The sequence below is a fragment of the Rhinolophus ferrumequinum genome, chromosome 5 (assembly GCF_004115265.2).
Source record: "Rhinolophus ferrumequinum isolate MPI-CBG mRhiFer1 chromosome 5, mRhiFer1_v1.p, whole genome shotgun sequence".
NCBI classification, from domain to species: domain Eukaryota; kingdom Metazoa; phylum Chordata; class Mammalia; order Chiroptera; family Rhinolophidae; genus Rhinolophus; species Rhinolophus ferrumequinum.
In genome coordinates, this window is record NC_046288.1 from 42,275,170 (window position 1) to 42,331,166 (window position 55,997).

Consider the following 55,997-nt stretch of genomic DNA (forward strand, 5'->3'; position numbering starts at 1 on the left):
CCTATTTATTCTCTGCCAAGATTCTAAAGAGAAAAAAAAAAAATCATATTTCACTTTGAAAAGGTAATTTCTATTTAGATTATATGTTAATAGTTCTTCAAAGTAAATAATTTTTTTAAAAGGTTGGAACTTGAGAAAAGTTCACATCAGAGAGTACAGAGATTCAAACTGATCCTTCCAAAATGAATTTTTTTTTTTTCAAAAACAAATGCATCTCTTTGACTCACTTAAACAACAAAGATCTGTAACAAATGAACAGCTGATGGAAAGCAGGATGGCATTTACTTTTGAATATATAAGTACTTAACAACTTATACTGTGTTTCCCCGAAAATAAGACCTAGCCGGACCATCTACTTTAATGTGTCTTTTAGAGCAAAAATTAATATAAGACCAGGTCTTATTTTACTATAATATAAGACTGGGTCTTTATAATATAATATAATGTAATATAAGACTGGGTCTTTATAATATAATATAATGTAATATAAGACTGGGTCTTTATAATATAATATAATGTAATATAAGACTGGGTCTTATATTAATTTTTGCTCCAAAAGACGCATTAGAGCTGATGGTCCGGCTAGGTCTTCTTTTCGGGGAAACACAATAGTTGTGAAAAATCACAATGATTTCAAGATAATTTTGCCAGAAAAATTTTGGCAAATAAAGTTTGGCAACATATTTTAGGGGGATGACTTATAGACAACATATAAATGAAAGGCAAACATAAATACAATTGATTTAAGTTTAATTACATTTACACCATACCTATACCCACATGGTAATAGTCAAATGGCAAATTCACAGTTATAACTAAAAAACTATATTTAGAACAGCCCTTTTCTTCCCACTACAATTTGCATAATTCCGAGTAATAGACTTAGAAGCCTAACCACGTATGCTTATCTTTTATGGATTATAATAATCTACAAATTATTCTTCAACAGTGTAGCTTAAAACACAAACACCAGAATGTTTTATGCCTTAGTCACAGTTGACTGGTTTTGGGTTTTAAAAGCTTTTGAGGTGAAGTAGAGCAAAGCCCCACCCCTGACCCATACCTACACAACCCTACAAATTCCCTTGTCAAACCTGGCAAACCACTCCAATGCATCAGTGATTCTTAGACCTTTCAACTTGATAACACCACTTCCACCCATAGTTTTTAAAGTAAAAAGGGAATAGTGATGTGAAGAATTCAAAACAAAAATGAAACTTACATCTTTAAATGTCATTTTGTGCTTTAGAGTTTTTGTTTACTTGTTAGTTTGGAAATTCTCCATACTCCTAAGTGTACCTTCTATATTTAAGTTCCAGGACCTGACTCAGAAAAAGCAAGGAAGTTTTCAAGCTTTCTTAGTCTACATTTGGGTCCTCACTTCTCAGACAACAAATAGGAGACTATGTTCTTTCCTGCAGTGTTTTCTTTCTTTCACCAAATTTCCTTGGGGAAAAAAAAACAAACCTGAAATATTTCTTTATCATTTTTCCCCAAGTACAATTCCTGATTAATATAGGCTGGAAAACTCAATATTTATTTTCTTCCATCCCCAAAAAGGTGAGAAGATGTAAATATGTTGGGCCCTCTTCCTTCTAACAAGCCTTTAAACTTCAAGAAAATAAGTCAACCCTGAAAACTGAGAGTTGAACTTATATACTACACCAACTTTATCTTTATGCTTTCTTTTGCTGTTGTTTCTACAAATCTCCACCTCATTCTTAACACTCAGTATTTTTCTCACATCGTATTATTTTATATGCAAATTACCATATAACAGTGTAGCTTCAACATGCTGGTTCTGTTCCTGGGTTTTCCACATAAGTTATCCACCATAAAATATCTCCTACAGCCATTTTTAATCTATTTCCTCATCTGCCACAATAACCATTGGTTCTCCACTATAAAACTGCCCTCAGTTTATCAAGAGATCTTAGGTATAAACATATCAATAATTTAAAGCTAACTGGTGAAGGAGTTATGCAGGATTGTTCCCTTTAGTTTTCTATTACTTCAAAATATACATATGTACATACACTCACACTTAATAACAAATTTATACTGTCTGCAGAAAGAAACTGCAGATAATTCCAAACACACATTTAGAGATTCACATTTTAACAGCAAACTTACATGCAAATATAAGGTAGTATAGTTTTATATTCCCAAATTACATAGCAAGCTGAAATATAGAATGTTTTAATGTTTTAGATTTATCCCTTCTTATGAGTCTTAGAAATAAGCAAAAAGACATAAACCTCAAGCTACATCTGTAGCAATATCAGTCAATGTGGTATTATTTTTACTGACAATTATCTAACATGCTTACTCTAGAAAGTGATATAAACATACTATATACAAAACATAGAGATAACAAATGCAAACTTTGTGCAAGATACTCGATGCCATTGGTATTTAACTTTATATAGCTTTGACCAAAGGAATCTTAGCCTGTGCATTTTTTTGATATGAAGGAATAGTCATATCTCTATAGCATTCTTAGCTACAAAACAGGAATGAACTGTGCATCTGGTGCCACAATTAAAATCTGTAAGTGCACTGTTTATAAATATGTACATAATTTAGCAGTGGCATATCATCTGAATTAATTTCTTTTACATTGTTGTATTTCCCAGTAAGCAGTCCAGAATACAAAATATAGTAAGAGAACTGTCTCACACTTACTCCTTGGTACAGTTGTTAAAAATTGAAACACTTGCTGATAATCTACTGGATAGCTGTCAAAACACTAACTACTCTTGAAGAACTTGAAGACAAGAACCTATTCAAATGAATAAAGAACAAATGTGATCAAAAGAAACGCATAGCTGCCTAAGAGTTTTAAAAATTAGAAATTTCACACTCAGCAAGTATATCAAAACCACTTTTCATTTGTTCACTTAACTTAGAGAGTCACAATAGCTGAATCACACATATATTTATACTATGTACAGTTGAACATAAATATAGTGGGTATTTCTGAAAAACTACTACGTAAATGATTATTAAGTTTCCACTGGTTTGTATACTGATCGAATGAGTCACAGGCTCTCTCTGGTACAGCTGGCTTTTTTGATCTAATCAGTTTCTTCATACATTTAGTGAAAAACAGTTGCACAGAAACTCAAAGTCCTGGCAAGCCATCAGGCCCATCGTCCACTGGAGGCAAAGCTTCTGCTGAACGAGAAGCTGATTTCGGAGTTCTTGTATTTTCCCCAAGCACCAAAAGGCACTACTACTGCAGTACTGTTATCTTCAGCTCCATACTGTATTGCCTGCAAGGTTTGGAAGGAAGGAAGAAAAAAACACTGGAAATTAGAGAGTCTCTACAAAGAGAAATCATCCTTCCTCTGGAAGGTCAAACTGATATAACACAGTTACTAACCCAATTATGTCACAATGGTTTGTGATCCTTTTTTTACTTCTTTTGGTTTGTGATTCTTTCACCATGTATCAATGCCCACACAGTTTATTAGATTGCACATAGAATAATAGATGATCCAAAACAACCATATTAATGATATTCCACCGTAGCGATTTTGGCAATGGAAACACTGGTGAACTAAGGTATAAGATATGCAGCTCCAGAAGAAGAAAATAACATGTAAAGCATTTGGCATAGGGACTAATACAAGGTAAAGACTCAGTCAGTGTTAGTCCTTACCTAGCAATTCTGCTTCTAGGAATTTAGCCTAAAGAAATAATTACCTAAAGAAGTGGATGTGTATGAAGGTGTAACTACAAGAAAGGTTATCATGCTCCCTACAAAATGGAAAAAGTGGCATAAACTAAATTTTCTATAGTAGAACTGTAAATCAATTTCAGGAACTAATTCAAACAGCAAATGATACAGTCAGCATTTTAAGTACTTGGGATTATACTTAACAGCAACTATATTTCAAAAGACCTTCACAGCCTGAGGCAGAAACTGTGAAGAAAATGGTTGATAAACATATCTGAAGTAAAAAGTCTCAAAAACTAAAATATTTTACAAACTAAAAGAAAAAAATGTGCAATATCAAGTAAAGTACTAATATACTAAATATATAGGGAGTTCTTATAATGACCATGAAAAAGACAAACATGCCTATAAGATAATGGAAAAAACAAGCTATACACAGACAAGAAATACAAGCTATAAAACGTGCTAGTAAAAAGTGTAAATTGGAATAATATTTCTGGAGGGCAATTTGGCAAACTAATTAAGAGCTTTAGAAAACTATGTATTCTTAACCTAGCAATTTTACTTCTAAGACTTGAACCTAAAAAATAATACCTGAAGAAAACAGATATGCACAAATAGATATAAAAATGTTTATGATAGTGCTCCCCTTATAATATGGAAAAGTGAACATAAATTAAATTTGCTGATTAGGGTAACTGTTAAATGAATTATGGTAAACTAATATAGCGGAATACTATGCAATCATTAATAAATATCATTGCCATCGTAAACTAGAACACACGTATCTTAAGACAGGTAAATGAAATTAGGAAAACTTGATCATCCATAGAACTGGGCTCATTTCCTTAATCTCATGAATACACCTAGTAACCAAGTGAGTAAATTCATGCTTGCCCATTTTATTTTCATGCAAATAATGCTTTTTATATTCTTTTATAACGTTTTAACTCTTTCGCTGTGTTAATTGATTTCAAGTTTTTTTCAAAATGTGTCAGAAATCCACAAAAACAACACAAAGTTGGTATTTTGACTATTTTATTCATTTAATAATAACAATTTGAGCTGTTTTGTATATAAATGACAGTATTTCCTATTGTTATTCATTCTTGAAAAACAGAGAAACATAGAAAAATGTATATCTGCTTTCCTAAACTTCCTTTCTGGAAGTTTCCATCTGCAGTCAGCGGATGGAAATATTTATTTGGATATATCTGACCGTCTCAGCAAAAGGATTTTAAGTAATGTCTTATATCTTAATTACAAATATTACCATTGAAAACTTTGGGCCTTATACTTGAAACTGATATGAAATAATATTGAATGTCAGCTGTAATTGAAAAATAAATAAATAAAATTAAAAAGTGTAAAAAAAAAGTTTGGGCCAAATTTGGCTTCAGAATTAAACATGTAAAAATCAGGAAATGCAAAAAATAGCTGTTGAATTAAAACTGTGCCTCTAATGATCAGTGATGGCTACAAGTTAAAAGAGCTATCTGTCCATACAGAGTATTAAATGACACATAGAAACTTTACATTTTCTCTACTTGGTATTATCAATCTTGCAAATTTTAGCTCTGACTGACACAGTGATGCATAACATATCCATACACCTTTTTGTATTTGTTTCACACACCCATTCTCAAAAACCAGAGTCTACTGTGCTATAGTGTTCCTATATTGGGTAATTACTGGGAACAGTCAAACGGTTAGAGTTGGGAACTTGGCTGATTGAAGCCCAACCAACAACTATTCCGCAGCATACACCTAATTAGTTTTGTGATCTTGAATAAAAGTTACTACTTACTACTTCTCTGCCTCTGTGCCTCAGTTTTCCTCATCCATGAAAAAAGGATAATACTAGCTCCAACCTCAGAGGGTTATATTGTGTGATTACGTAAGTCAAATATGTATCAACAGAAGAGTGTCTGACACATAGTAAGGAATATATTAGTATTCATTATTATTATTTACTGTTGCTGTTACTATTATTTCAAGATGTGTACAAAGCCAGAAAAAAAACAGCACATTTCCTTGGCATACTTCTTTTACTTAACTACGTGAGAGAATTGTACAAATTTTTTAATTGGTAATTCTATGGAGTCAAGTGTAAAATTCATTGTCATACTGAAGCTAAAACACAAGATTTCAAAGAAACCTCAAGCCTGTTGTGGCCTGTTCAGGCTACACCAAAATCTGCACCTGTGTTTGTCCTCCTCTCCTCCCCCACTTGGGACTTTTGTAGCAGAAGCTCTGCTGTGTCACCTGTTCAGTCACTGCGTGGGCTGCTTCACGAGGGTCATGGCACTGATTGACAAAGTTACAAATCTCCTGACTATTCACCATGAAGTTAATTCCATCTGTGGTGAGGACTAGGAAGCTGTCATCAGCATGATGGAGCTGCAATCAGAACCACATGCACAGGATTATAAACTACACTTGACCTTAGGATAATCCTCACAACTCGAAGATTGTCTCTGTTTGCTGAGTGGTCATCTGTGTTTAACAGCTTGTAGACAAAACAAAGTGAAAATGGAAGGCCTGTATTTAGGGGAAAAGCAGCAATATTTAGGATCAACCACCGAGGACAGACCTAACAATTACTTAGTGACACCACAAAGGAAGTAGCCAGCCAGCCAAATTCAAGAGGCAGCAAGATATAATGGTTGAGAGCACTGTCTCTGGAGCCAAGTTTCCTGGGTTTGAGACCTGCTTCAATTTTTCAGCTAAGTTGAACTCAATATGCTCCAGATTTGTTTTCTTTGTAAAATGAGGAACAGAGCCTGGCACACACTAAATCCTATACAGTGGTACCTCAGTTTTCGAATGTAATCCACGATCTCTGAAACATTCGAAAACAGCCGACAGCTAGGTCTCAGAATCTTGCACTCAGGGGAAGCTGTGCGACATATTCGACTTCTGAGTAGTGTCCGAAAACCGAAGCATTTACTTCCGGTTTACGGCATTCATAAACCAAAATGTTCGTCAACGGAGATGTTCGAAAACCAAGGCACTACTGTACTAGTACTTATTAGATAAAATGAATATAAATGGGCTGTCTATAAGACAGGAAACCATTTTAATTAATGTTTGCTGCCATTATTGGAAGCCTGTACTACACTCTAGTACCAGGCACAAGAGTAGGACAGGGGTTGCAGAGAGCGAAGTGATGGCTCACGACTGGATGTGTCCTGGGGGAACATTAATGTGAGTAGCATGCAAAGGATGTCACAGAACTAGAGGAGGGATTATGATTCAGCTTGGTGGAAAAGGGAAGGCAGGGTCAGCCTCCAAGTGGAGGTGACACTTAAATGATCGGGTGCAGGTGAGAAAGGCGGAGAGCCTTCCACCAGAATTCCACAGCAGGGTGAAACAAACAAAAACCAAACACGTCATCATACATGAGGTCTGGAAGGTAGTATCTTATTTTGTCTGCAAAGTTTATCTTTCCATTAATTACTCCCTTTTAAAAGTCATTTTGGCTTCATTTAAGGCTTCCAAGAAAGCCTGAAGCGGGAGACAATCTTGCATTCATTCCCTGTGTGTATCGCAGGTGTTTTCAAGTCCTCTCTTACCTTAATCCTCTTTGTTTCAGGTTCTGCTATCACACCACTTCTTTTCAGATCCAAATCTCCAAGACTCCTTGTCATAGCAAGTCTGCCATTCACATGAGGCTGTCCCAGACTATTCCAAGCTATAAAACCACCACATTTCTTGATCCTGGTCAAAAAAAGTGAAGACTATGATGTGATATCCAGAAAACCAAGGCACGGTTTGCTGATCACTCAGCAAACAGAGACAACTTAAACTTAAGCATGAAATGAGTTTAAAATGCAAGGTTTCATTTCTATGAACTATATATAAACAACATCCTCGTTAAATGATCGATCAGCAGGAGGTGGTACCTTTCTTTTTCATCTTTTCTTTCTGGAGTATGGTCAGTGGTCAGCTTCATGGGTTTTCCTTTTCTACACAGAATAGCCCGGCTATCCCCAACACTGGCTACAACCAGTTCAATACCATCTCTCAACAGGGCTACTGTTGCAGTAGTCCCAGATGTCAGAAAGGTTGCTGTAAACATTATGAAAAAGAGTACAAGTTACTGCAAGTTAAATGATTGGATACAAAATTCTCATTACAAAATAAAACACAGGCATGTCAAACTAATGCTGAAATGTGTCATTTTAATTTAACTAGATCTATGCAAATAAAATGCAAATGAACTATGTAAGAAAGAACATGCAGAGAAAGAAGTGTTTAATTCAGTAACAAGGCTCCATGCAAACAGAAAATGTTACTATCCTAATTTAGTAAATAACTCATCACTGTCTCCAAATGGCTTCTGTTTGTATCACGTAGAGCTGACATGAACTTACAATTATTATCACGACACCTTTGTGTATACATCAGTTGTCAGGATTAAAAGTATTGTATTTTAATTAGATGGGTTAATATGGTAGGGTGACTTAGGTCTACTGAGTCCATTCAGGCAAGCTGACTTTCTATAATCTATGGACTCAGAAGGTTTTCTCTTCCGTTTCTTATTCCCATTCTGTAAAAGTATCATTAGTTAAAGTCTAAGCAAGATATGCTAAAGGCATATCATTTGCTCTTCAAGTACTGTATTTTATATTCTTTCCTTCGATAGCTGTTTTCATTTTACAAACGTTAAAAAAGTCCTAAAAAAGGCTCACATTCTTTCCTGTTTATCTTTGTTGAGCCCAGACATGAAACAAAGTTACAGCCATCATTAGATTAGGAGAATATTTAGGGGCAAGGGATGAAATTCCTTCTAGTTTCCCATAAACTTGGTGTAGTTAACACTTCTATAGCTCCAGAAGGATCTAACACAATCAGGACAGTACTGCCAAGTGCTACTCCTGTGGTCATGCCCTGGGCCCAGAACGTTCTGAGAATGTTAATTTTTTTTCTGACAATAACAAATAAAATTAAATATTACTTGGCTTGAGGTCACCACTATTTATTTCCTCCATCCAATGCAAACTGCATTTTTGCATCTTCTTTTGAATTATTCTAACAGTATCTGCCTTCAGTTCTTTACCACTTGTTAAAAAAATTTAAGATGCATTGAGCCTTGCTAAAGTGAGAATACAGTGTAGGTGTGGGCTAAAAGGTAAAGCAAATTGGAAGAAATTGGAAAAAAAGAATAACTTATTTAAAGCAGGCATTGTTTCCCATAACACGGTTAATTCTTTAAATCAACCAAAAAATATTCAGGTGATCAACCAAAGATGATTGACTTCAAAAGCAGATTTAAGAAAAATAAAGTGCTATTGATTTGACTGATTGAGGCTCAATCTTTCCAATCTTTTTTTTAATAGATAATTTTAAAAACTTTACCAGTAATGCATTTTGGAAAGATATATATATTTTCCAATCAGTATATTAAAATGCCTGTTTTAATTAGAAAAGTAAAATGGAGAAACATGAATAAACCCCACTTAATCTTTTATATCCATGCTGAATTTACTTTACTGAGAAATAGCATTTATACTTCTATCTTCCCATTTATCTCGATTTTGGAACTGTTTCACCAAAGCAATAATACCTAGGCAATGCGAAAATATATTTGTCAATGTATAACAAATGTTTTAGCGTTAAATATCAGTAATATTTACATTACAAATGTTAACTTTTGAGTTTTCCAAAACACAATACAATGGACTCGTGCCAGTTTAACCACTCCCTATTTTCAAATGATTGGAAGAGCCAGGCAAGAGAACACAGGCATTCACTCAGATGCTACCTGTCCAGGGAGTTCAGTATTCCTGTTCTTTGTTTGAACTGTCAGCATCGACTTTTTTACAAGAGGTTTTTAATTGGATGCATCAAAAGAGTTCTAATTTCATAAATGAAAATTTCAAGTTTAACTGTTCAGGATTATAATTCATGGCTCTGCCACTTCAGAATTTGAAAGAGTATGAATTTTTACCATTCCAACTTGACAGTTCCAAAATCTCAGGATTTATGGGAAAGTTCTCAAAACTAACTGTTGGTTCTAGTTTGCCAAGCGTCTTAGACTATAAATATTAAATTAGCATTTATTTTCATTTAACATTTAACAGAGAAGTAAAAATTCTCACTTTTTGCCCTAACAACAAAACTATATAAAACTAAGACATCTTTCAATAAGTTCTTAACACTCACTGGACATTTTCTACTGCAAGTCATCTCAACTAATGGGACAAAGAGGATGTGGGAACCTTCCAGTAGTCCAGGCTAGGAACCGCTGGACTCCTTCACCTGGGACAAAATTAAGCAGATCTCTCTTTCCACTGAAGCCCAGCATATAGTGTCCACGGGCTCCAGGTCTAGAGCTGCTGACCAGGCACAGTTCTCTGCCACAAATAACACGCACAGAGGCAAATAGGAAATTCACCCAGGAATTGTGCTCAAACATTACAAACCTGCAACACAGGGGAAGGCAGAGAAAGAGCTGCAAAATATGGGGAAGGATTTTCATTTTGGTGATAATTTCACTCGCAAATTATATAATATTCCAGGAGATGCCAAATCAAAGATTCGAAAGCTCAGTTTGCCCAAGTTGGTGGTATTTTGTAGTTGAGTCTATTTTTCATCACAGAGTAATACTTCTTAGTTTTGTGACTTCCCAAAGTAGGAAAAACTATATATAAACACAGGGGCACCAAAACACATATGCGGTGATAGAGACATATATCTACATACTCTCACAAAGACACATATCTACACACTCTCTTTTACACACACACTCACTCACTTGAAGAGTAGTAAATCAGTACCTTTATTGAGTTGAAAAAAATGCACTGTATATTCATTTGGTAGCGATTTCAGAATTGTCCCAATAACAGAAGGGAAAATTCACAAGTATAGCACTGAATATTTGTCGTATCTGACAAGCAGTACATAGTTGGAGAGGATGTGAACTACAGTATACCACCAAATTACTGGAGAAATCAAAGCACGTCCTATATCAGATACAAGGAGTAACACACTTGTTATGGTGCTCAATGTAGGATTTAATAGCTAGAAGCTATTTTTTGAGTGGATGGTTGATTTAATTGTTTAAATAAAGGATAACAAAGCTCTTGAGTTCTAATGCATGTTTATAATTTTATGTAATTCATAAAAATGGGTGTTTCTGCAGCTCTCTCTTCCCTCCAGTGTTGCAGGTCGACATATCAAAAGAAAAATGATCGAGATTTCAAATGGCAACAGAAAGAGTAAAAGCTATACTTTTCAAAGTATAACCCCCACCTCCCTCCGGTAAGTATTCAACTGTGTAAACAGCAGTTTGAATAAACCAACGCAGTTTCAATGTGTTAAAAATGGGTATTCCAGACATGTATGACTCATGACCCCCAAAATCAAAGTGAAGAGCTGAAAGTAGACACAGAGCAATAAGAATCTCTCTTCAATACTATCCCTATTTTTTTTTTTTTTTTTTTATCTTTTGGCTACTCCTAGCATAAGGATACTAAAAAATGCTGCGTTTCTAACACTGGTTGTTTTGTAATTTAATTCTTCCATAAAGAGATCACAAAATACGAAGAGCATGGAAGTTTCCGATGAGACTCACAATGTTGTCACCATCTCCAACTCTGAATGTCAGAGCAAGTCTTCTCTTTTTTATCCATTTGTCTCTTGAGAAGTTTTGTTGCTTTCAAACCTTAAGCAATCTAGAAACACTTTGAAGAGTTTATAGCATATATAGGATTATAATCTAATTTTACACTGTCTGGTTTTAAGTGACAATTTGTTCATAAGCAATAGACTAATGGAATACCATTTGAATTTACTGGCTGGTTAATTATAAAAATACACATGACTGGTATAAGTTGAATACAAAAATATTCAAAGATAATTATGAAATTAGTTATTTGTAAATAAGGGTAAATTCAAAATTTATCAACAACAAATCAATAAAAATAGCTGGCAATTCCTTAGGGGCAAGATTCTTGCCCTTTCTTGATATGTGGCATTCTGATTTTCTCCTCAAACTACCCCCAGTTTAAGCTAAAATAGTAAATATTTTAAATGCTAATTTGAAGTACTTTATGCAGATGTGACAGCATTGGACTAGAGTCTTGAAAAGATGAGAATGTTTTATTTTCATTTTATTATTTTCACTTTCTCTTAAGAAAGCTAATACAGTATGATGGAGGGACACTCCTCCCATTTATACCTGAAATTCCACCATTAGTGATTCATTTCTATGGTTTAACCAATCTTTTTTCGTTTTCCCTACTTAAATTCAAATCCACTCAGGAGTGATAACTCATTAAAATAAAAACATCCTATTACTAATTTGGTTAAATCAGCTATAGGATAATCATGGAATAAATTATAATCACTTTGGTGAGAACGGGCAGGCAGTGCAGATTTAGTTCAGTTTGAGTAACTTCCAGATTCTATGCAGGGTGAACAATGGAGATCCAAACCGAATAAGCATGGTCCCTATTTGCAAGCTACTCACAGGAAGGGTTCAAGGAGGGAGAATGGGTCTGATGGTGAAAGAAACTGGAGAGAGCAAACTGTAGTTACTTCACAATTTAATTTAACTAACACTGTACCTCTCATATGTAGGAATATTACCCACTCTTACAAAACTGATACTGCTTTGGTTCTTACCAAAAACTAAAAACCAAAAGAAGAAAAAAAAATCTAAACAATAACTCTGAAATCTGAAATGGCTTAAGTTTTTTTTTTAAATCTACAAACTGAAAAGTTAAATAACAAAGAATTCTACCTTTAGTGGCTTTAATATACTTAATAGAATAGGCCCCAAATATCACAAGGCAATTTTTGCCACCTTTGAAAGCCTTAGCAACTGATTTTGAATGAATTTTGAAGTTGTTCTCAAAATACTTCTGAAAACCTTGCCCAATAAGCTCTGCCTGTTTGTAGAACAGCAAGGACACACCGCCTGCCCTGCAGCGGACAAAATCGTGGTGTGAGACGCAGCCAACCTGGTTATGGATGAAACAAACATACCAATATGGATACCAATATTCAGAGTTATAAAAATATAATGGTAAGAAAGTGTTTTAATTCTCTTCTCCTTCAGATATTTTACCTACTAAAACCAAGAGATAAATCTTATGCCTAAAATTTACCCTCTCTCACCCCTATTTTCATAATAGGGGCCAGCTAGAAGGAAAAAAAAAAAGTCTAAAGGAATAAAGGAGAAGAGCAAATGGGCCTGAATGATCTACATATGCGAAAATAAATCCCCAAACAAAGAGATGGAATCTAATCCTCTTCTGAGGAATATGATGATGGAAAGTTTCTCAAAAAAGATCAGGAGAAACATCTTAAGATGGTGAAAGGAGCCATTTTAGTCTTTTTCTCTAAAAGACTCTCATCATTAGATATGCCTGTGAAAGGGGCCACAATGGGTGCCAGGAAATCCCAGCAAGTGCCCTTTACCTCTCCTTGAGTTTCAGTTCCTTATCTGGGAAAAGGGGAGAATTTCCATCCCTACACACTCCAGCTGAAAACTGTGAAAATGACATTTCTGTGGTGCACTTTGACCTCCTTTGAACAAAAGGATGAACCAAACACAGGTTAATATTATTGCATGATTCATTTTCATTCTACAGAGGGTGCCAAAAAAATATATACACATTTTAAGAAAGGAAAAGTGTATTAAAATTGTACTACTCAATATATTCCGATAACAAAAGATGAAAACAAGTCACGTTTGACTTCTGCAATTACAAGTGGTGCTCAAAGTGGTTACCATCAGCGTCCAGACACTTCTGACTATGGCAAACTACCGCTTGAGCAACGTTGAGCAAAGTGTCCACTTGTATATATGTTTTTGGCACCCCCGGTATATGCACACATTTACATGGTTGCTACAGGAGTTTTCAAGATTAATTTTATAAGCAAAAGATTTGGGGGCCAACTAACTAGAAAACATTAACTACATTTTCCTGAAATGGTTTTGATAAATTTTGCTAAAATCAGAAACATTTTACTTTCAAATTTTAAGGACATACAGTACACAAAATTTGTGTTTTAACAAATAAATACAAAAATACCACTAGTTACCACAGGAAAGAAAGCTGCAAGATTAATCTTTTTTCAGTGGGAAGAAAAGTAATAACTTCATTCTAATTATATAAAATAGTGTGTATTAGTCATTGTCCTTTCCTACCTAGAACCAATCAGCAACTTTCCTCTTGCCTGGACAATTACTGTCCTGGCTAGATGAGATTGCCCTGTAGTGTATTTCTGGATTTGCTCATCAGATTCATCTAAAAAAACAAAAATAATAAACCCTCTCATAGTATGACTATCTTGACAACAAGCAAGCAAACAGAGTAAAAATATTTTAAATCTTTTTAAAACTGAAATTCAACATCAGAATCATTTTAGAGCTTCAATTTCTGAACAATTCTCCAATATATTTCATTTAAAAGTGAGGTACTAACATTAGTTTGGTTTCCAAACAGCATTTAAAGTGATTCTTTATATAAAATAATTTTCAATCTAACATCCTTACAAATAAAATAACATTAAAATTCCCAACCCCTAAAGAGCTTAAATTGTTTCCATTTTACCCCACATTTTCCAGGACCTAAGGAATATAACTGTTTTACTTACCATCAGCAGACAGGTGGGCATGCCTCCCAAAGGCTTTATCTATTTCTAGAAAAGCCAAGGTCAACACAGTTTCCAAGTTCTTCTCTTTAGGAAGCAAATCCCTTTGTGGAGAGGGAAAAAAGAGCCCCAAACAATCATTTTACAATAGGCTTCTCATCTTCCTCTCCTCCAGATCAGTCTAGCTAGCAGTCACCTGCATGTCTTGCCTTTCAGGTGCACATTAAGTGTCTACTAAGTGGCAGGCCTCTAACGACACTAAAATAAAAGCCCAAGTTCCCATACTTAAAAGATGAATCCTTTCTATTGCAACCCTGAGAGGTCAAGAGTTCCTTCATATTAAATTAAGCCACTGAGTTCTATGGAATAAGGCAAAATATGCATAAATCAACTGATAAACAATTAAAACAATTGTACACAGAAGACGAGAAATAGTCACATGGCCATAACTCTGCCACGTTCTCCCCCTCTTTTAATGCTACCAGTAGTGTAATCCTCAAAAGTACATCAATCATAACTGCGGTAAATAAACTATGTAAAGAGCTTCAATACACCCACATTAAATGCATTTTCCCCATACTACTGCCAATCATCTAAAGCTATTTTCAACAAGTATTCAAAGACATTCATACCACTTGAGAGAATAATTACCATTTATTGAACCAGTATGTGTCATGCAATGATAGGAGTAAATGCTGCTCATAGATTCTCATAGTACATGAAATCATGTACTTTATGTTAATGCACTTAAAATGATCATAAATCCCGTAAGGCTGATTCTGGTTGTTAAAAAAAAATAGAGGCCCAAAATGCAGTCACCTGTGCTAAGCCTATACCACCAAACCAAGGCTTAATATCTAACCTAGTCGCAATTTCAACCTTCCCCAGGAATGCAATCTTAACTGGTCAGTCTGGAATTTTCTGATCAACACAAATGAGGTAACCTACCACATAGGCCCTTTCCATCCCTCAAAGCAAGATGAGGTAACCTGCTCTTTCCTTACCCCCCTGCCTATAAAAGCCTTCCATTTGTTCAGCTCCTGAAGCTCCTTTCTAATTGCTAGATGGGATGCTGCCCGATTCATGAATCGTTCAATAAAGCTAATTAGACCTTTAAAATTTGTTCAGCTGAATTTTTGTTATTTAACATGGTCAACGCTCTCATCAGAGGAGTTGTTAAAACATGTATTTCTGAAATGTAACAATCATCAGTAATAAACGGCATGCTTAAGCTACTGCTCGTCCATAAATCAACAGTATAAAACCACTCAAATAACTACATTAAGACTGAACATCTCAGCCAAACAGTGAAAGTTTAAACACAAAGTCTGAGGTAAACTGTGAAGTCAAGAGTGAAAGTCTTTGTACCTACATGATGCATTGCTCCATGTGGGTGTGGCAGAAATCAGCAGCTGCAGGTCCACCATGTCCATCATACACGGCAAAATACAGGACCTCCTCTGTCAGCTGAGCAAAGTCAAATCTGTCTTCATTCTCTTTCCGTTTGCCAATCTGTGAAGCGCAGCCCACGTTTTCCAAGCTGATTTTGGGTATGGGCTTGCCATACTTAATGCTGGGCGGCAGCAGAATTGGCTCATCAATGCGGTTATCCCAGATCCCAAAATTATCCCAGGTGGCGGGACGACCACTACCATCCGAGTCATATCGAGAACACCTGGGCTCTGAAGTGGAGCTGTGGCATGTGGTCGTCACCCGCCTGTCGTCCTGCAGCAGGCGGGAGCTTAGCAGCACTCTCCTTCTCACCTGGTTCCCACCGCTTCTAACCAAAGTGATTAAGGCAGCTGTTGACATAACTCAACTCCAGAGGACTCAGTAATCAGGGAAAGGTCAATGGAACAATAATGGAATGTCTTCAAGAAAACTGATGCAACTGAGTAGAAAGAGAGAGAGACTCCATCAGTAATTCGAATATAACTGACATATTATTAGCTATTACCAAAAATGGAGGCATAAAGGGATGTGGCACCTAACAGCCAAGTTCTAAGAATAGTGGATCAAAAATGAATTGCTTTATTTACCCCATTCACAGCATTTAAATTCTATAAAAATTTGACAATGTGCACATATCATATAGAACAAGTGCTTCTCAAACTTTCACATAAAATGACCTTGGGATCTGATTAACATGCAGTCTGATTCAGTCTGTCTGGAGTGGAGCCTGAGATTCTGCATTTCTAACCAGCTCCCTGGTTGATGGCTATCTATTCCAGCAAGCTGACACTTTGAGAAGCAAGAACACAGAATGCAGGTAGTAAATAAATATTCTTCCCTTCATTAACTCCATTTGCTCTGGAGAAAAAGAAAAGGGCAAATATTGAGAATAACAAAGTCTCTTACGAAAGGTAGAAATAAGAGAACAAAAAAGTAACCAGTTAATAGAATTTTTATGATAGTTCTGTACCCAAAGAGTGTCCCCTAAAACACCTACGATCTAAGTTCTGTTTTAAGATTTCTCAACTGACTAAACTTTACATACTATATTACCACAGTTAACGTAAATCGATTCATGCAAACACTCCCAAAGACACAAGGATGAGCCAGTTCTGATGTTTCCCTTTGTGGTAGACACTCACAGGGAGGCTGTGTGATGTAAGGAACTGGGAAGGCACTGCGTTTGTGACAGGCTGTCCTGATTGCCCAGAAACTCATCTAGGCATTTACATTAACAGCTACAGCTCTTCTCTCACACACCCCAGGAGCCCACCCACCCCTTAAACTCACTGCCAACAATTATTATTCTGCACCCCCACGTCTGGACTCTGCCCCAAAGCTAAATCCTAAAGCCTCCTCTGGGTATGGTCAAGGGGAATTCCTACACCCTCATAGGAAAGGCTGTTTCTGACAGTTTTCCATACAAATAAGGTTCTAAGCAGAAATTCATCTCCATAGGCCTTTTGTTCTGTTACTTTATGAATTAAAAACCAACTTGAAAATATAGCATGATGTTAAGATTAGATAATGCTGGTGGAGGGTATACAGGTGTTATATTATTCTCAATAGTGTTTGAATTATTTCACAATAAAAAATGAGCTTGAAAAAATATATCTCCCCAAAAGGTACAAACATACACAACACCAAAAAGCCCAGCTTGAGTGCATCTATAGGAAAATGAGTTACAGATTTCAATCGTTTTCAAATAAATTCTTAGAAATCAGTGTAGCTATGTATAGGGAGGTCCATTACACCTTTCAGTGAGTAAAGCAGTAAAAGGATGAGGTTCCAAAGAACACCTAAATATTTAGGCAATGAAAGACATGAGCCCCACCTTATAGTACTGAGAATAAAGATGACCCACCAAACAATGAATTTTATCATGAAAGACTTAGGAGGACATTCCTTTTGGCCTTTTAGCTAATATACTGTATAAAAGACTGAAACTCACTTCTTTTATGACAATGTGAGAGGTGGTAGAGACACAGCATCTCTGGCTATCAAGTATCTAAGAGAAGTAACACATTTCATTACAAAAAGAGGTGTTTATTCCTTTGCTTCTGATTGAAGGTTACAGTTTATTCAGCACCAATAACTGTCAAATGAAGGTGATGACTTGTAAAGAAATTTCAAGCTATAATGCAATCTAGCAAGGAAGAGAACTAAATACTAATTACTGATAGACATAATTCACAATGCAGCTTTATACCACATAGAAAAAAACAACACTTTAAGTGTGTTGCTTAGAAAACACATTCATATTTCAAGAGTGTACCAGAAATTAACAAAGTACTATTGTTTTGGCTTCAATCTGAAAGCATGTATGCCATATTCAGCCTTGGGTCATTTTGCAATCATGCACCTACTTTAAACAAGAGTTCTAAAATTACAAACAAGAAATATTGAAAAAGTTTTTCTGCAGCTTTTATAGGATACTCTTGTCCTTTTTATCCCTCTTTCTCTATCTTCCAAGTATAAAACTAAAACAGAGCTGCATTCTCAGCAGGGAACCAGTCAGTATCCACTGGAAACATTATTTAAGAGTGAAAGAAAATGCAACTTGGGCAGTTCCTTTAAGCCTCCATGTACTAAAATCAGTCATGAACCTGGCCTCCTTTCTCATTTATTATCTGCACAATCGCCTCAGAAAGGAAGTAGAAAACTCAGAAAAGCACTGCCTTTGAGGCCTACTGTTGTCATAGATGAAATGTGGGGCAGATAAATAGCTAGTTTACATAACTAGATCAACATCTCTTATGCAAGCAGGAGACTTGATTTAAGAAGTAGTTTCACCTCCTTTTCCATATGCAATATAACTACACCATACTAATCTCCCCTATACTCCTAAGGAAACAATTAAAGAGGACCTGTGTTCCCAAGCTAACTAACAACTCTGAATTAAACCTGCAAATCAAGAAAAGTTTCCTCCATAGCTTCAACTCGGAATCAGCCATCATAGGTCCCAGCTCTCCAGAGGCCCATGGAAATGTCTATGCACTGACTAGCAGGAAAAAAAGTAAAATTTATGATGTGAAAAACACACAAAAACCTGAAGAAAAAAAAAATCAGTGTTCTTTATAACAAGAAGAGTGGAGAACAAACTGACAAACAGCTGAAAAATATTTTTATTATCTGTCAGTTAAGCAATTATAAATTGGCATGCATTTATCATTCTGCTAACTAAAAACAGTTATTTAGGAATCCCTTATGTCAATCTTTCAATCGGAAATCATGACTAGTTTTCTTATATAGGATTTTAACATTTATACTCAGTCTTTGAAAGTCAGTCATCCAAAAGGGTCAAAGAGCAGAAGTAATTCTGATTGAAAGCTATATGAAGACACAAAAATGTCAGAACAGAAGTTAAATGAACTAAGAGCACAAGAACACATTACGCTACACATCATATTGAGACAGGTTAGCTAGCTGGTTCAATTCCCACATGGGATGGTGGGCTGTGCCCCCTGCATCTAAGATTGAAAATGGCAACTGGACTTGGAGCTGAGCTGCGCCCTCCACAACTAGATTGAAGGACAACTTGGAGCTGATGGGCCCTGGAGAAACACACTGTTCCCCAATATTCCCCAATAAAAAAAAAAAAAAAAAAAAAAATCCCTCTATGTTCTACATACTGTCAATAAATAAACTGAAAGTACTTTCCTTTTGCATCATTTTCACATTGAATTGTGTGACCAGGCCTTCTCCATCTTCCTCCTTCTCAATGTTTTTAACTAGTTAATCTGGTATTTTGAAGTCCTGACACAGAACTCTGACTAGTGAAGAGAGATGGCTCCTGGCTTAACAATGGCCCCTGGTTTAACAATTCTGACTGGCCCAGGAGGGGGTAGGGGGTGTGTGGGGGGGTAGAATCTCAGCAAAGAGCAGTTAAATGGAAATATTGTAAATTGTGAGAGACATTGAGATTCTACAGAAGATGGGTGGTGAAGATCCACATCCTGAGAGTAGGAAATCTCAGGTGAAAAGCATCAGGATGGAAAAAAAAATGCATTTGGTTTCTAATAAACTTTTGAAGTACATACTAGATTTAAAAATAAAAGCTGCGGGGTAGGGAAGAAAAGCCACATATACAGCTACAAGATTGCTATGCCAATTTTACATTTCATTTAACTCCGATTTTATAATCTCTATGGTTTAAACACCTCAGAGCTGTCCAAGTATATTTTTGGAAAAGGGATGTGTTCACTGTCTCTGGCAGGAGAGTGAATTTGGGACTTCAGTTAAACTGCTCTTGCCCGTTGAAAGCAGGTCAAAAGGGTGTTTTATGGTTGTCGTTTTAAACCCACGCGAAATTATTTAAGAATTTTAAGAATTAGCACTACTGAAAACCACTTAGTTATCCCTCCTGCAAAAATATTTCTAAGTATTCATATCTGTCATTGTAAAGTGGCACTCAGGTATCTTACATCTGTAACTTCCATAATGGAAACTCAAGATAATTTTAATGTTCTTAAGCCAAATATTTCTTTATCGACTTAAGGAAAAAAAAAACACAACTCAATGCATTCTAATAAATTCAAATGGTATGGACACCTCCAGAATATATTTCAGGAAATTCGGTCTCTAACACCTTCTTTATCAGGACCATAGGCAGGAGGAAGGGAAAGAAAATCTACTAGTTTACACGAGGGAAAAAAACAACAACAAAAACCCTAAATGACTCCCCTTAGGTTTGATGGAAAAGTGTTTAGATGTGTGAATAAAGAACATTAGAGCAGTGAAAAGTACTCATTATTCTAATTCCATAGAATCTTTTAAAACATTTGTTAATGTGGATACAACTCACAGAGTATTCCAAGCCTGTACCTTTACACTTCATGGAAGAATTTTCCTTTACGCTCTATACTCTGTCACCACCACCTCTCCTCTCTTCTTTTTTTCTTCTCTAAGATTCCAGTTAAGGGAGGTGCCTGTATTAGTGGTCAATAGAAAGTGGCTTACGATTGCAAGAAAAAAAATCATTAGCGAGATCTCACTACTCAAAAATTATACCTAAGGTATTTTATTACACAGAGGTGCACCTGTTCTTTTCCTGGAATAAAACGATACGATTGTTGTTTTTCAAAACCATTATAATCTGTCACTGGAGTCGCTAATTCTGAAACGTCCGACAACCTCCTTCTTTCCTCGGCCCTGGTGGAGGGTGCAAAGGACAGAAGACCTCGGTGCCCATTTCCAATCTGAAGCTCAGAAAAGCTGATGGAGCTTTAGAGACTCCAAATTCCCTATTTCCACCCGGATTATCTCGTCTTTGTCACCTCCTGCGTACAAATATCTAATCTACAGAAAGCGGCTGCTAAGAAAGACATCATCACCAGCCACAGGCCTTATTACAATGCTCTTCTGGCAAAGAGCAAAACCCACGTCCTCACATCGACACCAACCAAGCCTCTGCATCCTTCTCTGTTTCGAGCCCCTGAAAACCTCCCCGCTGCCCAGTTCAGGGTCCTGGGAACGGCTCGCCCGCCGTGACAGATGAGTGGCCAGTGTGATACAGGGAAGGAAGCACACCCTCCCGCCCGCGCAGCACTGCCGATGGCTGGGTTTCCCCCAGCACCTTCCGCCGCCTGGTCTCCGCCTCTTAACCACCCTCACCATATACAGATCCCGGGTGTCGTTCATTTCTCCCTCTCCCCGGCCGCAGCTGCGGCGGCGACGCGGCACTGACCGCTGCAACTCTCGTGTCCGGGGGCTGGGGTAGGGCGAAGGGGGCCTCACTAAAAGGAAACGGGAGCGGGCAGCCCCTGCCTCCCTTCCTCCGTCCCTTCCGCGGTCCCTTCCTCCCTCCGCCTCGGCCCACCCCACCAGTTCAGTGGGCGCCTGCAGCCTGCCGTCACATTCGAGGCAGAGAGCGGGGTCTCAACAGGAAACGCCCGCAGCCCGCCGTGCAGCCCCAACATGCTGCCGTTGACCTCGAAAGGGAAGAAGTGGTGCACAGAGAACACAGACACCGACCGTGGGGGCTCGGACTGAGAGGGCTGGACAAATTAAACCTACATTTCCCCTCACCTCCCTGGGGACCCCTGCCGCGTTAACTCTCCATTTCGCGATATGCGAGCGATGGGTGCGACCCAGCCTGTAAATGTTATATAAGGGTAACATAAATAAATGAGGTGCAATCTCTAGGTTCTTACCTCGTGATGGCGAAAACTTTAATTAGCTAACGGAAGGCGGGGGAGGGGCTTTTTTGTCGGTAAATAAGAGTGCCTTCTCCGATACTTCTGATCCCGGGAGGAAGAACTTAGAACAGCCACTGGCTCGTCTGCTGGAAATTTTCGAGTATTTGTCGCCAGCAGTGGGCCAGATGGAAAAGGGGAAATCTGTTCCTGCTGACTGACAGCAACTCGGTCCACTCGGCGCTTTGGAGAGGCGGTGCCCCAGCCGCCCGTCACATCAATCATAGATTCCGAGGGGAACGAGCCTCCCCGCAATTGCAATTTGACTTGGCCGACTTCTCGCAGTGCACTGTGGAGCGACGTCGACTTGGGCCAGTAGCAGCCAGCGACGACATCCCGCCCTCCTGAAACCCTTGGCGCCCCGGCCAATGGTGGGGCGCCTCGGCGGTGGGTGGGGTCTAGGAGACCATGCCTAGCCAGCGGGTCCACGGGGTGGAGAGGGGGGTCACTTTGGGCAAGTGGGCGGTAGGTGTTACAACCAGCAAACCATAAACGGAATGCTAACACTTTGCCCGGGCCAGGAGCTTGAAAGGCATCTGGTTCATTGCCATTCTTTTGAAAAACTCGAAATGCAGTGTTCGTTACTGGAGAGACATCTTGTGATCCCTTGATAATGTCGATTCATTCGACAAGTATTTCTGTCTAGGTAGGATCTTCTGTATTCCAGGCACTGTGCTAAGCCCTGGAGATACAATTCTGACTCAAATAGATGTGATAGCTGCCTTCATAGAGCTTACAGTCCAATGAGGAGGAAGAGGGAGAAAACAAACAGGTAAACAAGCAAATAAAATAGCAAATCATGTCAAGGAAGGAAATAGACAAGGTGTGATACAGAGAATAGTAGGAGGTTGAGGTTAGATAGGGAGGGTTGTTATAAGAAAACTTTACATAATAAGATAATATTTAAACGGAGACTTGAGGCATAAGAAATCAGTCAGTCCTGAAACCAGGAAAGTAACAATTGTACTGGGCACAGGGAACAGCAGAGTAAAGGTCCTGAGGTAGGACAGCTTCAGATTTTTGAAGAATAAAAAGAAGGTCAGTGTGGCTCCAGCACAGACGTAGGGGGAGAGCAGCATGTTATGAGGTGGATGAGGCAGACAGAAGCCAGAGCATGTAGCCAGGTCTTGGGGTTTGCATTAAATTTAAATTTAATGGGACTCTGTTGAGGCAGTTTAAGCAAAGAGTAAAAGGATCTGGTTAAGACTTTAAATCACTTTGGTTAATGTGTTGAGAATAGGTAGAATAGGTTATTGGGACTGGTTAGAAGACTATTAGATGAGACTAACAGGAAATGACCTGGCTTAAAATATGGTGATATCACTGGAGGTAGAGAAAAGGAGAGAGATTGGAGATTTTAAAGGTAAAGTATTACATAGCTTGTTTTGACATATTAGGTATCTCCGTCCCAGGACAACTGTTCTGAATCCAGTTCACTGAATACTCTGCTTAGAGAGGGATTCTCACATTAATGGCTCACAAATTCTAGTAATGGCATTTGAGGATTATTATGTTGTACTAAAATTCAATTGTCAGGGGCTTTCTGGAATTTTCTTTCTTTTTTTTAACCATGTACTGTGCTATTTTATTAAAAATCACAATGGAAGGTTTTTTACAAATAACTCTTTCTTAAAGATGACAGCTGTATATAAATCCCGTAACTCTCACTCAGAGTAGGTGCCAACACAAAGAGCAGATCAGACAGGAGCAGGTCGCATATCATGGGAGGACCATACCAAGACACTGCAAATTAGGAACTTTATCAAAAAACATGTTAGAAATGACCGAGGTGATTGAACCTCTGCCACGCTCTGCAAAGGACACTGCTGAGTCCTGAGTGACACCCTTTAAAGTGTCACACTGAATGGAACCCTTGACACCAGCAGGGCTGTTGCCTGAATAAGGACACAGAACAGAACCCCTGAACTCCACAGACCACCCCACACCTGACAGATGCCCAGAGTTCTCGGTAAGTAAGGAGGATTCAAGTCCAAAAATTTCAAAGGAAGTACTTAGACCTCCAAGTAACACTGTTTTCCGTTCTCTGCATTTTCTGCAGATGTGGGATTTACAGTCCTGGTGTCCTGATTGTATGTTTAAATACCAGAGCTCCGTGCATGGTCTCACGGGGTGTTTTAATTTCACACCAATGAAAATAATGTTTGTAGCACGAAGAGCCGGATTCAATTAACAAGAGTCTTAAAGTTTGTCTGATTAGAAGGTGGTATCCTTCCAGTTAACAGAAAATAAAAAGCACGGACACCCGGAAACACCAGATCAGAACAGGTGCAATGAGGGGGGGCGGTGTCACAGCAGAGTCTAAGACTCTCCCCCAAATGTAAACAAGAAAAAGGTTTCCTTTTAAAGTGACATTTTAGTCCCCTGAATCTGTCAGTGTCCAATGTTAATTACAAAACCTCTGTCTTCTTACTTGAAGCCGTTTCAACAGTAATTCTTACACTGAGCACAAACTGGTCATGTGGCAGACCTTCTCTAGAGGAACTAGAATTCCCTCCGCGGTGCGGTTTCCCACGCCTGCCCCACCCCGCAAGCCTTGGCCGAGTCCTGTCCTGCGTGTCCCTGGAAGAGGCCGTGGATGCCCTGTTACAGGTCTTCTCGTGTATTCCCAGCTCGATTGTCTTCCTTCGAAGCCCGAGGTTTCGGGACTCCCTCCTTCTTTTTCTTGCCCTTCTCTTGCTTTGTTTCGTTTTTCTCTTTGCTTCCTCCTCCTTTGCCAGGGTACACCTGTCCCTCCAGAGTTACTTCAGCACACCGGTCTTGACTGACCGAAAAGTCCTTGATCTCCCAGGCGTAACTCCCACCACGAAGCATGAAGATGGCGCGGTCTGAGCCCACGATGAACCTCTGGACGTCGTAGTTGGCATTGAAAAGGCTGCCCTGCCAGAGACTGGTGATTTCCTCCGTCTCCTCCATGGGGCTTCCTGATACGGTGACAAACATCATGACAGTCTTTCCTTTCTTGGTCATTTTCAATGTGCTCTCAGGCTTGCGCGGGTCTATCTGCGAGAAGTCGATAGGTGCCGAGGGCCCTTTGTGCTCTGGGAGATCTCCTTCCTCGATGTCATCGTCTTTCTCCCACTGTTCCAGAAGACGCGCCACGTCCGCATCATTGTAATCGCGAATATCCTTCTTCTTCTTCCGGGGAGGCGGGGCAGCCTCGCTGGGCGTCCTGGTGGGACCCTCGGCCATTTGGATGTGGGGTGGTAGCAGCAACAGCAGCAGATCAAAGGCACAGAGCAGGCACAGAGCAGGACCAGGCGTGCGCGACCACCCAGAGGCCACCATCTTCCTTTTTTTTAAACTTTTTTTGAAGCATTATATATAAACGGGTGTCAAAAAAATGTATGCATGTTTAAAGAGATGTTATCTATGTGTTACTTAGTAGTTTGCTATAATCAGAAGTGTCTGGATGCTGATGGTAACCACTTTGAGCATCTCTTGTAATTGCAGAAGTTTCACTATCTGAACACACTTGCGTTTCTAGCATTCAGATCAAGAAATAGAACATTATTAATACACAGGGACTCCAGCATACTGCTTTTAACCATTGCCTATCCTGACTTTCAACAACATAGATTAGTTTTGCCTGTCTTTGTGTGTGTGTGTGTGTGTGTGTGTGTGTGTGTGTGTATAGTCATAAAGTATACATTCTTTTGTGTTCGACTTCTTTACTGAATTTTATAATTTTGAGATTCTTCCCTATTGTTGCAAATGGTTGTAGATCATTCATATAATTTCATTCTGTAAATATACCACAATTTATGAATTCATTCTTCTGTTGGACATTAGGGTAGTTTCCAGTTTGGAGCTATTAGAGATAGTGCTGTTGTGAACATTCTAGTACATGTCTTTTGGTGATGCCCTTTTTTTTCTATGGAGAATTTTGGTGGCTGGGTTCTAAACACAATTAAGTTATATTGGAATCTGTTCATCAATAATGTAGTAACATCTATTGCAATATCTTAAACATTTGGACCAAACTTTGCAGCAGATATTGAAGAACTTTTCTCTCACAAATGTGAAAACTTTTGGCAACAACAAGGAACTGTTAATGTAGGGATTTGAAGCTTGTTAATCTAAAACATTTTGAATTATGTTTAGCATTTTGACCTTCTTTTTAAACACTTGCAATCTGCATGCCCAGCATTTAAGAACATCATGATTTTGCTACGTCCTTTTCTATAATAGACTGTAATCCACAATCATATGATAAGCAATGTTAGTTAGGCTGTCCTAAAAATATCCATATGTTTGATGCTAATACAGTTATTAGAATTACATTTGAAAACCATACCATTCAGGTGGCTCAGGCGGTTGGAGCTCTGTCCTCCTAACTCCAAAGGCTGCTGCTTTGATTCCCACATGGGCCAGTGGGCTCTCAACCACAAGAGTGCCAGTTTGATTCCTCGACTCCCTCAAGGGATGGTGGGCTGCACCCCCTGCAACTACCAACGGCAAGTGGACCTGGAGCTGAGCTGCGCCCTCCACAACTAACACTGAAAGGACAACAACTTGACTTGGAAAAAGTCCTGGAAGTCCACACTGTTCCCCAATAAAGTCCTGTTCCCCTTCCTCAATAAAATCTTAAAAACAAAAACAAAAACAACAATACCATTCTACGTCCCACGAGAGTTGATTACAAATAAAACCAGCAATTTACTTCATTTGAATTATATATTGCTGCGTTTTGAATCTCTGAGGCATGGCTAAATGTAGCAGAAATGTTCATGTACTCAGCATGTGGGATCACTGCGTATGTCCAATAGAAACAAATAGACACAACACTCCATGCCTTTAAATTGAGCTCCTTTTTATTTCATACTTTATATTTTAAAGAATTGAACTATTTGATAATAGGGACTATCAGCAAACTATACCTAAAACAGGTCATAGGGCTTTGGGTAAGTATGCGGCACAGGGGCTTATAAAATATAAAGTGAGGACATATGAGTCGTGAGTAAGCCACTTGAAATTTAGGCTAATGAACTAGAATGAAACTGTTAAAAGATAACCTGAGAAATACTAAATATTTTAGGAGTTTTTTTGAGCAAAAATCAGTTGGAATTGGGCAGCGCTAAACTGGAAGCAGTTAGGAACACTCCACTAACAGGAGCTACAGGCAAGATTTTATAGAGAAGATGCAAAAGCAAAGCAAGGAAATTATTTGAGTGGCTATAGCTTAAGCAGTTACCTTCGAGGCACAGAGTGAATAAATAAAATGGAGTCACGATTGTCAAGCTGCTAAAAAAATTACTTAAATCAAGTAGGTTGAGGCATGAGGAAACAATTCTATTCTTGTTTTAACTAGTCTGAAACTTAAACTTTTGAACTCCCCAGTTCTGTGTCAATGCCTGGATTGCTGTGTGTCAATACCTGGACATATAGCAGACTGCCAGATTACCCCTCCTGAAGGACTCATGTCTTCAGACCGTCTGACATCATCTTAAATCCATTATGCAGACCACTGGACACCTGACTGATAACCAGTTCTGGACCAATCCTAGGGCTTGACTAATTTTTCTTTAGAAAGTACTTTTTACCATAAGAACTCTTAGATTTTCTTTCTTCTTCACCCTATTTGGAAAAGTATAGTTGGTTGTTTATCCTTAGGTTTCTATTTGTGATTGGTTGTCCTTAGGTTTTCATTTCTTAACCTTAAGGCAATGCAGCCTTAGGTTTGGTTTGCTTAAGTGAAGTATAATACTAAGGCATTAAAGCCACCTCAGTTTAATGGTGTCTTGTTTAACAAATATTAACACTACCCATTTTCCTGATTAGTTACTAATGCTCCTGGGAGTTATATGTGTAATAATGAATTGATAATTGTATTAATAGTCACTAATGAAAAATCAATTATTTTCTTGTTAAAAATTAGAGATAAATATTTTTGTATACTTATTGAAGTGTCCCAGAATACATCATCCCAAAATATGCCTCTCCGCATATGGATTATTTTGAGATAAAGGCAATTGAGGACCAGGAGATTTAGGAAAAGATTCTACCTCCCCTTGCCTAAGAATAGAGTATAAATTTCCCCTTTTGTAAAATAAATTTATATTTATAAAGGAAATTTCCGTTTATAATAGTGTCTCTAGGAATTGCCAAGAAGAGAGCTATTCCCAGAGATAAGTTATCACCTGAGAGACTCTGCATAACAAAACAGCCCTTATTTACCATACATTTCTTCCTCTCACCTTCCCATAACTTGTGTTCCCCACTCAGTAACCCAAATCTCTTTTCCTTTGATTAGTCTAAGATAGTCTATTAACCTCAATCATCTGGCCTCCTAGAGTTTCACTTTTTGTGTGAAATTCCCATGCATACTAATTAAAATGTTTTTTCTCTTTTTAAATTTGTCTTTTGTCAGTTTAATCCAGGGTCCCAGCCAGATAACTTAGGAGGTTAGAAGGAAAACATTTTTTTCTTTTCCTACATTAGAATCAGCAATTTTCCAGGTAAGTATCTGTATGTTACTTTTGGCCTCATTCCTAAAACATAGGACTGAGATACTAGGTAAGATGTATCCATATTTTTCCATAGTTCAGGCTGTTCTAACCAGAATTTCAAGGCCAGATGTCCCTTCTCTGTGTCACTAGAATAATTGCCAAAACACGAATACAAGGAATTTTTCAATCTTGTCCTTGGACCCAATTAAAACTTGCATCAATGATTTGTGTCTTCGAATATAATTGCTGCTTTTTTTCCGTGTGTAATTTACTTCCACAAATATGGAATAAATGAGCTTCATCCAATACCAGTGTTTTAGAGATTTGAATTGTCTTTCCATTTCCACCTCTGACTTTTCTATTTGCTCTTATTCAAGTATTTACTATCATTATGCATCATTCTCATATAGGGCTGTTATGAGAAAAATTATATTTTATACATGCATATTAGAGGAAAAATTTTAAAGGAAATTGCATTTTGTTACTTAAATAACAAAAGCTCAAAATCAAGCAGATGAAAAATGATAGACATTAACACCATTTGCCAAATATTTCCTGCTCTCTACCACTCAGGCAGTGTATGGCTCCGTTGTGGGTGGTGCTGAATGAAGGTGGGGCAACTGTGAGAGTTCACATCAATGAATTGTGAGTGGAGGTGACAGGGTTTCTGAGTTGGAGCTTTTAATGTTCTCCTGCAAGACTTTCCAAGGGTCACTTCCCTCTGCCGTTGCCTGGGTCCTTGAGTGACTGAAGAGCAGAATCCTTCTGCAATATATGATGGCCTATATACAACATGAGCGAGAAACAAACCTTTGTTGTTTTAAGACACTGATATTATTTGTTACAGCATTTTGAACTAACTTAACCTGGCCTATCCTAACTGACACAGAGAGTAGTAGCTCCAACTTAAAATTATTTGGTTAAGTTTTCTTGGGGCAATTTTATTCAAAGAAAAATTTTCATTCATTTTTTTAATTAAATTTATTGGGGTGACAATGGTCAGTAAAATTATATAGGTTTCCAGTGTACATGTCTATAATACATCATCTATATATCACATTGTGTGTTCACCATCCCAGACTCAGTTCTCTTTCCATCACCATATTAATTTTTTTCAATAATAACTTTTCGTGAAATTCCTACAATATATTAAGCATTATGTACGTTAGGCTCTGGGGTTTTCTAGTAATGAACGAACAAAATAAGCATGATCTCTCCTCTCATAAAAAATGAGGTGGGCAGAAGAGACAGTAGGAATGTATCTAAATATGATGAATGTTATACCTGGAAACATTTGACATTCTCTAAATATTTTCCTAGGAGTCTTGTGACTTTCTCTTTCTATCACTGTCTCTCTTCTAAGTCAGGAGTTATTCAGTTGCTGATGATACAAACCTAGAAAGAATGAGAGAAAAAATAAGTTTCTAACTCTTGAGAAGTATCTCGGAATTATAGAAAATGTACCTGACCTGAGTCTGGAGCCTGGACTCCAACCTTGCTTTTGACCAATGTGTGGCCTCAGATAAGCAGCCAGCTTTGCTGTGGTCCTGTCTCATCGATGTGAAATATCACAATATAACCTGCCAAGGCTGACTTACATAACTGCTGCAAGAATTAAATTTGGCAGAGACTGTAAGTGTCCCATAAAAATAATCAGTACTATATTATTCTTTAAAGATTTTACAGAGCATTGGAAGAGCCTATAAATAACAAGTTTAAATGAATAATGAAAACACTTGGTCCCCCTATAAAGTAAGAGATGGAACAATTCAAATTGTACCCTGCCAGCTGTGGGAAATGGTGCAGAATTACATAATGAAAATTATACATTCGAGAATCTAAACTCAGTGTTTATTGTTACGTAATATCTGCTAATGTACCGCTATTAAGATGCAGCAGAAATAGACCAAAAATTCTCTTGTGATCTTCATAAAGAATATTCAGTACTTTTCTTGTCAGTAAAATGAAGTGAGTATACAAATAACTAGTTTTATACAAGTGGATAAACAACAGAAAAATGCATGCAGTATTAAGAAAAACTGCCATTGTCTTTGAAACCTGTAATTTCAGAAGTGTATGTATGCTTTTAATCAGTTCGAAATGATACCTAATTTCCTAATCTCCTTCCTTTTATTCTGAGTCTCATTTAGGTTAGAGTTCAGAATCTCAAGGTAACATTGTGAAAGATGATGAAAGGCACATTTGTCACTGGTTGTCAGGCAACCAGAAGCCTGAGTAACTGGCATGTACAAATACTCTACCCGGATTTGTACACAGAGTGGGAGTAGGTGCTGAACTGCTTTTCTATTGGCCAATTTCTCTTCCAATGGCAGAAAAGAAGGTATTATTTTTCGAGCTAATTAGCATACTCTGGGAAAGTACCCAACTGTGTTTGTTTCCCTGGCAGTGTTAAATATAGACTTTAAAAACAGGATTAGCACTTACTGTTTAAAAGTTACTTTGGCTTTGGGTGATCTAGATTTTTATATACAGAAATACTCCAGGAAAAGTTTTAAAAATTCAAATAAACTAATAGTACATAATGGTTATACTATGAAAAGTAAGCAAAAGAGAGCTTGGTTTTGTTGAAGATACTTTAATATAAGGAAAATAACAATTCATAGTGATCCTCAAAGGTTAAAACCAGGAAAGAGTTCCCCAAGTCACAAAGGGCAACAAAAATGGTGTTCCCTATCCCTGCCTCACCTTTGCACAGACTATAAAAAAGAGGCAGAAAGCTGGGAAAGGAAGAAAGGAAAGGGGACCAAGAGAGGGACATCAGGGTGGCTAGTTGGGTGAGTTGGTTAGAGCGTAGTGCTCATAATACCAAGGTCATCCGTTTGATTCCCACATGGGCCATTGAGCTGTGCCCAACAAGATCGAAAACAATGACTTGACTTGGAGCTGATGCGACCTGGAAAAACACACTGTTCCTCAATATTCCCCAATATATATATGTATATATATAAATTAAAAAGAGAGGGACATCAGCCTGCTCACATGAGGGATCGCCATAGGATCTCAAATGTAACCCAGGGAGAACAAGGAATCATATATTTCATGATCTTTGATAATGAACTGTGTGTAACTCCCAGATGAGGTTTGATTTCCCAGTGGGGCCCATGAGAAGGCAGAGCATACAGTACTGCATGTTTACTGTAGATAAGGATCCACAATAGTGTTTGCCACCAGGGAACCTTTCACCTCTTCCTTCTTAGCTACTGACTAAACAGATAGCTTGGGAAAGGAAAGTCCCAGAAATCTCTTTGCCTGTCCAGAAGTCAATATGATCAAAGAATTTTAGAGCTGGGAGAGTCTCATTTACCCCCTTTCCCTTCATTTTTCAGAAAACTAAATGCAAACTCTGAGAGGTAAAGAAATTGGCCCAAGACCACAGAGCTGGTAACTACAGTCTGGGATTATAGGCCAAATTCCTAGCATCCCAGGCAAGCTTTAATTCCACCTCTTCACACTATGTGATCATAACCCCTGAAAACAGGCAACAAAGCCCGGGGTTCTATCAAGAACATGCCAACTTGTAGCAAAGTTTTATAAAATTAGATGTATTTCTTCTGCACTACCTGTAGGAAAGACACCAATGCTGTAGGTAGGATTGACTCTGGGCCATATTTTGAAGTAGGTAAATTGTGAACTCAGTGGCCTCATACTTGCCTCTTCTGAGAGGCTGTGTAATATATTGGTGGGAAACATGGCTCTGGAGACACCCAGCCATTTACAGACTGTGACCTCAGGCCAGTTTTTTAACCTTCCTGTGCCCAGTTTCCTCACGTATAGATGAAGGTGGTAGTATTTCCCAAATCATGCTTTTGGGGAAAATTAAATTAACTAATGTGTAATGTATCTAGAGTTGTTCTTGGCTTTAGACAGTATAAGGAATGTTAGGAATTTTTAATAGTGCCTGTCATTGCCTGGAGCCCGACCTTGATCTGGGCTTGCTTGTCTCTGACATGGTCTCCAAGTCACAGAATGTCTGTCTTCTCCCTCCTCTCCTTTATAAAAACTCTCTCTCCTTGTTGGTTCAACAAATGGTGTAGGGAAGATGTTGAAGAAAATTGCCTTCATTGGTTGATGTGAGCTTCTGTCTATTAGCTTTTATCTGTTCCTGTAAGTGAGGTGATTTCTGTACTGTGATCAGGGGTTGAGTAAATTCCCCCTTTGGTCTCATTCTCCCGAGCAGGGGAGACATGAGATGATGTTTGCTGTCCTGTCTGTGCTGTGAGGTGATGGTTAGCTTAGGGTTAAAGAAATTCTTGATCAGGGGTTGAGAGAATTCCCTCTTTGTTCTGTCTGTTTCGTGCACATCAGCAGATGAAGTGAAGAAGTAGCTAAGTTATATCAGGATGACGTGACAGGCACGTTGCCAGGCTTTGGAAGACCTTGGGCTGATGGTCCCAAGCAAGAATAGTAGATATTGCTTGTCCGGATGAACTAGCCCTTCAGCCGGATAAGTAATAATTTTCTTTTTTTATCATTGACTGCTGGACCCTCTCAGAACTGGCTATTCCTTGAGAGGGGAGGCAGGAACGCAAAAACTTGGCCCCGGGGTACATCTAAAGAGATACATAAGGAAGACCTCAGGTGATAGATTGCTGTTTCAAGAGATTGCTATTCAGAAGATTTGCTTTTCAGGACTGCTTTTCAGGATTGGATTGTTTCAGAGTAAGAGTTTGGAGCTTGCCTCCATGGACAGTAGAGACTTCTTTTGTCGGTGAATTGTCATCATTCTAGCATCTTTGGGAACTTGTATGCAGCTTGCAGCTTACAGTATCAGAAGACTTCCTGACCCCCAACAACAACAACGCCAACAGCCGCAGCACTCTTGGGAACTAGCAAGCAGTGGTGTGGGAGACGCCTGAATTTCTCTCAGCTACAGACCTGGCAAGGTTTTGATTTATGACTTTTCCAGTGCTGTCCTCCCCTCCCCCCCGCCCGGTTTGGTGAGCTTTTGGCATCTACTGTAATAGTTACTATCCTATAAAGCTTATTACTGCCTTTGGATACTCCTTACTGATGTTATTTGTGTATTTAGCCAAGTGATTTTTGATCAATAGTAAACATATGTTGGGATCTCTTAAACTTATATGTGTACTCCTTTGACATGACTTTGTTATCATGACTATCTATATAGTTTAGTCTTAGCCACCTTTGCTTTCTGACATTAACATATTCTATTAATTACCTTTGTCTTTTGCTATTGCATATTCTTAAATAAATTGATTAGATATTAAATAAATTAATTAGCCCCATTCTAGCATGTGTCCCTCCTCCTTCTTTTCCCCTGCTCATCATTACAAATGGCTATTCACTCATTCAAATAATATTTATTTAACGCATCTCCCTGTGTGCCAGACACTGTTCTGGGAGCTGGAAATAGCAATTAACTAAACAGACAAAATTTCTGTCCTCGTAGAACATACACTCTAGAGAAAGGAACAAAAAGCAAAATAAGTAAATATCCTCTTTGATAACCCAGATGTCCCTCAACTGATGAATGGATAAAGAAAATGTAGTACAGCTATGCAGTGTGGTATTATTCAGCAATATAAAGAAATGAAGTATTAATGCATGATACTGCATGAAGTTTTAATACATGGATGAACCTAGAAAGCATTATATTAAGTGAAAGAAACCAGTCTCAAAAGACCACATATTATGTGATTCTATTTACATGAAATGTCCAGAATAGGCAAATCTGTAGAGACAGAACGTAGATTCATGGTTGCCTAGAGCTGAGGGGTGTGGTAGGTTGTAGTGTTTTTTTGTTTGTTTTTTGGTGGTGGGGGGAGCAACAGGGAGTGAATGCCAATGGCTACAGGGTTTTTTTTTGGGGGGGGGTGATAAAAATGTTCTAAGATTATGGTGATGGTTGTGCAACTCTGAATATATTTAAAACCATTGAGTTGTGCACTTTAAATGGATGAATTATAGAGTATGTGAATTATATCTCAATAAAACTGTTTAAAGTATGATGTCATCTTAACATAGGGATCGGAACAAGGTGTGCAAGAGGAACCTGAAATAACAGGATCAACCTGACCCTTCTCAGTACAATGACTTCACTATGAGTTAGTCACGTAATGTAAACATGAATCACTAGTAATGAGAGAAATGCAAACTAAATCATTCACAAGTATATCCCTTCACATCCTTCAGGCTGACCAAGAAATCAGAAATCTGGATCTTGTCAGGGGTTGAAAGAGCTGTGGCAAAAGAGGAACATACTATCCTCCACTGCTGGTGAGCTTCTAAACTGGTACAGCCAGCCATTCTGGAGAGTAATCTGGCGTGATATAGTCTAAGGAAGAAAACACATATTCTATGATCCAGCAATTCTGGTCCTGGTATATATTCCAAAGAAATTTTTGCACAGGTCTCTATGGAAAGAGGAGCAAAAATTGTTCCCTATAGCACAGCCCAGAGTGTAAGGGAGTTGAAGTCTGTCTGAGTGCTCACGCCTGGGAGAGTGGACCGGTAAACCAAGGTGCACATGCCTCTGTAGCATCAGGTTAGATGTAGACAAAACCGCAAGGATGACTCTTAAATACATAGCACAGAATGGGAAAATGTAAACACTGGAAGGAGATATGTAATACAATACTCTTTCCACAAGTTAAAAACAAGCACAAATAAAACAATGTATTTTGCAATAATACCTTCAAATAAAAAGATAGGCCACTTAAATAATAGTGGCAATTAGCCCTATGCCTACAGTCTCCTTGTCATAAGCATCTGCTAGGCTCACAGACCATGCTGCAGTCCCTTCCTGAAAAATTAGAGGGACTAACCACCCCCACCCCCACCCTCAGAGATTCTCAGACCCCCAGGATCTACCAGGCATTGTGTGAGGCCTCCACGATAGCTATGGTTTCCAGCAAGAATTAAGGCAAACACACAGGTCTAGTGTCTTTCAATATGCTCATTTATTCACACAGAAAATACAATGGGAAGAATAGCCTCCTTAATGTCAATATCACACCACAGTGTAATCATAGCAATATGGCCATCGATATAGCAATAACAATTTAGCAAAGTATTTTGATAACAAACCAGTCCAAGAGTCAACCAGAATGGGGCACACAGGGCGGCTGGTCTGGGAGGTCATTCCAGCAGACGTTTGGTCTGAGTCCAGTGGAGCAAGCAAGTTTTTGGAGCAGAGGAGCAGCGTGATTACCGCTCAGTCGAGACCGGCTCCCTGAGCTGTCAAAGTCCTGGTTTTTAAGGACTTCAATAGAGTCGTATGATGTCACCTTATCAGCCCTCACAGGCTTGTTTCCTATCAGTCCATGTAGCTGCTGCACCGTCCATCTGGTGATGGTTTATCTTCATGGAGAATTTCCACAGTACTCAGTGTCCAAAATGGAATTACTCTTGCTCATACAAAATGGAGTCAGTCACTCTTGTTCATATAAAAACACACTTTTCAGGGGCATTCTACACACCTCTTCCTATGCTTCATAAAAGGTCAGGATTTATATATAGAGAAAAGATTTTCAAAAATATGCATCAGTAAGGCTGTAGGAGAGATTCCTGCCTTGGGTGGCCTAGACGACCTAGAGCAGGATAAATCAATAAGATAGCAGAGGTTGCAAGATTAAACCCACATCCTGGCCCACACTTAGTTTCTCTACTATTTTAAGAGTCAATAATACCTAGGGGTGGTTTCTCCAAAACAGAATTTAAACCTTGGTTCTCTGAAACTGAAAATGGTTGGTTTTGCTCTAAACTGAGGTTGAACCATTGATTCCACAACAGCTCTGTTGTGTGCCCCCCAGCTTTTCTACCAGCCCAGCTATGTATACAATTTCCTTAAAGTAAATGTACTCTCTGGTCACCCCACAACCTCAGTTTGTGCACCATCCTGCCAATGGCTCCTGGCATTTCCTCACAGGCCTTCCTAATGTTAAAATGGACTAAGCCAGGGTCCATACCAGAAGGACTTGGTTTCGTCTCTAGGCTTCATCATTTGCAGCTGGTTATTCTTGGTTAAGTCATTTAATTTCTCACAGCTTCTGTTTTCCCACATAAAATAGGGATAATAATAAAATGTGTCAGCTATCCTTTCTGAGTATTTTCTCTGCAACTAGAAACATACATATTAAAGTTAGAATTATATCCTATTTATTATGCATATTTTATGTTAATTTCATTTTTTTATTATATATACATATATATGTGTGTGTGTATATATATACATATATATATATATATACACATACATATATAAAATGGATAGCTTTCCATGTCAATATATATAGATTAATAGGTAATAGCTGTTGTGCGTGTGTGGGGGCAGGGGGCACATGGGAAATCTCTGTACCTTTCACTCAATTTTGTGGTGCATCAAAATCTGCTCTAAAAAAATAGTTTATTTTTTTAAGTGAAAGTTGATGCAACAATATGATTGAATAATTTAAAATACATGTTCACAGATTTTTACAGAATAATAATTATCATTGAATAATTATCATATGATTGTACTAGGTTAGATTATATCTACAACATGTTATTCTCATATTTAAATAATATACTCAATGAGAGAAATGATCTTAATATGAACATTTAATACATAGATAATAACTGTCCATGTCAATATATACTTTTTTTAAAAATAGACTTTGAGATGGGATGAAACAATAGACAGATTAGGAGGGAATTACTGTGTTCTAGATTCAGGAGGAATCAGATATGTGGAAGATAAGAAAATTGGAGAAATGGATGGAAGATGCTTACCGGGGGACCAAAAGGAAAATGCTACCCAGCAGTTCAAGCCGGATGAGTAGTGATGGTTTGGATGAAGAAACTCAGAGAGACTACTGGAGGCCAAAGAATGAAATTTCTGGAGCACTGGAAGATAATTTTCTTAAGGCTAAATCCTGGAACAAGAAGTTATATGATTTTGAAGCTAACATGCCAGACAGATGAGGTCGCAGTGGTTATAAAGAGTTATACCCTGAAGAATTTGAAACAGACAGTAGTGATCAGCAAGATATTACCAATGGAAAAAAAAAAATCTCCCCACGTAAAATCATCTACCCACGAATCTCACAAGCATAAGTCAAAGAAATCCCATACAAACACACACACACACAAAAAAAAAGCAGAAAAAGAAGTCACACAAGAAAACATAAGAAAAACAAAAAGGAAACTACAGATATAATGGCAGATTCCTCAAGCGAGTTCTCAGATGAAACTGGAGCTTCTAGTACTAGGAAACAATCACATAAGCATAAGAAAAAAATCCAGAAAAAAGTCTCAAAAAATCTGCTTTAGTATTAGAGGCAGAAAGTGATACTTCTCAGTCAGCTGATTCTGCCTCCACCAGTTCTGAGGAAAGTGAGGAAAGAGACACTAAGAAAACCAAAAGGAAAAAGAGAGATTAAAAAAAATCCATATTCCTGTAGTAAACAATGAGATATAGGAGAGGACAAACGCACAAATTGGCAAGTGGCTACAGATGAAAGGTCTGCTGAGAGCTCAGAGGATGAGTAAATGTGAAAGAGAAATTCTTCAGTTTCCCATGTGACTGGATATTTACAGCTCTTGCACTTTGGGTCTTTGCCAGTGACTCTATTGTTCAGCACAGAAGGCCTGAGGCAGAGCTGTTCCTACCACCTGTGTGCATTCTGATAGACTTGTCTTCTGTTTTGGCCCGTTAAACTTGATCCTCTTATTGTTAATAGGAAATGGGGTATTTTGTTATGAAAGTTTCTTGAAGAGATTATTTTTTTCAATTAATTACATTCAGCGTAGAGTGCGTGTACGGCAAATGAAAGGACCCAGAAAGCTGAATCCAAAAATAAAAAATAAAAAATAGACTTTACTTTTTAGAGCAGTTTTAGGTTCTCAGCAAAGCTGAGTGGAAAGTACAAACCGTTCTCACATATCCCAGGCCCCTGCCCACATGCACAGCCTCCCCCAGAGCCAACATCCGCTACCATCCACTACATTTGTTAAAAATTGATGGACCTAAACTGACATATCATTGCCACTCAATGTCCATGGTTTACATTAGGGTTCACTCTTGGTGTGGTACATTCTGTGGGTTTTGACAAATACTTACTTTTTTTTCTTATTAGTTTCAGGTGTACAAATATATACTTTTTAATGGCGGCCTGAAGTACAATGATATGGATTTGCCATGAGTAGTTTAAATAATTATTTGAAAATGAATTCATTTGGAATTTTTTTCTATTACATACAATACAGATGATGCATTATGTATTAAAATTCCTGCTATTTTAACTTATCAATCAAGTAAGATTGATGCACAGGAAAATCAACAGAGCACATGAATAGGCAATTTATAGAAGAGGAAATATATATGGCCAAAAACTAAATAAGACATTGCTCAATCTTGTTGATCAAAGTAATGAGATTTAGAAGAAGACATCATTTCTGAGAGACAGATTGCTAGAGATGAAAAAGATCGATAATATCAGAGTTGGCATTGCTGTAAAATATAGGTGGAAGGGTAGTTTGTTGCACCCTTCTAAGAGGGCAAATTAGCAATATGTAACAACAGTTACAATGCACAAATCTTTTGTATTATTTTTAACTTTTTTTAACCTATGGTAATAGTATTGTTGTTATGTTAAATAGTTCTTATCTTTTAGAGATAAATATTGAAATATTATGAATGAAATCTTATAAGTTGGATTGTCAAAATAGTCTGGTGGGGGGTGGGAGAAAAGTGGGTAGAGTTATAGACAAAGCAAGATTGACCATGGGTTCTCATTTATTGAAACTGCGTGTGATAAATTTATACTTGGTCTTTACCCGTGGTTCCTGGTACCCAGATACTAAATCCCTTGAAATTTTCTGAGTGATAGGAGCATCTTTTATTCTAATGAGGCCACTCTTGGTGGGTCCCTAGATAAGTTCAGGGCAAGGATTGGCCACCAGAAAGACCAAAGCACGATCAGAAGATTGGAACTTTTAGTCCCACCCTCTGACCTCCTAGGAGAGGATTTGGCTGGAGACTAAGCTAATCACCAATGGCTAAAGATTGAATCCACCATGTCTACATAGTGGAACCTCTGTGCTGAACATAACCAGGTGCTTGGAGAGTATGGCTCCAAAAAGGACATGGAAGCTCCGTGCCCCTTCCCTAAACCTTGCCCTGTGCTTCTCTTCTATTGGGCTGTTCTGGAGTTGTGTCCAGCAATGGACTGAATGTTTGGGTCTTCCCCCTCACCATTTACATGTTCAAATTCTAACCCTCCCTGTGACTATGTTAGGAGGTGGGGCCCTTAGGAGGTAAACTAGATCATAAGGATAAAGCCCTCATGATTAGGTTAGTGCCCTGGTAAGAAAAGATTCCAAAGTCTCCACCCTGTCTCTATAGTGTGAGGATGCAAGTAGTCCAAAGTCTGTATCCCAGAAGACGGTTCTCACCAGAACCTGACCACGCTGGAACCCTGATCTCAAACACCCAGCCTCCAGAACTGTGAGAAATAAATGTCTGTTGTCCATAAGCTACCCAATCTATGCATGTTTGTGTATGTCTTATGGTACTTTGTCATAGCAGCCTAAACTGATTATTAAATCGGTAATTAAAAGTAAAGCATTTTCTTGAGTTCTGAGAGCTGTTCTAACAAATTATTGAACTGGAGGAAGGGATAATGGGAATCCCCGATTTATAGCTGGGTGATCAAAAGTTCAGGTGGCTACCTGGGACTTGGGACTGGCATCTGAAGTAGGGGCAGGCTTGTGGGACTGAGCCCTTCATCTGTGGGGTCAGTACTAACTCCGGGTAGTTAGGCTCAGAAGTGAATCAAATCGTAGGACATCCACTTGGTGTCAGAAGTGTTGTCAGAAAGCAGATCAGACTAGGAAATGGGTACATTGCAATTTATTATACTATTCTCATTACTTCTGTATGTAACAAATATTTTTTCAGAATAAAAGTTTAAAAAAAAAGAAAATCATAGAGTTAAATTTTAGCACAGCATTTATTTTTAAGGAAATTTATTCTAAGGAAATGATCAATAAGTAGGCAAAGATGTAGTTACAAAAATATTCAATATAACTTTCTAATGACAACTTCAGTCTGGGCATTGAACTCTTTTTATCCAGGCAAAGAGCTAGTTTGACAGTATCCTGAAAGGTCAACTGGCAACTTTGGCTCAGGAGAAGAAACCTATTTCTCCTAATCACTTTCTGGTAAATATTATCCAGCAACATATTGATCTTAGTTATACAATAAGTTAAAACTCAAATGATCTCTAAAGAAAGATACGGTGTTCAGAGAGAAACCACTGAACACGATTTTACACAGTGAAATTATGGAGCTAAGTACAGAAAATTTGCTCAGGTTTACTCTGTGAGTATACTTACTGGTCATTATGTACATTTTGATTGCTCAGTACTGAATCTACTCATTATAATGTATAGTTGTCGCTTTTAATGAATTGGTTGCAAATAGCTCCCAAAGCCATTGCTAACATAATCAAGAAAATATTCTGATTTTTAAAAATTCTATAATGTGCATATATGCTAAAGGAAAGCTTGCAATAATAGCACACGTTCTAGTTATTTATGGGCAGAACATAAATAGCTTTTAACTGTAAGATTTCAATGAAGGCATAATTACTGATGCATAGAGGTTAATTGAGCTAAACTAATTATGCTGATGTATCAGTGTATTCGTCAGAGTTCTCTAGAGAAACAGATACACACACACACACACACACACACACACACACACACACACACACACACACACACAGAGGGTGCCAAAAAAATGTATACACATTTTAAGGAAAAAACTCTATTAAAATTGCAATACTCAATATATACCGGTAACAAAAGATGAATACAAGTCATGTGTATACATTTTTTGCCACCCCTGATGTATATTTATATGTGTATGTGTATATTATATGTATATACATATATATGAATTAAAAGGTATATATATCTCTAGAGTTTTCTTCTCTTTCGATATAGATAGATATGGATATATATATATAGATATGTGATTTATCATAAACTATTGGCTCAGGTGATTATAGAGATTGAGAAGTCCCACAATCTGTTGTCTTTGTCTGCAAGCTGGAGACTCAGGAAAGTCAAGAATGGGAATGTAGTTTAAAGGCTTGAGAGTCAGCGAGTCAATAGTGTAGATCCAGCCCAGGCCTGAAACCTTGCCAGCAGGAAAGCCAAGGGCAGGAGAGGACTGATACCTCAGCTCACGTAGTCAGGCATAGTTAATTCTACCTTCAGCCACCTTTATGTTGTATTCAGGCCTTTAACAGATTGGATGATGCCCACCCACATTAGTCAGGGCCATTTGCCTTACTCAGTTTACCTTCAAATCCTGATGTCTTCTGGAAACACCCTCACACACACATACCCAGAAATAATGTTTCACCAGCTATCTGAGCATTCTGTGGCCCAGTCAAGTTGATACATAAATTAACCATCACAATTAGTTATCTATTGCTGCATAGCAAAGTACTCCAAAACTTAGTCGCTTGAAGCAATGATAAGCTTACATAGTTTCTGAGTATCAGGAACTTGCTTGAGGTCTCTCATGACGTTGCAGTCAATAGGTCAGCCAGAGTTGCAGTCATGATAGTTTGACTGGAGCTGGAGGATCTCTTCCAAGAAGCTTCACTCCCATGGCTGGTAAGTAGGTGCTGTAGGAGGCTTCAGCCCCTCACCACATATACCTGTGTGAGTGTCCCTTATGATTTGACAGCTGGTGTCCCAGAGCAAATGATCCAATGCAGAGAAGGAAGGAGCCTCAATGTGACCCAGCCTTGGAAGCCACACTCCATCATTTCTGCAACGTGAATATCAAGATGCAAGAACCCCTGGGGGCTGCCATGGAGGCTGGCTACCACAGCTAATGGCAGAGAATAAACAAAAAGGAGTGAAAATGGAAATGATTTTATTTTACTCTTTTTTTTTTTCAGATTACTTTCAATGCTATTGCTCTGTATCTTCTGTTTTTCTCTTCAAACCCACTCTTCACCCTTCCCTTCCTTGTCCCAGTAGGCTCACCTGTATGAACAACACCAAAGTCTTCCCTTGCCCTCTGGCTTTAGTTGGATTCATCCAATGCAGACCCCTAGGACTCATGGGAAGGAAGAGAATAAGGGTATTCTTCTCTCTCATTGTTGCCTTCCTCAGGAAAACTTTGTTCCTTGACCCAATGTCATACATAGTTCTTTTCAAGGCAGTCCTTTCATTCCCTCCCAATAACCATGCCCCTCCCCTTCATCCCTTCAGGCTCAGGGATGTTAACTTCCCTGCTGCTGCTGTAGACCCCAGGTGAAGGCATTATCTCTTATGGTTGGATGCTCTACACCTTACTCACAGCTTTTTGAAAAAAACATTTTTTTTTCCTCACTGGTATAACTGGAGTGTAACCCAGTTTTCTCTTGGGATCCTGACTAATACAATGTTAAACATGAAGATTAATGTACAGGTCTTACACTCAAACATTCCCCAGAAACAGCCACTCTGGTGTTTGGGGTCCTTCTATCATCCCTGCTGCCACTGAGAACTTTCTTTTCTTTCTCCTTCCTTTTCTGGACCTCACACAACACTCAGTGACCTCTCAGCTTGCCTGGTCTTCAGCAGCCAGCCTGGAAGAGTTTAGAGAAAGAGGTGGGATATATTCCCAGAGAGAGTAACCATATAGCTATTTATTCACCACCTCCCATCTTTTTGGTCCTCAGCACCAGCCCTGGATCCTGGAATGAGAGCCCAGGAAAATCAGCAAATGGGCATTCCCTACAACTTGGATGCCTCAGTGATTTTGAAGTTGGTGGTATTCACGTGCTGGGATTGGGGCCGAAAGATTGAAAGGGACTGGCTGTCTGATGACTGCAGAGCCTCCACAGCAGCACTCCCTACCTCCAGACATTTAAATAATGTTTAAATGATGTGCTAAAGAAATGAATTTCTCTCTTGTTTAAGCAACTATCATTTTGGGTTACATGCAGGTGAGTAATGCAAATCAACACCAGGCCCTTCAGACAAAACACCTTGGGCGACTAGAAACTATCTGGCTACTCTAATCACTGCAGCGAAGTCACAGAATGGTGACTCTCAATCTGTACCCCTTTAAAATTCCTTCACAGACTGCATGTTTCAGGGACAGGCAAAACTGAGACAGACTCTGGTCAGAACATAAGATGGTGATGATAAAATCAGGCATGTCCATGTTGGAATCTATGGAAGAAAAGAAAGATGGTAAAAGCCTTAATTTGAGAGGAATATTGGGGGAAATACTATCAGAGTTCCAGGCCCCACAGCACCTCATCCTCCAACCCAAGACCTCCTGTTCCCAGTTCCTTTTCCTTCAACCCCAGCTTGCTGCAGGCCCACACACAAAATAGCCAAAATGGCTCCAGGGACATCCTGATACCACTGCCTAGCAATAGATATTGAGAGAGAAGTCCCCAGGGTGGAGGTTGAGGGGACAAAAGTGGAGAGGTGGGAGAGAAGATATGGCCTTCCTTCTCCATTGTGAGTAGATGAATATTTTTCATAAAAACATTCCTACCCTTGGCTGCCAGGTACTCTTGGTGCCATTGCAGTTTGGAAAGATTTGTGGGCTGATTAGAAAACTAACTACCATAACTGCTAACATTACTTTAAAGTAATTCTGGGTTATAAACAACCAACTAACAAGGCTATCTTAGAACATCATCATTCATTTATTCATTCAACAACTATGTATCAAGAGCGTACTAATTTCAAGCACTCTTCTAGGTAATACAGTAGTGAAGAAAATGACATAAAATCTTTCTTGTTAGGAAATATTATTTAAAATTTGGAAATAAGGCAAAAATGTGGTGCCATGTCTTTTCAATGACACTAAACTATGCTATCACAATATTATTGACTATATTCTCCATGCTGTACATTACAGTCCCATGACTTATTTGATTTGTACCTGGAAATTTGGACCAATTATTCCCCTTCCTTTTCCTCCCTTTTTAAAATTTATCAATCACAATTGACAATCAACGTTATTTTATTTTTATTTCAGGTGTACAGCATAGTGGTTAGACATTTATATAACTTAAGAAGTGATCCCCCTGACTAGTCTAGTACCCACCTAGCACTACATAGTTATTACCATGTTATTCACTATATTGCCTATGCTTTACATCCCGATGACTATTTTCTAACTACCAATTTGTATTTCTTAATCTCTTCACCTTTTAAATCCTGTCCCCAATCACCTCCCATCTATCATCCCAACATATCTAGTACCCATCTGACCCCAAACATAGTTATTAGAATATTATTGACTATGTCCCTTATGCTATACCCTACATCCCCATAACTACTTTGTAACAACTAATTTGGACTTCTCAATCCCTCCCCCTTCTTTTACCCACACTCCCAACCCTCTTCCCATTTGCAACCATCGAAATGTTTTCTGTATCTATGAGTTTGTTTCTGTTCTGTTTGTTAATTTTGTTCTTAGATTTCACATATAAGTGAAGTCACATTGCATCTGTATTACTCTGTCTGACATACTCCACTAAGCATAATACCCTCTAGATCCATCCATGCCACCGCAGATGGCGAGAACCCATTCCCTTCCATAGCCAAGCAATATTCCACTGTATATATGTACCACCTGCTCTTTATCCATTCTTCTACTGACAAGACACCCAGGCGGCCTCCACATCTTGGCAACTGTAAACAATGCTGCAATGAACTTATGGATGCACAAGTTCCCTTGAAGTAGCATTTTGGGTTTCTTCAGAAGTGGGATTACTAGGTCCTTCATTGTCTCTTCTTACAGCTTTTGTTTTAAAGTCTATTTTGTCTGGTATGAACATTGCTATCCCAGCTTTCTTTTAACTTAGTTTTTTTTTTCTTCTTTCATTTCCACATTCATGAAATCCCGTTACTTTCAGTATGTGTGTGTCTTTCAATCTGAAGTTAGTCTCTTGTAGGCAGCATATGTAAGGGTTTTATTAACTATCTATTCAGCTCTCCTATGTCTTTTGATTGGAGGACTTAATCCATTTACATTGAAAGTAATTGTTGATAGATATGTAGCTATTGCCATTTTATTATTCATAATTTTGATTTTTTTTTTCTTATCTTAAAGAAGTCCCTCTAACATTCCTTGTAATATTGGTTTGGTGGTGATAAACTCCTTTAGCTTTTTCATGTTTGGGAAGCTCTTTATCTGTCCTTCGATTTTAAATAATATCCTTGCTGGGTAGAGCAGTCTTGGTTGTAAGTACTTGCTTTTCAACACATTGAATATTTCCTTTCTTGCCTTCAGTTTTTGTTAGGAAATTAGTTGACAGTCTTATGGAATCCCTTATAAGTTACTAGTTGCCTTTCTCTTGCTGCTTTTAGGATTCTCTCTTTGTCTTTAACCTTTGGCATTTTAATTATAATGTGTCTTGGTGTAGGCCTGTTTGTGTTCATCTTGTTTGAGAGTCTCTGTGCTTTCTGCGCTTGTATGTCTATTTCCTTTGCCAGGTTAGGGAAGTTTTTCATCATTATTTATTCAAATAGGTTTTTAATCTCTTGCTTTCTCTATTCTCTTTCTGGTACCTTTATGATGTGAATGTTGCTATGCTTGATGTTGTCCCAAAGGTCTTTAAATTTTTCTCATTTTTTTGGATTCTTTTTTCTTTTTCCTGTTCCAGTTGGATATTTTATCTTACCTTGTCTTCCAAATTGCTAATTTGGTCCTCTGCTTCATCTAGTCTGCTGGTGATTCCTTCTAGTGCATTCTTCGTTTCAATTATTGTATTATTCACTTCTGATTTTTTTTTTAAATCATTTTTATGACCTTACTTTTATGCTTGCTATCTCTTTGTTGAAGTTTCCACTAAGTTCCTTGAGCATCCTTATAACCATTGCTTTCAACTCTGTCTCTGATAGGTTGCTTGCCTCCATCTTGTTTAGTTATTTTTCTGGAGTTTTCTCCTGTTCTTTCATTTGGGATGTATTTCTTTGTTTCCTCATTTTGGCTGCCTCTCTTTGTTTGTTCCTATGTAGTTAGTAGATCTGCTATGTCTCCCATTCTTGGCTGTGTGGGTTTATGTAGTAGGTGTCCTGTGGGGCCCAGTGGCACCGTCTTTCTGGTCATCTGAGCCAGGTGCTCTAAGAGTATCTCTTGTGTGGGCTGTGTTTGCCCTCCTGTTATAGGTGAGCCTTGATTGCTGTTGGCATGTCAGTGGGTGGTATTGTCAGGCTGACTGGCTGTGGGGTTTGGCCACATACATAGCTTACAGGCTGATGTACAGGGGGCTTACCCCACAGAGAGGGATTCCCCCCAGTGAGCCCTGGTGCCTGTTGAGACCACTCTTTGTTTGTGCCGCTTGTGGGGCTAATTGGGTGGTGCTCTGTTGTGCTCTGAAGGTAACCTCCAAGTATGTTGGTTCTGGGCCCTCTTGGGAGAGGCTCTGGTGCAGGCCCAGGTCACCCACTGACTGAGACTGGCCAGGGAGTACCTGGTAGGAGCTACAAAGCAATCCACTGTGGTGTACCTGGAGGTATGTGGGAGAGGCCATGTTACATACTGAGGATGGCTGCCACCAGTACAGCACCTGGGGTAACTCTACAAAAAGCCAGGACACCTGGAGGTCTGCTGCCAACCGCTGGCTCCCTTAAGGTTTTAGCCACTGATAAAGTCTAGTGCGGCATGCGAGTTGGGTGAGGCAGGGTCTCAGGGAGTTACTAGAGTGGGAAGAGTTGTGGTCACCAGGTTAATGTTGACTCTGGTTTGGTGTTAGTCCTGAGCTTGGAGCAACTCAGCAAAAGTCAAAAGTCTCAGAGCACACCAAGTTCCACCCACCTGGGGCCTGAGGACTCTGATAGTTTTCCAAGAGAGTGCAATGCAGGAGGGATTGGCTGCTCAGGGAGAAAGTACCTCCCAGATGAAAGTACTGGGTGGGGTCCTAGCTGAATCAGCAGGGAGGAGCAGTGGAGCTCAACAGGCAAATCAGATTCAGATTTGGCCTGTGGGGGCGGGCTCAACTTAGAAAAGATGGAGTCCACCTGCCAGCTGCACAGGAGGAGGACTCCTCACTGGGAAAATTCCGATTGTCCTCCAGTCCTCCCTCCAAAGACACACTCCTCAGTCTACCCACCCGTATGTCTCTGAGGCCCTGTGAGTCACCGTCCCTCCACTGGAGCTCAAGGTGAATGCCTGTGAGTGAGTGAATCTGTGTGCAGGCCATGTAAGAGGACGTCTGGGTTTCCTGCAGTCTTTTGTCCCACCCGGATGGTTGGAATCCTACTGTTTTTCACAGCCAGACATTGTGGGGACTACCGTTCCCTGCACCAGTACTCTAGGCTGGGGTCCCTCACTCCTCTGGGGGTAACCTCTGCAGCTGAGATATCCCTCCTGATTCTCAACCACCACAGGGAAGTTTAGGGCCCAGTTTTCATCCCTCCTACCAGTCTTGTCGTGGCTTCTTATTTATATTTTTAGTTATAGGACTTCTTTTTGGCTAGATTTCAGATGGTTCTCCAGGTTGACTGTTCTATAATTTAGTTGTAATTTTAATGTGTTCACAGAAGGATGAAGGCACATTGTTTATCTACTCTACCATTTTGGATCTCTCATCATTGTTTACTCTTTTTTCTTAAATTTTATTGGGGAATATTGGGGAACAGTGTGTTTCTCCAGGTCCCATCACCTCCAAATCGTTGTCCTTCAGTCTAATTGTGGAGGGTACAGCACATCTCCAAGTGCAGTTGCCATTTTCAATTTTTAGTTGCAGGGGGCACAGCCCACCATCCCATGTGGGAATTGAACTGGCAACCTTGTTGTTGAGAGCTCACACTCTAACCAACTGAGCCATCTGGCTGCCCCATCACTGTTTACTCTTGATTAAAGGTCCCAATCTTAGTGAAGTTACATGTTTTCTCCCCCATAACAGTGCAAATAATTTCTATACAGTAGAGAAGATAACCCCAAACGTCAGAATTAATTGCCTTGAAGAACATTAAACAGTTTTGTATCTAACCTAGCAATCTTATTCTAACATTCCTTTATTAAAACAGGAACCAGCTTTACCAACTTGCTGAATCCTATTAATTAATTAGTTGAAAAGAATCCTTTACGTGTTCATTATATATTTGTCTGAGAACAATATATTTAACTTTTTGAAAATTATACTTTGACAGTCTCCTCATAGAGCTTACAGTCTGGTTACACACCTTTCCTCTTTGTTTTCTTATTATAGTTTGGGCTTCAAACTCGTGGATTTAGATAAAATAATTCTTCCTATTTGTTTTTCTTATTTAGAGGAGGAGATAAATTTCTGTAAGACATGATAGGAAAAAACAAATCTAGCCTTCTTTATAGTTTTCCTGCAGCTAAATCTGTGCTATATGGAACACAACACACAAAACACCATGCATGTTGCTGGCGCTCAGCCAGTTTACCCTCATGTAGTCAGACCAGTCCCGAAAATATCAAATCACTTCCATTTCAGCTGGTAAAGCAGCTGCTCCCCTGAGCTCCTGCCTGCTTTTTCAATGACCTAGCTGCCCTGCCCCTCCCCTGGAACCTCTGCCAGAAAGTTTACAGCTGCCACCACAGTAAGCCTCCAGAATCCTGCCCCAGTGACAGGGTCCCTCAGTCCTTTCTGATGACGTGTGCCAAAGCAGGGAGCAAATGTTTGCATATCATTCCTGCAATAAGACAATGTCCTAGATCATTTGCCACGTTTTCAGTGTTGAGAGTATTCCAACTGTCAAGACTTTCAGACTCAAATCAGTTTTTTTACAGTATAGATAGAATCCCTCCACCAACTGGTCTTAACTTACTTTTTAAAAAAATTGTGGTAAAATATACATAACAAAATTTACCATTTAACCATTTTTAACTGTATTCAGTGGCATTAAGTTACTTTTGCAGCCTTATTGCCAAGAATGCAATTCTTATCATATTCAGACTCTTCCCAAAAAAGGATTCCTGGGAGCCTTAGGGGGTCTGTGCTTTGGCTCACAATTTCCTCCACATAGAATGCTTTGCTCTTTCATCTGCCTATTAAAAGCCTGAATATATCTCTCTACAGCCACCAGATCTTTACTAATCTGTCACAGCTGAGACGAAGCCCTGCTTGCTCTAAACTCTTGGCACACACAATTTGAAAATATCAAATATTTCCACAACTGCATTGCATTATAATTTTTTGTGTATGTGTTTATGTGTTAACACCTTCTAGACACGTTTCTCAAAGCATTGTTCAAGGGTCACCTGTACTAGAATCACCTGCCTTAAAACAGAGCCCAGGGCCAAAAATTCATTTAATAAGCCTGGAAGAGAGCCCAGAATCTGCATTTAAGATCCTAAGGGATTTTATGCATACTGAAATTGAGAGCAAAGTCCTAGACAATTGCTTCTTAAAAGGTTGGGGCTTATCTTCAGTAGGCTTATCTTCACATCTTTCGTAGCACGGAGTACTTAGTGCTCAATAAACCTTGAACTGTGCAACCCAGCGCAATATACGAGAAATTTGAATGTGTTTTCTCTTCATCTCTTCAGTCGTGTATTGAACGACTGTTTGTTGTTTGTTTTGCATGGCCAATTTTTAGTCCTACTTCTGCTAAAAGCACCTCAATTTTCTTGTTTCCCTGTGGAAACTGCTCCTTCCAAGTATTACATTACGTAGTTCAAATGGAGTTGAATCTAATCCTTGGCTCTAGAAGTGGGAATGTTATCCAGGCCAGCCTTGGAAGAATAACAATTCTCCTGGCCACAATTATTTGTTCAGAAGTGTGCATACAAGCCAAACTGAGGTAGGGATGGTGTGTGTGTGTGTGTGTGTGTGTGTGTGTGTGTGTGTGTAAGTGTGTGTGTCGATTCCGGCACTATGGTAAGCTCTTTCTATTGGTGTTGCTAAACTGGAATCTTATAACTTAAGCCAACTCATGGTTGCCTGAGGATAAAGCCATCAAAGAGGAAAGTAGAATCTAGAAATAAGTGAGAAAGACAATGAGGATATCATTGGAGTGCCTAAATCAAGCCTTGCCTGAAGTTCACTCCTTGAGCTTCCAGGTATTAAGTCAATCAATCCTCTTTCTAATTTAAACAATTTAGCCAGCTTTCTTTAGCTCACAATAGGAATCCTGAGGTATATCTTTTATGTTGCCCTCTACCACTTGACAAATTTCTGTAAGACATGATAGGAAAAGACAAATCTTATTCATCCTGAGTAAATATCTTTGAGGCTTTCCCTAGCTCTCTATGCCAATGCTAAATATGCTAAATATGATTTCACAATATGGCCCAGGCCTGTTCAGACTTCTCTATTTCAGAGATGTCTTGTGTATGGCGTAATTTAAATCCCTCTGTCAGAACAGCTTTTAGTTCTGTGATGAATTGAGTGCAGCATCAATTTAAATGAGGATATTCTAGATTAGATGTCATCTTTCCCAGACTCCCATACTGCCTTGTATTTCAGGTTAAGAAAATCTCTTATACTTTCCCATGCTTACCCTCATGCTGTAATTTTTTCTTACCTCCTTTCCCATATGGGTTTCCTTTTGCAGATTAGGAACTTGTCATACACTTATCAAATAAATAGATAAATAATGAATGCTAATAACTACATAAGTTAGGGAAGACCGTTCTTTTTTCCCCATACTTTCTCTAAGAAGTTCACAGAAAATCAATAACTACATTTAAGACTTCTACTCATTGATATTGATGGCTTCTCTTCCATTCTATAAGGCATACTTAGAGATAGACATTGATAAAGTATTCAAAAGCTGACAACCAGGTGAGAAGGTTGAAAATATGATCAATGAAGATCAATTGAAGAAACTGGAAAGTGTAGCTTGGGACAGGAAGATTAGGGGTACAGAATAAAATTGTCTTCAAATACATGAAGTGGGTGGCAACCAGGACAAAATTCAGGCCAATAAATCCAGACTGAGTTTCTTTCACAGTAGAGAACTCTAGCAGTTGGGGCTGTCAAAGGTAGAACAAGCTGCTTCAGGACTTCCTGAGCTTCCCATTCCTGGGGAGCCCCGGTAGATCCCAAAGATCATATGATGGAGACTCTAGAGTATTTGATCACAGGGGACAGGGGTTCAAACACCTGGCCTCTGCAAAGGTCTCTTGTCACCTTTAGAACATTAAGTTTTCAGAATCTTTTTCAAATTCTAAGAATCTTACAATCCTTTAAATATATATTTTAAAATTCCACTGAACCTCTGCTGCCTGTTTAATGAAACATTTGCAGATGAAGAGTTCTACCCCTTCTTGCTCCAGTGCTATGCTGACGGACAAGACTGTCATGGGGCCGACAGCCCCGGCTCTGCCTTTGCTTAGAACAGGGCTCAGAAGCATGGGGTTGTCCAACATACACCCTGAATTTTGCTCAAACTCAAGCTTAGGACTTTGTCAGTATAAACTATGCATGTTTGTATCTATCTTTGGTTAATTTTTGCTTGTAGTTCTTACGCAATGACTAATTAATTAAGGATGCAGGCCCTTCATATGAGAGAATCAAAGGCTGTATCTGGAAAAGGGTAGGCTAGACCACCTGCATCAGAACCTCTTGGCATATATTAATAATATATGTTCCTGGATCCCACCCAGACTTACTAAATGAGACTCTTTGAGAGTTGGGCCCAAGAATCTGCGTTAGAACAAGTAGATGGGAGGAAAACTAATTTTCTCTCTACTCTTCTGAGTTCTTAGCTGAGACACCTGTAACAAAAGACAGATTAACAAAAGAAAAACAAACAGAAGGTTATTAATATGTATACTTCATATATACATGGGAGAAACCCAGTGAAAAAATGAGTAAGTCAGAGAGGTAGCTTTAGAATTTAGGCTTAAATACCATTTTAATAAGGGGAAAGGTGATGCAGGCCTCTTAGGGGAGAGTAAATGATTTAAAATAATTATTTTTCAATTACCATTGACCTACAATATTGTATTAGTTTCAGGTGTACAACATAGTGCTAAGACATTTATGTCTCTTCCAAAGTGATCACCTCGGTAAGTCTACTACCCATCTGACACCATACATAGTTATTACACTATTATTGACTATATTCCCTGTGCTGCACTTTAAATGCCCATGGCTATTTTTGTAACTGGCAATTTGTATATCTTGATGCCTTCCCCTTTCTCACCCTTCCCCCTAACCCCCTTTCATCTGGCAACCATCAATTTGTTCTATCTATGCATTTGTTTCTGTTTTGTTTATTTTGTTTTTTAGATTCCACATATAAGTCCACATATAAGTGAAATCATGTGGCTTTTGTCTGTCTCTGTCTGACCCACTTCACTTAGCATAATACTCTCTACGTCCATCCATGTTCTCACAAATGGCAAGATTTCATTCTTTTTTATGTTTGAGTAATATTCCATTGTATATATGCACCACCTCCTCTTTGTCCAATTGTCTATTGATGGGCACTTGGGTGGTTTCCATATCATGGCTATTGTAAATAATGCTGCAATGAACATAGGGGGTACATATGTCTTTTCAAATTAGTTTTTTGGATTTCTTCATGTTAATACCCAGAAGTAGAATTGCTGGGTCATAAGGTAGTTCTATGTTTAATTTTTTGAGGAAACTCCATACTGTTTTCCATAGTGGCTGCACCAATTTATAATCCCACCAACAGTGCATTAGGGTTCCCTATTCTCCATGTCCTTGATAACATGCTGTTTGTTGATTTATTGATGATAACCATTCTGAGAGGTGTGAGGTGACATCTCATTGTGGTTTTAACTTGCATTTCCCTTATGATTAGTGATGTTGAGCATCTTTTCATATATCTATTGGCCATCTGTATGTCTTCTTTGGAGAGATACCTATTCAGGTCCTCTGCCTATTATTTAATTGGGTTGTTTGTTTTTTTGGTGTTAAGTTGTATGAGTTCCCTATATATTTTGGATATTAACCCCTATCAGATGTATCACTGGTGAATATCCTCTCCCATTAATTAGTCTATCTTTTCAATTTGGTGAAGGTTTTCTTCCCTGTGCAAATGTAGAGTAAATGCTTTTTAGGGAAGAATAAATGGGAGGTATGACAGTTTGTGACAGTTTGTGACAGAAGAATAAATGGGAGGTATGATAGTTTGTGACAGTTTGTGACAGAAGAATAAATGGGAGTTATGATAGTTTGTGACAGTTTGTCTGGGTGTGGTGTCAACTACTGTCCTCTCCTGTGATGAGAGTCAATCCTCTCTAATTGATAAAACTTCTGAGAAGGAAATTTAGGACAATTGAGTTCCTTTTGGAGGATCTGTCTGTAGGCAGATATGGGGAGTTCAGAGAAAGCTTCTTCAGCATTTGCTGTTTTTCAAGTGACTACAGCTCAAAATAATCAATATGCCAAACATATCTTGAATATGTTTGGTACTTGAACTTGAACTTTGATTCAAGCATGTCTTGAACTCCTACAGTGATATTTTGGGGTGACATATTCTGCTGCCTTTCATGAGCAACCCCAGGTACTAATCATGAACTCTAAAGTTTGAGGCTTATGACTTTAGGAGGTATCAGGATAGCAGTGAGAGGAGCTTTCCTTTCCTAAATACAAATTGATCTCTTTGGGGAGAACTGCAAGACTATTCTCAGATGTCAAAAGACAAACTGGTGCATCAGGAAATAGGCCAGCTGAATTTTTTTATTGCTAATTTTCTGAAAAAATATGACTTAAGTTAAAATGATAGACATCAAGTTATATTTTAATTATTCAGGCATTAAAAAGATATTTTAAATTATAAGTATGTACATCCATACATATTTGACTTAAAAAACAAATAAGGAAATACATACACAAAAACAGGTAATTATATAAGAGATGGAGGTGTTAACTAACCTTATTGTGGCAATCATTTCACTATATATGTGTATCAAATCATCATGTTGTACACCTTAAATTTACATATTGAGACAGGTTAGTTAGCGTGTTCTTAGGTAGACAGGGAGGTCCCTGGTGAAATAAATAATAGGCAGCCATATCTTGAAACTCCACGTTCTGGAATGTCTCCTTCACTCCAGGACAGAGACATGAGAATGTGCCTTGAGGTTAATAAATTATCTCGTAAATCCCTTTTGTAATGACAAATGGAACATATCTGATAGATAGGAATGGTTTCATTAATTCCTTTGGGGTGGGCAAACATGACAAACCTGATAGATAAATTCCATCAGAAGGCTCCAGTTCCCTTCGCCAAGCAGACATGGGAAGACATAAAAGTAAGAGCTTTTGCCTCAGTCACAGGGCAACCTGGTCGGGACCCCCTCTCATTCGGAGAGCTGTGACTCTTTACTCTTTACTTTTAATAAACTATACTCTTTTATAACTCTTCGCTTCTCCTTGGTCCATGCTTCCATTCTTCAGTTTCACAAGACATGATCCCGGCACAAAGAAAATATTCTACATCAATATGTTATATGTCAATAATATCTCAATAGAGCTGGAAGAAAAAGAAATCAGGAGTGGGAAATTGGGCTCTTGACATATGTAGAGTCTTCAAATAATATTAATATTTTCAAACATCTTGTGTGATAATTACGAAGAATGAGAATTGGAGGCAAGTGGCTTGCCTTCCAAGCTCACAGTGAGAAAGTCTTACATCTACAGTACAAATCAAGCCAAAGGTATACTGGAAAAATTATATAATACTTCTCATTTTATGCTGGCACATTGCATCTCCAACTGGGCACTGTTCCAGGTCATACAAAGTAAACTAAGCTGTGCATAAAAACAATTTCTGAGATTTACATTTTGTTTAAATTAGGACATATTTGTTCATCAGGAAGTATCTCCAGTCAAGCGGCTTTTGGAAGAGATTGCTACTCATAATCTGAGATACCAGACATACTTCTTCCAGTACTGACTACAAAATTAAAATGGACATCAAAAGCCTGGAACTTTAAATGAAAAGACAACTTCCATTGAGAAGGCTGATATTTTTGAGACATAACCTTTTAAAAAAACACAGAGTAGCTAGCACATCTGAATCTCATGATTGTGTTTCAAAAACTCTCATATTCTAGCTCTGGATTTGATAGCAAATTTCTGACAAGTATAACATTCGGCCTCACTGAATCTCCACTCCCTGTGAATGAAATGATAGCAATTACATTCAATGCAGTCTATGTCCTAGAGGTCCCCACTGTAAAGAATTTGCAAATAAAAAGCACTACGAAAATTACAAGTGGTAATGTGGATGTCAGGCACAGCCGGAGGAATGAGTCACGGGAGACCAAAATTGGTCTATTAGAATTTATTTGGCATGTTTGAGCTGCAGGAGGTCAGGCTAGAAAAGACCACAACCTCCCCAAGCGAAGAAGGATATGGAGTTTTATAGAAGGGGATAAATGAGGCTGTTCCCCCTTCAATGCTTCAGGGGGTTTTCAGTGACAAAGGCTTTCAGGGCATGACCCAGCCCTCCAGCTCCACACCCTGGCCGCAGGTCGCCATCCCAACCGCCCAGGCCAGCTGATTGCAGGACCATAGTTGATAAAGCAAGACAGGATCAAGACAAGATGGCTTTTAAGATAAGGTTTCTGCTCCTGGACTAAATATGGCTTAACAGTGAATAGAGATCATTTTTCTTCTATTTTCAAATTGCAGTTTATCC

At 38.6% G+C, this 55,997-nt stretch overlaps 2 protein-coding genes and 1 pseudogene across 2 annotated transcripts; 1 reads left to right on the plus strand and 2 right to left on the minus strand.

Moving 5' to 3' along the window:
* Positions 1–504: 504 nt before the first annotated feature.
* Positions 505–22,194, minus strand: PPM1K (protein phosphatase, Mg2+/Mn2+ dependent 1K). Its single transcript, XM_033105880.1, has 7 exons — positions 21,895–22,194; positions 15,663–16,181; positions 14,294–14,394; positions 7,588–7,753; positions 7,258–7,402; positions 5,948–6,082; positions 505–3,275 (listed from the first exon to the last, which is right to left on the minus strand). Exons 2-7 carry the CDS (start codon positions 16,100–16,102, stop codon positions 3,144–3,146), a joined length of 1,119 nt encoding a protein of 372 aa, XP_032961771.1. The 5' UTR covers positions 16,103–16,181; positions 21,895–22,194; the 3' UTR covers positions 505–3,143.
* A 2,121-nt stretch (positions 22,195–24,315) lies between these two features.
* LOC117022410 (LRP chaperone MESD-like) lies at positions 24,316–25,242 on the minus strand. Its single transcript, XM_033106454.1, has one exon. It carries the CDS (start codon positions 25,240–25,242, stop codon positions 24,541–24,543), a length of 702 nt encoding a protein of 233 aa, XP_032962345.1. The 3' UTR covers positions 24,316–24,540.
* Positions 25,243–37,097: 11,855 nt separating this feature from the next.
* Positions 37,098–37,913, plus strand: LOC117022520 (uncharacterized protein NKAPD1-like; annotated as a pseudogene).
* The last annotated feature ends 18,084 nt before the right edge of the window (positions 37,914–55,997 follow it).

Excerpts from the sequence above, each read along its gene's own strand:
- LOC117022410 (XM_033106454.1), bottom strand. The coding sequence starts at position 25,242 with ATGGTGGCCTCTGGGTGGTCGCGCACGCCTGGTCCTGCTCTGTGCCTG.
- PPM1K (XM_033105880.1), bottom strand. The coding sequence starts at position 16,102 with ATGTCAACAGCTGCCTTAATCACTTTGGTTAGAAGCGGTGGGAACCAG. Across the intron at positions 6,083-7,257 it reads CTGAAACAAAGAGGATTAAG|CTCCATCATGCTGATGACAG; the intron begins GTAAGAGAGGAC and ends TTCTGATTGCAG. Across the intron at positions 3,276-5,947 it reads CCCACGCAGTGACTGAACAG|GCAATACAGTATGGAGCTGA; the intron begins GTGACACAGCAG and ends CAAACCTTGCAG.